General features: G+C 38.9%; 2 protein-coding genes across 3 annotated transcripts in view; both read left to right on the forward strand.

Moving 5' to 3' along the window:
* Nucleotides 1-36,929: 36,929 nt before the first annotated feature.
* LOC109241711 (L-ascorbate oxidase homolog) lies at nucleotides 36,930-39,542 on the forward strand. Its single transcript, XM_019408478.1, has 2 exons — nucleotides 36,930-38,428; nucleotides 39,012-39,542. The coding sequence occupies exons 1-2, from the start codon at nucleotides 37,059-37,061 to the stop codon at nucleotides 39,313-39,315; spliced, it is 1,674 nt and encodes a 557-aa protein (XP_019264023.1). The 5' UTR covers nucleotides 36,930-37,058; the 3' UTR covers nucleotides 39,316-39,542.
* A 31,397-nt stretch (nucleotides 39,543-70,939) lies between these two features.
* LOC109241712 (uncharacterized protein At4g37920, chloroplastic-like) overlaps nucleotides 70,940-72,089 on the forward strand; it is a 6,122-nt gene continuing 4,972 nt past the window's right edge. The window contains exon 1 of one of the 2 annotated variants that reach the window (XR_002070275.1): nucleotides 70,940-71,087. The gene's annotated coding sequence lies outside the window, so the exon portion shown is untranslated. The remainder of the gene's footprint in view (nucleotides 71,088-72,089) is intronic. The other variant, XM_019408479.1, reaches the window with a different exon arrangement.

Raw genomic sequence — 72,089 nt, forward strand, 5'->3', positions numbered from 1 at the left:
GTGATTTTATTGTGGTGGACTGCGACCATTGTTCACGTATAGTGGTTATTGGCGGTTTTGAGACCTGTGTTCATTTACTGCCTTTAGATATGGTGGAATTCGACGTCATATTGGGGATGGATTGGTTGTCCCCGTATCATGCCATCTTAGATGTCACGCCAAGACCGTGACCTTGACCTTGACTTAATTGCCCCGACTAGAGTGGAAAGGGACTTCGGGTCATGCCACTCGCAGTGTTATTACATATGTCAAGGCTCGACGCATGGTCGAGAAGGGGTGTTTAGCTTATCTGGCGTATGTTCGCGACTCCAGCGCAGAGGTTCCTTCTATTGACTCTGTTCCTATTGTTCGAGAGTTCCCTGAGGTTTTCCCTTCAGACCTGCCGGGCATGCCGCCCGACAGAGATATTGATTTCTGTATTGATCTGGCTCCGGGCACGCAGCCCATTTCTATTCCGCCGTATCGCATGGCCCCGCCAGAGTTGAAGGAGTTAAAGGACCAGTTGCAGGAATTACTAGAGAAGGGTTTTATCAGGCCTAGTGTTTCTCCTTGGGGTGCGCCAGTGTTATTTGTAAGGAAGAAGGATGGTTCGATGCGGATGTGTATTGATTACCGGCAGTTGAACAAGGTGACGATAAAGAACAAGTATCCACTGCCGAGGATTGATGATTTGTTTGACCAACTTCAGGGAGCAAAGGTGTTTTCAATGATAGACTTGAGATCTGGCTACCATCAGCTGAAGATTAGGGCGTCTGATGTCCCTAAGACAGCATTCCGCACTCGGTATGGGCACTATGAGTTTTTAGTCATGTCGTTTGGGTTGACCAATGCCCCAGCAGCATTTATGGAGTTGATGAACCGAGTGTTCAGGCCATATCTAGACTTATTCGTGATAGTCTTTATTGATGACATCCTGGTGTACTCTCGCAGCCAGGAAGAGCACGAGCAGCACCTCAGAGTGGTTCTTCAGACTCTGAAAGATAGTCAATTATATGCTAAGTTTTCGAAGTGCGAGTTCTGGTTGAGTTCGGTTGCATTTTTGGGTCATATTGTATCAGCAGAGGGTATTCAGGTGGACCCGAAGAAGATTGAGGCAGTCAAGAATTGGCCTCGACCAGCTTCAGCGACCGAGATTCGGAGTTTCTTGGGGTTAGCAGGTTATTACCGTCGGTTCGTGGAGGGATTTTCTTCTATTGCAGCCCCGATGACCAGATTGACCCAGAAGGGTGCCCAGTTCAGGTGGTCAGATGAGTGTGAGGCGAGCTTTCAGAAGCTCAAGACAGCTCTGACCACGTCACCGGTGTTGGTTTTGCCCACGGGTTCAGGGCCTTACACAGTCTATTGTGATGCTTCCCGTATTGGGCTTGGAGCAGTATTGATGCAGGATGGCAAGGTTATTGCTTATGCTTCGAGACAGTTGAAGATCCACGAGAAAAACTATGCGGTTCATGATCTAGAGTTGGCAGCGGTTGTTCATGCTTTGAAGATTTGGAGGCATTATCTATATGGTGTGACATGTGAGGTGTACACGGATCACAAGAGCCTGCAGTATCTGTTCAAGCAGAAGGAGTTGAATGTGAGGCAGAGGAGATGGCTAGAGTTGTTGAAAGATTATGATGTTACTATCTTATATCACCCGGGTAAGGCCAATGTGGTGGCCGATGCATTGAGTAGGAAGTCTGCCAGCATGGGTAGNTTCATTACTAACTACCGCCACCACCTACCATTATCAACTACTACCACCACCACCACCATCCTCAACCATAGCCGCCACCAGTACCACCACTCATCATCCCACCACCATCACCCTCAACCATAACTACATATACTCACCCACTTCAACTACCATAACCAATCCCCATCACCGTCAATAAGCACACCCAGCACTGTCCACTATTATAAACTACCACCACCCACCATTATTAACTATCACCACCCACCATCGTTACCTAGCACCGCTAGCTACTACCTAGAACTACCACCATTAGATTAATTAGTATTTTATTTAAATTTTATGTTTAATTTTAAATAAAGATAAATTTTATATATTCATATGTTAAAAAACAAACAATCTTAATCATTTAGTATTCAGATCTTAATACACATCTTAATATTCAGATGTGCATTTAGATTCAATTGTCTTAATCTTAATACACTATCTTCATATTCAGCTATGTATAGAGATTCAGACGTCTAAATTTAAAAAAAAAGAAAAAAAGAAAAATGAGGCAAATCCTCTTACATTAAAAATCACACTTTGCTTAGTTTCACGCAAGGTTTTAAAAGGCGGGGGCGTGAGGCGAGGCGTTTTACCTCTGACGAGGCGAGGCGAAAGCCCTGAGACATGGGGCGTAAGTCCCATGGATCTTTAAATTTTACTAATTTCATGAATTTTTAAGATAGTATAAAATAAAAAATAATTATAAAAAGTACATTAAAATCACAGAATTATAACAAATAATATATTTAAAATATTAATAAATTATAATTCAACTATGAATAATACGAAAAGTATGACATATATCATAACAAATAGTTGCAATGTCGTTACAACTCAAACATCAAAAGTAATGTATTCGATACGAAATCTTATATGTATCTCTTAAGGAGTAAAGAATCTTGAAAGAATTTCGATATTATAATTTGATATTTTTCTTAAAATACTCTTTTTATTTAATATGCTTTCTATTTGAAAGAGAATTTTTATAAAAACGTAATTCACAATTTAAATATGATTCTCAAGCATCATTCATTTTTAAGTTTCAACAACTTAATAAAGTGACACATAGTTCACCATACAATTCCATGATAACTAATTATTTGTACATAGTTACTAGCTAATACTGAGCTATTAAATTAATAAGTATTGTATCTCGTAAACGTGAAAAAAAATTATAAAAAAAATTATGGACTATTATATAGTAAAGACATAACAATAGTTAATAAATAAATACTTTTTAAATAAAAGATTTATTTAAAATTAACTATCATAGTAGTCTTAGTGGATAACGTGCAATAATTTTTATTTTAATTATGACAAAACTCCCAACATAATAATTTATACTTAGGAAAAATGTAATTTTGAGTAGTCATCGATTTATTAAGAAAATTTGAAGATTTACAAGGTTAGTTACATACAATTGCATAGAGTCCTATTAGGCGAGCCCAGTACGCTGGGCGTTGGGCGTGTCCGGGGTGTAAGCCCCGATGGCCAAGGCGTAAGTCTCACGGAACTAAGCCCCACACATAAGCCTAGGGGCGTTTTACGAGTGCTCCGCCCCGGGGCGAGTCTCAATTCTGCCTTTTAAGACAGAGGCTCATACTACTCTCTCACCTTTTTGTTTTCCATACCAACCCTATCATCAATACTTCCCCAAAATTCGTATGAACATAGTTCATATCTAAATCAATATTATTATTGAGGAGGGCTCTCTTGACCAATATAATGTATGCAAAAATATTGTTTCTATCATTGTGTAAATGCTTGACAAACCAACAGTAATAATATACTCATCGTTCATAACTTCTACAGTAATATTTTTCATATAGACAACCAAAAGAATTCGTATCACCAATATTTCCTAAAGCTCCATCCAAACCATATAATATGCACTTATATCTAGATAATATGCACTTATATCTAGATCAATGATATTATTATATCAAAAGCAATAGCTCTTTCTTACCATTTTATGGAAAATTGTATCATTTTATAATCTCCTAAAATGCTTGACATTGTTGACCAATATAGTATATCGTAAAACATTTAAAAAATCAACTACATTAAAAAACAAATTTATCTGACCATGTGGAGGAAAGAAAGACTACAGTTAGTTTACTAGAAGGATAGGCTAGAATTTCACGCTTTGCAGTAATAGTATGTGAACAATAGTCTTTACGATATTTTACATGACAGATCTCTAAAATGATCGGAAGATATCCGTATTCTGTGACTCCTCAAGGGGTTGCTTATTATGCTAAGTTTAACATCGAAGACAATGAAATTCTAAGAGATTTTTTGGGGACTCCGGATGAATACAGGGAATTTATTGTGATAAAATTATTGGAAATGTACGTCAAGGCTGAATACGTTCGCTCTGATTAGGTTGCGCAAGAAATTCCTCAATCATCGGGTGGTTATTTTGTAGCAGTTTTAGCCGAGCAGGTTCCGGCTAAAAGGGTTTGGCCGGATCTAAACTTATCTCCACGGGCGAATGAGGAGTGAGGAAATAATTTCTCTCCTAGTATACATAATCCACAAGCCGAATGGTAAACTTCAATTTTCCTTTGTGTTACGATATATATTTTTGTGTATTGTATTTGTATTAATACTCATATATTCCACAGGGGGTACCGACCAGATATGAATTTTACAAGTTATGAACCGATGGCCAGTTGGAATATGCCTAGTTTTGGTTAGTTGGATCATGGTGGTCCATCAGGGAGTCAGCATCAACAAGATAATGTGCATCATGGGATACCAACACAATTTGATTTGTAAGTGAATATATAAAATTATATGTATTGTTTGGAGCAATTTCAGTAATGTTAACGTTTCTTTGGTTGTGCAGTGAAAACGAGCAACTTGATGGTCATGTCCTCACTCAATTGCCCAAAGACGACGTATTTATTCGGGATCTGGCAGATGCGCAGAGCCAGGAAGAGAATAGTGATTATGACAACAATGCCGATGAGTCTGGAGATGACACACCCTTCCTTGATGAGGGTGATGATGAGGTGGAAGAGAACGCTGAACCTGATTTGATGAGGGAGCATGATCCACCTCCCGTTAGACAAAGAGTGTACGAGTCCCACACGCCATTTCATTCAAGGCATATTCCCTACCTTGATCATTTGCCAAGTACGTCGGATGTGGATGCCCTCATAAGGGATATTGACGAACTTCGGACACCATGTGGGATAAATCAAGACCAACGATGTTGTTGAAGGGCATGCTTTTTCCTAATAAGGCGCGCCTAAGCAGGGCGGTAAAAATATACAGCGTAAAAGAGTGCCATGAGATGACGGTATGGGAGTCACCTCCGGATATATATAAGGTTGTTTGTCGTAGATGGTTTACGGGTTGTAATTAGATTATGCGCGCGATAAAGAAGAAAATAAATATGTAGAAAGTGGGTAAATACACTAGCACCCACAATTGTGAAATGAACACATTTTGTGGGAATCACTTCAACTTAGATGTTGACCTGATTTCTTTTCTCTTGATTCCACACATTGAATCGTCCATAAGGTACAAGATCAAAGAGTGTATTACGTCGTCCACCAGTAATATGGGTGTACCATTACCAAAAAAAGCATATCTCGGGCGCAAACGTGCGTTTGAAATTGTTTATGGTGACTGGGATAAGTAATTTGCATCTCTATCCAGGTACATGGCCGCATTGCAACACTTTAACCCCGGGACTGTTTTTGAATGGAAGCTTGAGCGGAGTGCTGGAATACCAGAATATATATTCAGATACGTGTTCTGGGCATTTAAACCAGCAATTGATGGTTTTGTGCATTGTCACCGATAATATCTATAGACGGTACTCATGTCTATGGAAAGTATGATATTAAGCTGTTGCGCCGTTGCAGTAGATGCTAATGGACAAATATTTCCCCTAGCTTTTGCCATCTGTGCCAATGAAAGCCAAGAGACGTGGACACTATTTTTGAACCACTTGAAGGTGCACGTTGTCAAACAATGTTCAGGTATTTGTTTAATATCTTATCGGCAAGGCGGTATTTTAAGTTATGTAGAGCATTTGCCTGAATGGCAGAAACCGTATGCATACCACCGTTACTGTGTGAGGTACCTGAAGGACAATTTCCTGAAGAAATATCCCAACAAGGAGTTACATGATTTAATGTGGACGGATGCAACTGATCACCAGGAGCGCAATTCAGGAGGCGCATGGAATCGATCAGGCAGGAAGACGAAAGAGCCTATCATTGGTTGATGCGACATGAGCTTGACAAATGGACATTGCATGCGGATGGTGGCAGATGATGGGGAACCCAGACTACAAATGTGTCAGAGTCTTTCAACGGGTTATTAAAGTCTGTACGTGGATTGCCTGTCACTGCCATGGTACGGATGCCATTCAAACAGATGGCGGAGAGGTTTGTTGAAAGGCATAGAGGTGCATCAGAATTGATGGAGAGGGGTGTTGAATTTATGCCAAACCCAATGAAAATATTTGACAAATACAGGAGGCAAGCACATTGGCATTAATTTTTACAGTGTTGCAACGAGCGAAATATTTTGAAGTTCACACAGCTATCCATCAAAACCGGGGGAATAATATACACACCATAAATGAAGCCAGTAGGTTGTGTTCTTGTGGGAAATGGTCCATCTACCACATGCCGTGCTCACGTGCCATCAAATGCTTTCAACATACAGGTTTAGGGCCAACCAACAATGTTGATAAGCAATACAATATTGCTTCATACTTAAACACATATAGTGGGCAGTTGCAGCCAGTGGGTGCTGAGTATTATTGGCCGCTGGAACCATTTAAAATGGTGTGTAACAAGGACTATTTGCGTAAGCTACAAGTGCAAAAAAGAACGCGTATACGGAACAAAATTTATGTTGGTGATACTGTTTATGCGCGTAAATGTGGCATATGCTCGCAAATAGGACATGACTGTCGTAAATGTCCTTCAGCTGGTTTGAGTGGATGTGGTAATCCAGCTCCTGGTGGAAGTTCATCTAATATGCCCAACTATCAAGGATACACGTAGTGTTTTGTTTATCTTGTTTGTAATGTGGTTGTAATAAATGTATGTACTTATTTATCTTGAAGAATGTATGAAATAAAATTATGTTTCCATTGCTGTTAAATCTTATTGATATTTAACATTAATACTTCAGTACAACAATCTTAAGTAAATGAGTTAAAAATTAAAATTTAAAGTGATTTGGAGTAGATTTGAGTTAAATTTCAGAAAAGACGCAAGTGTTTGTAGACGAACCTACGGAATAAGACTTCAAATTTTATATACAACCTCCTTATACTATTTCTAACAAGTATAAAAAAGTGGCTCGCCTGCAAAAGATAACTTCTGGAAAAGTTGTTTTGTACCCGAAAGAAAATTTAACACGTGAAGTATAGCGGGGTTAAATACTAAGTTATGTGGGCTGTCTTGTCGATGTAAAAAGGTGCTCGCCTGGAAAAGCTGTATTGTACCCAAAAGAACTTTTAGCACGTGAAGCATAGCGCGATTAAATACTACGTTATGTGGGTTGTCTTGTCGATGCAAAAAGCTGCTCGCCTGCAAAAGTTGCTCGCCTGCAAAAGCTGTATTGTACCCGAAAGAATCTTTAGCACGCGAAGTATAGCGCGGTTAAATACTACGTTATGTGGGTTGTCTTGTCGATGTAAAAGCTGCTCTCCTGCAAAAGCTGCTCGCGCTGGAAAAACTGTATTTTACTCAAAAGAATCTTTAGCACGCGAAGTGTTGGCCCAAGTTCAGGTGAAGTTTTGAAGAATGACAAATGAACTCAGTCATGGACCAGGTCCATCATGTGAGGCACAGTATTTATCAACCTAGATATGTGAGATACACGTGAAGGAGATAAGTCTCAGTGATCAAGCCGCAATATCTCCTGAACTAATCGAAAAGGTTGCATATTGGAGGAGGAGAGAAAGTCTCCTCATGGGAAGAGGACACAATCCGGATAAAGGATAGGGTTGAAGTTTGTATTGTTCAAGGACTCAACTTCGATGGAAGATCAGCAATTGAGTCTCAATTAAACTCTGATTACTAACTCATTAAGTAACAGTGATTGTTCTCTTTTACAGGTATTACACAAACGCAGAAGTTAAACTAAATTGAGAGCAAAAGAGCGAGGCAATTTTGCAAGCAATTTATGTGAGATTCAAGTGTGCATTCCTGAAGCTACTTGGACAAGATAGAAGAACCAATTCCATTGTGTCTTTCTTTTATTCTAGTTCAATTGTAGTAGGTGTTTTAAAGTTGTACCTTTCCAGCTTTCATAGAAGCAATTATATTAGGTACTTTGAGTATTCAAGTTAGAGTTAACTTGAAGGTGTCGCAACAGTTGAGGCTGTGTGCCACACTGGGATTAGAGTTTAATCCTTAGGTTTACAAGAGTTTTGTAAATGCTATTTTGGTTCAGTGATTTTAGTGGAAGTTTGGGAAAATCCTACTGAGTAGTAGGTCGTGGTTTTTTCACCTTTTGAGCCAGGCGTTTTCCACGTAAAAATCTCTTTGTTCTTTATTTTATGCACTCTTAATTCCGCAAAGAGTAGTAGTAAGTACACCTAGAAGAACCAGGTTCTTCTAGAGCGAAAATTGGCTACCACACAAATCAAACCCCCTTATGTGTGGTATTGACGTTTAGAACATCAATTGGTATCAGAGCGGGTTATCCTTGAAGAGGCTAACACCTTAGGAGAAGATCAACATGAGTGCACCACCTGGGAACTGGGAAGGGCAATCCACTGCTAGGCCTCCACTTTTCAATGGTCAGTACTATTCTTGGTGGAAGAACAGGATGAGAGATCACATCATAGGGGAAGACTATGAACTCTGGGACATAGTCACTGATGGTCCCCTAGCAACCACAATGAAGAATGCTGAAAGAGTTGATGTGCCAAAGACAAGGGCTGACTGCAATACTGAAGACATGAGGAAGTGGGAGAAAAATGCTAAAGCCAAGAAATGGCTTGTGTGTGGACTAGGTCCTGGTGAGTACAGCAGAATTCAGAGTTGTACCACTGCTAAGGAAATCTGGGACACCTTGCAAGTGGCTCATGAAGGAACACCTCAAGTAAAGAGGTCCAGAGGAACACTGCTGTATTCTCAATATGAGAACTTTACCATTAAGGAAGGAGAAACAATTCAAGAAATGTATACTAGGTTCACTACACTGACAAATGAACTTAAATCTCTTGGAAGGATCATTCTTGAAGAAGACAAGGTTGAGAAAATTCTGACAAGGGTTCTGCCAGTCACATGGGAAAGCAAAATCACTGCCATTCAGGAATCCAAGAATATTGCTACTCTCAGACTGGATGAACTGATTGGAAATCTTACTGCTTATGAAATGAGAAGGCAAACCATGAAGATGGATACACCCAAGAAGGAGAGAATCTTAGCTCTCAGAATTGCTGAAGGTTCAAATCTGGAAGATGATGAGATGGCTATGATCACTAGAGATTTCAAAAGGTACCTGATGAGAGGAAAGGGTTCTTCAAGAGGTCAAGCTTCAACAAGACAAGAGCTCCTGAGAAACAGACCAATGAGGGTTGCTACAAGTGTGGTAAGACTGATCACATGATCAAGAACTGTCCTCAGTGGAAAATTGAGTGGAAGAAAGAAAGGGCTGAATGAAGGAACAGGTTCAACCAAAAAGGAACAAAGGTTCAACCAAGGTTATGGTTGCTGCTTGGGGAGAAACCTTAGATGAAGACTCAGAAGATGAAGCTGAAGAAGAGCAAGCACTGATGGCCATCGGAGAATCAGATGATGAACAAGAGGTAAGTATTCTTCATCTCAAAGACAAGATTAAATTTTTGTCTAAAGAAAGGTTGGCCGAGCTATTACTAGACTTCATTGATGAGTATGAGATAATTAACAATGAGAAGGAAGTTCTGTCTAGGGAATGTGTGATCCTAAAAGCAAAATGCAAAAGTCTAGAGTCTAGGGCTAATGAGAGTGATAACACAAATGCTGAGTTGAAGAACCAGGTTCTTGAACTTGATAACAGTGTCCTAGAACTTAGCTCTGAAAACTTAAAATTGACACTAGGAACTGGAAAGAAGAAAGCTGATCACACATATCTCGCTCTAGAGGAAAACCTAGGAAAAATGAAGGATGAATTGTATAAAAAGGATGAACTAATCAAAGTCCTAAAAGAAGATCTAGGAAAAGTGAAACATGAATTAGACAGAACTTGTAAGTGGAACAAGGCCTCTGATGCACTCCCTTGGTTGCAAGAGCATCACAGTAGCAACAAAAGAGGACTTGGCTATGGGACTCAAGCACCAAAGTGGGACCTTAAAAGCAAGTACCTCACACTTCCTGAAAATAAAATATGCACACACTGTGGCAAGACTGGCCATTACAAAAATGAATGTAATGCAAAAGTAAAGGCCAGTCAAAAGAACAAAGCCTTTGTTCAAGAGAAAAGTAAGCTGCCTGGATGGGCAAGAAGGAATTTGATTCATCCTTTTACCTATAGAAAGGGACCCAAATTATTTTGGGTTCCTAAGACTAACCCCTGATTTCTTTTGTAGGTCCAAGTGAAAGGATGCAGCCAAATATGGTATATGGATAGTGGTTGCTCAAAATATATGACTGGGAACAAGGACCAGTTCCTTTACTTGAGAACTTAAAAGGAGGTAATGTCTCCTTTGGTAATGGAAAGAAAGGTGAGATCATTGGGGTTGTAAAGGTAGGAAAGACAGATTCTCATTCCATAGAGAATGTCTACCTGATAGATGGCTTGATATATAGCCTAATAAGTGTGTCACAATTGTGTGACTGAGGTAACCTTGTGGCTTTTACCTCCACCAAATGCTTTGTGATTAACCTTACCACTGACAAGATTGTTTTGCAGGGAAAAAGAGTTAACAATATTTACATTGTAGATTTGTCTACTCTCTCAAAAAGTGAACTCACTTGTTTAAGTGTATTGGTCAATGATCCCCTCCTGTGGCACAAAAGACTTGGTCATGCAAGTCTAAATCAGATTAACAAATTAGTCTCTAAAGACTTGGTGATAGGGTTACCTAATATCAAGTTCAAGGAAGACAAAGTTTGTGAGGCATGTGCAAGGGGGAAGCAGGTAAGATCATCCTTCAAAAACAAGAAAATGGTAAGTACAACCAAGTCGTTGGAACTGGTCCATATGGATCTATGTGGTCCAACGAGAACCATGAGCAGAGGTGGAAAGAAATATGTAATGGTGCTTGTTGATGATTATTCTAGATTTACCTGGGTTCTATTTCTAACCTCCAAAGATGAAGCATTTGACATGTTCACTGCATTTGTTAGAAAAACTCAGAAACAATTAGGAAATCAACTTGCATCCATTAGGTCTGATCATAGAACTGAATTTGAAAATTTCAAGTTTGCTGAATTCTGTAATGAAAATGGTATAGATCATAATTTCTATGCCCCTAGGGCCCCTCAACAAAATGGAGCAGTTGAAAGAAAGAATAGAACTCTTGAGGATATGGCTAGAACCATGCTGCTTTCTAGTAAATTGCCTCACAGCTTCTGAGCAGAGGCTGTAAACACTACTTGTTACATAATCAATAGATGCATGACCAGACCTCTGGTAGAGAAGACTCCCTATGAGTTACTTAAAAGGAGAAAACCAAACATATCCCATCTTAGGGCATTTGGTTGCAAGTGCTATGTGCACAATAATGGAAAAGACTCCCTAGGTAAGTTTGATCCCAGAAGTGATGAGGGAGTATTCTTGGGATATTCTTCACATAGCAAAGCATATAAAGTGTTTAACAAAGGAACTTTGTGTGTAGAAGAAAGTGTGCATGTAGTATTTGATGAAACTAACATTCTTTTTGAGAGACAGGAACATGAAGATGAAGCCATTAGATTGGTAAAGGACTTGACGGAAGCATCAGCCCAGGTCAAAGTAGCACCAACAGAAGGAACAGGTGATGGAACAGGTTCTTCCATACAGGGCAAACTGACAGGGGGAACTAATAAAAGAGGAATTGAAATAAATTCCTTAAAGGAACCTGTTTATGATCATGTTCCTCAGCAAATGGGTGAAACATCTAGCAGAAGCCAGTTGGTTGTGAAACCTCACAAGTATCAAAGTTCTCATCCCATTGAGAACATTCTCACTGATCTAACATCTGGAGTTAAAACCAGATCACAATTAAAGAATCTGTGTGCTTTTGATGCTTTTTATCTATCATTTAACCTAAAAATATTGTTGAGGCTTTACAGGATGCAGATTGGGTGAATGCAATGCAGGATGAATTTAACCAGTTTGAAAGAAGTCAAGTTTGGCATCTAGTTCCAAGACCCAAGGAAAGATCAGTCATTGGTACAAAATGGGTCTTCAGGAACAAACTTCATGAAGATGGAACAGTTACAAGAAACAAGGCAAGATTGGTGGTCCAAGGTTACAGCCAGGAGGAGGGCATAGACTATGATGAGACTTTTGCTCCAGTTGCAAGACTAGAGGCAATCAGACTTCTCATAGCCTTTGCAGCACATATGGAATTTACTCTTCATCAGATGGATGTCAAAAGTGCCTTCCCAAATGGCTACCTGAAAGAAGAAGTATTTGTGAAACAACCTCCAGGGTTTGAGAGCAAGGAATGTCCTGAGCATGTGTACAAGTTAGACAAAGCTCTCTATGGACTCAAGCAGGCCCCAAGAGCATGGTATGAACGACTGTCAAAATTCCTGCTGGAGCATGGTTACAAGAGAGGTAAAATTGATAGTGCCCTATTCTTAAGGGAAAAAGGTAAGGATCTCCTTGTTGTACAAATATATGTTGATGACATAATCTTTGGGGCCACCACTGACAAGCTAAGTAAGGACTTTGCAAAATTAATGGGGAGTGAGTTTGAAATGAGCATGATGGGTGAACTTAATTTCTTCTTAGGCTTACAGATCAAACAAAGTCCAAATGGAACCATGATCCATCAGCAGAAGTATACAAAAGAGCTAATCAAAAAGTTTAAAATGGAGGAATCTAAAGATATAGACACACCCATTGCAACTGCCACTAAATTAGATGTTGATGAACCTGGTTCATCAGTTGATCAAAAGTTGTATAGGGGTATGATTGGTTCACTCTTGTATCTCACTGCCAGCAGACCTGACATTGTTTTCAGTGTAGGGCTTTGTGCTCGTTTTCAGGTAAATCCAAAAGAGTCTCACTTGACTGCTGTCAAGAGGATACTGAGATATCTGAAAGGCACCACTGATCTGTGCCTTTGGTATCCTAAAGGTAGTAATTTTGATCTAGTAGGATATGCTGATTATGCAGGGTTCTTAGTGGATAGGAAAAGCACCTCAGGTATGGCACACTTCCTTGGTTCATGTCTTGTGTCATGGGCAACCAAAAAGCAAAATTTTGTGGCCCTATCTACTGCTGAAGCTGAATATGTTTCTGCTGCTTCTTGTTGTGCTCAACTGCTATGGATCAAACAACAGCTGGTAGATTTTGGAATTGAAGTGGGATGTATTCCAATATTTTGTGATAATACTAGTGCTATAAGTATGACAAAGAACCCTGTTCATCATAAGATGACTAAGCACATAGATGTTAGACACCACTTCTTAAGAGATAACTATGAGAAAGGATTGATTTCAATAGAATTCTGTGCTACTGATAAACAAATAGCTGATATTTTCACTAAAGCACTGAGTAGAGAAAACTTTGAGAGGAACAGGTTGGAAGTAGGGATGATTAAGATCACCTAATAGGTCCAGTTCAAAATGCACAATGAAAAACAACAAAAAAAAGGAATGAAAAAAAATTGAAAAAAAAATTATTTTTTGGTTAGGAGTTGTAACTTTGTGTAAATATCTAGATCAATTCTTACTCAGTTTCATACTTTAATTAGTATGCTCCTGTGACATGTGTATATATATGCTTCACTGATCTCTTACAAAGTTTCTTCTATTTTGGCAATTGAGGCATGTTCAAGAGAGATCTATATGAAGAACCTGGTTCATCAGTATGTGTTCATATGAAAAGCTCAGATATGTTTTCTATACTCTGAATAATTAGAAAGATTATTTTTCCAATCATGAGCAGAAGTCCTACATTCATCAAATTCCCAGAAATTCTATCCGTTGAGCATTGAACCAGTTTCGTTCCCCTAGAACTCTAAAAACCAGGATTTTTGCCTAAAATCTAGCGATGCCTAATAATCACTAAGAGACCGAAATTACACCTTGAGTAGACTTCTAATTGATCCCTGAAAATGCTACCGTTACTGTATTTAAGTCTAATCACCTTTAAATACACCACACCTTTTCTTCTTTAGTCAATAACCGTCAAACTCTTCTCAAGTTCTGATCACCCTTCTTCTCTCCAAAATTTCCAAATTTTTCAAGAAACAATCCACCATGTCTAACCCCCAAGATAATCCTGGCACACCCCCACCAGCATCTCCCTCGAACACATCCTCATCTACTCCTCCTATTGAAAACCAAAACCTAGGTTTCGTCGGCAAAAAATGATAGCTAGAAAAACTGTAGCTTCTGGAGCTTTAAGGAAAGCTCTAAGTGAGTTGAAGGCTAGCCAGAGGAAGGAAAGTCATGCTCAAAAATCTGACTCAAGCTCTGAGTCTGATGATTTTATTTCTGCTAGCGAAGGTGAAGAACATGGGTCTTCTGACACTGAAAATATTCAAGAAACCCTGGTGAGGTAAATACTTGCTTGGTATTCTCTGATGTGGTTGAAAAAGTTGAAAATAGGTTTGTCTTGGTTGGTCTTGTTAAAGATTTATAGGGGGATGATTCTAGTAGAAGATGAGGTAAAAAGAAAGAAAAAGAGAGAGAGGGAGTCAGTAGTAATGTGAGGGGAAATAAGAAAGAAAAAATATTGGCTATCTGTGGAGGTGTTGAAGAAGGTGGCAACAAGTCAGGGGGAAGTAGTTCTAGGGAGGCGGCTGAAGGGCTTGTTAATTTAAGCAAGCAACAAAATGAACCGGGTTCATCTGCTGAGGAAACTTTGGCAGATCTTCTGAAGAAGGTTGGTGCCAGTTATGATCCAAAGAAGCGCAAGGCTTCCACACAAAAGGCTTCAACTGCTTCAAAGCCAACAAAGAAAAGCAAAATGTCATCCCCAAAACCTACTGTACCTTCAGTACCTAAGGGAAGAGCTACCAGGAGCAGGGTCAAACAAAGTGAAGCAGAATTGCAGAAAGCTCTGGAAGAGGGTAGGAAGAAAAAGAGGGAGAAGGGAAAAGCAAAGGTTGTGGAGAGTTCTGAGGTTGCAGAAGAAGAAGAAGAGGAGATGGAACTGGTCCATCGGGAAAGAGGAACAACTGAAGAGGTTCCCTCACCCAAACCAAAAAGTTCCAAGACTTCTTCCAAGAAGTCTTCCTCTGTACCTGTACCTGCTGAATCTTCTTTAGCCAAAAGAACTAGGTTTTCTATGAAGGGAAAACAAAAGAAAATTGTTGAAGAAGATGAAGAGTGGAGTGGTGGAGAAGAAGAAGAGGAATCTGAGAAAGACCAAGATAGGTTTGCCATCTTTGGCAGAAGAAAAATTCTGAAAGGAAGACTATTGAGAGACCTGGATGAGCCAGGTATGAGAAGACTGGTGGATGCTCTTACTGCACAAGGGTGGAAGGACATGGTCCTTGAGATGGATGGGAGGCTGGCTAGGAATGAATTGATTGAGTTTATGGCCAATGCCACTGTGGAAAATGGGGTAGTCTCCAGCCTGGTGAAGGGTGTAAAAGTGAAGTTTGATGCAATCAAACTGGGTGAGATTCTGGGCATACCTAGTGAAGGTTATGATGATTATACAAGGCAAAGGTGGCCATGTCTGGAATTTCTCCCCACTGCTTTTCAAATTACTAGAAATTTTTGTGATGCTGCAACTGCTGAAGATGTACCTAAAGCCAGATTTGTGCAGAAAAGTGAGATGAGACCTGAGCACAAGGTATTGTTTGAATTTGTTAACAAGTGCCTGCTACCCAGACAGGAGAGGAGGCATACTGCCAACTACATGGACCTAGTGCTTATGGAGTGCCTTGTGAGGGGAATGCAGATAAATTGGTCTGCTTTCATTGTCAAACTACTAGACAGGGTCATTAATGGCTCCAAGGCAGATGCAACTCCATATGGGTTCATACTGACTACTGTGCTGGACAGGCTAAGGGTGCCTTTGAAGAAATGGGAGATGGAATCAAGCAAGGAGCATTTTGGTGTTAAGACCTTATTGGCTTGTGACTATCCTGTCAATGCCACCCCAGTTGAACCTGGTTCATCTCTGAAGACACCTGTGAACAGCAAGGTTAGGGCTTTGGTTCAAGAGTGTGGAACTAAGGATGCTAAAATTGCTAGGCTTCAGGCTCGTGTTGCTGAATTGGAAACTGAAAGTGATGGCCTTAGAGCTGAGCTAGCAAAAGAAATGGAGAAAAGTGAGGGGATGCTTCAGAATATGCTCAACCTTTTCCAAACCCAGCCCTCTAGTTCCTCCAAGCCTTAGGTCCTCCAATTGTTGTCTTCTGAACCAATCTAGTAACCCCTCAGTGACCCAGATTAGGGACTTTTTCTACTTTTTGCTCATGTTTGGAAGTTTTTCTTTCTTTTTGTGGTTTGTAGGTGGAAACATATCGTATCAATGGCAACTGCTGTTTCTCTTGTTCTATGAAGATTTTGTTCTTAATAGTTTAAATGTGTTTGTTGATTATGGATGATTTAATCCATGATTTCACTTGCAGTTGCCCAAGTGGCCATGAGTAATTACTAAAATCTGGGATTCACATTGCATGCAACTTTTCGATGATGCCAAAAGGGGGAAGAGATATTGTGCTTTAATTTTATTCTGAATAATGTGATATTTATAACCTAAATTAAACCTGGTCTTTGATGATAAGTTAAGTATTGATGGTTAAGCTGAGTTCTTACAGGTTTTTTTGATCCATAAAAGCATAGAGTTTGTCATCATCAAAAAGGAGGAATTTGTTGGCCCAAGTTCAGGTGAAGTTTTGAAGAATGACAAATGAACTCAGTCATGGACCAGGTCCATCATGTGAGGCACAGTATTTATCAACCTAGATATGTGAGATACACGTGAAGGAGATAAGTCTCAGTGATCAAGCCGTAATATCTCCTGAACTAATCGAAAAGGTTGCATATTGGAGGAGGAGAGAAAGTCTCCTCATGGGAAGAGGACACAATCCGGATAAACGATAGGGTTGGAGTTTGTATTGTTCAAGGACTCAACTTCGATGGAAGATCAGCAATTGAGTCTCAATCAAACTCTGATTACTAACTCATTAAATAATAGTGATTGTTCTCTTTTACAGGTATTGCACAAACGCAGAAGTTAAACTAAATTGAGAGCAAAAGAGCGAGGCAATTTTGCAAGCAATTTATGTGAGATTCAAGTGTGCATTCCTGAAGCTACTTGGACAAGATAGAAGAACCAATTCCATTGTGTCTTTCTTTTATTCTAGTTCAATTGTAGTAGGTATTTTAAAGTTGTACCTTTCCAGCTTTCATAGAAGCAATTGTATTAGGTACTTTGAGTATTCAAGTTAGAGTTAATTTGAAGGTGTCGCAACAGTTGAGGCTGTGTGCCACACTGCGATTAGAGTTTAATCCTCACTGGGATTAGAGTTTAATCCTTAGGTTTACAAGAGTTTTGTGAATGCTGTTTTGGCTCAGTGATTTTAGTGGAAGTTTGGGAAAATCCTACTGAGTAGTAGGTCGTGGTTTTTTCACCTTTTGAGCTAGATGTTTTCCACGTAAAAATCTCTGTGTTCTTTATTTTATGCACTCTTAATTCCGCAAACAGTAGTAGTAAGTACACCTAGAAGAACCAGGTTCTTCTAGAGCGAAATTGGATACCACACAAATCACCCCCCCCCCCCCCTTGTGTGTGGTATTGACGTTTAGAACATCACGAAGCATACCGCGGTTAAATACTACGTTATGTGGGTTGTCTTGTCGATGTAAAAAGCTGCTCACTTGGAAAAGTTGTATTGTACCCGAAAGAAACTTTAGCACGCGAAGCATAGCACGGTTAAATACTGCGTTATGTGTGTTGCCTTGCCTATAAATAACTAGCGCATTTTAGTTATTATCTGCGCTTAACGAAAACAAAAAGCAAAACTTTCCTTAAATTTGGTTATTTTTTTTGCATTAACAAATGTCTGGACGCAATGACCAACCAATGTGCTATTGTGGCAAACATTGTATGATGAAGTCATGTTGGTTCGATGATCATGTTGGGCGCAGATACTGGATATGTGTAAACATGTTTGGAGGCAATGATGGAAATTATTGCTATTTTGAGGAATGGTATGATGAACCCATTGAGCAGGAATGCTACAAATAATCTTTGCAGTATATTTGGAATATGAACTGTGAATACCAACAGCGTGAGTCTGAAATAAAACGAGAAATTGCGGCATTGCAGGAGAAACTAAAAGAGGCGGAAGAAGAAAAAAATAAGCTGGAAGAGAAATTTAAGTGGTTGGAGCAGAGAATACTAGGAGGTAGTGACTAAATAATGACATGTATGTGTTGAGTGTAGTATTTTATCTTTATGTTTTTCGTGTCTTGTATTTTCATTAGTTGTACTGAATAAAATTATGTTAAGTTGCTATGTTTGTATTTGTGTTGTAGTATTAAAATAACGAAGAACCGGAGAAATAAAAACATAATGCACATATAATGTAAACAATAAAAATAGTTTTCATTATTTACTGAATGTCATATGTACATAAAATGCAAAAAAAAATCAATGTGTCCCACATCCTATATGCTTTAATGCAGTCGTTGGCCTGAGGCGCATCACATCCCGTCCGGCTACACTATTAGGATCGTCCTCATCACGACGCCTCTTTATTGGAGGATGAGCTGCAACATGATCGTCAGTAAGGCTGGCAGGCTCGGTAGAAGGACCGTCAGTGCAGCAGTAACCTACAGAATAATGACATATTTTAGTATATGAAATATGTAATAGTAATGTAGGGGTTGATTGAATAAAAATAATTAAAATATCTTACCATGGTCGCAGCGGGCTCCTGAATATACTCATCCATCTCAGGCATGTGAGTGTCGCACCTAGTGGCCTCCATGACGGGCGAGGATGATAGCTTCAAAAAATATACTTTAGATTTTTATTACTAATCAATGAGATAAATACAAAAATTAAATAATAGTAATACAAACTAACCAAATCCTGTTGAAGATCCTCAGCATCCCTCGGTGATGAGCCATAACTAAGTCGGCGCCCACTATCCACATCTCGTACCGGACGAGCATCAGCAACCGTTGATGCCTCTGGATGGTCAGCAAACAACGCATCTCAGTCATGTGAGGTAAAGGCCGTGCTCGCAATCGATAAATGGGATATCACTAGGATCAATAGGCTAGAGTAAGCAATAGGCTAAATGACGCGATATCACTAGGATCAGGGTGGTCACGCAGCTGATCAACTCTAACATCCTCAACAGGTGCCTCAACGCCCCCTTGTTGGGGACCACCTCCTCTCCGACCCCCACCTCATCGCCGACCACCACGATCTCGTGGGACACCCCTACCTCGTGGGACACCCCTACCTTGTGGCACACCCCTGCCATGTCGACCACGTTCAGGCTGCACTGTTGGCCCGCGAGAGTACTGCTCTGGCACCATATAATCAGCCTCATGTGCTAAGCGCTCATCATCTCGAGCTCGCTGCAATGTCCGGGCAGCCAAATCTGTAACCTGCCGGCCATAGTCGTGCAAAACGGCCTCTCTTTCGCCATCATGTTGCTTCATCTGCAGTCCCAACTGGTGGAACATATGTAGTCTAATAACCTGCACAACATGTAAAATATTAATTGCAAAACGGTAATGTTAACGTTATAACTAAGTATTCATTAAACGGTAATGTTACCAAATAACATGCCAGCGCCTCATGCCTACCGGCGTATGGAACGAACCTACCGCCAACAGGATGAACGGGATTCCCGACGATAAGTTAGGTAATGCTGTGGTACCAGCCGATATACGCATGCTCACCATCCATAAGATGGGCTGGAGGGGGTGGTGAAATCAGGTCACGCCGCCGGTCCCAAGTCTCGATCTGCGCCTCTAGCCATGCCTCATATTCCTAGTCAACTCTCGAACGATCATCCCGCTAGTAATGTGTCCTAACCTAAGCGGGCGGTGGAGGTACATGCTGCGGTCGACCAAACTGGCGAAGGACTCGCTCGGTGACATGATGCTCGACAATATCGACACATATCAACGGGACGAAAGAGCTCCACATAAGTCGCGCGGTCGAGCAATAGTCGGGCAAACTAGCTATTAGCGCGTCGCTGTATGGTGTCCAAATGAACTATCATGTAAAAGCAGGAACTGTGAGTAAACGCAACACATATAAATCCAGACCAAGTAAACTTAAGTATAGAATTACCTGCGTCCTCCAGCAAATCTCTGCAATACGGGAGATTATGTCGAGCCTCATACTCGCGTCCGTATCCCCGCCTCTCAGCCCACCTCCTAGCCAAAGGGAGAAACGGTGGAGGTAGTGCATCCTGAGCTATGGGTGGTAGAGGTGGCTGAAACTGCAGGAACCGCTCCCAGGCCCAAACCTAATATAAAATTTGGACGTAAAATTTAAGGTATATTTTTATGATGTATGTTATAATGAAGAGAGTATTTGACTATGTTTCACCTGCAGCAGCGGCATAAATCCTGCAACGTCTCGCTGGGTGCCCATGCATGCCCTACATATGCTGGTACAAGTAACCAAAAACAGCAACACCCCAGCTGTACTGAGGTAAATCATCTAGCTACTCAAGATGATGAAGAAATCTCAAGCTGACTAGGTTTCCCGAAGTGTTCGGGAACAATATGCCTCCAAACATAAGAAGCAGCAACGACCTCGTGTACCGGTTAATATGTACCTCCGGTGTATCATAAGCAATGTCATCATGCATGGCCTCCAAATACTGTCGCATGGGCGTCAACAAAAGACGACTAGCCCCAACCGATACACCCTCATCCTCTGGCTGGAAACCGATGAGCCGCTGCAAAGTCTCCAGGTACTGAGCTCCCGTATAATCTCTCATGCCTTGCGGCAAAGCAACATCAAGTCCATCAATCGGCAGCCTATAAAAGACCTCCACGTCCTGCAGTGTGATAGTGGCCTCGCCAATGGGCAAATGGAATGTGTGCGTCTCTGGTCGCCACCGCTCTATCAAAGCCGTGATCAACGAACAATCCAGCTGCAGCCGGTCGATCTCAATGATCCTTTAAAAACCCATATCCTGCAAGCATCTGACTACACGGGGGTAGAGCTGGCGGTCCTTAAGAAAGTCCCACACATCATCTATTCTCCTAGAACGTAAAGTCTGGGCCAATAACTCCCCTTTCCATATGCAGGAAGACCTATGCTCGACCTGTAGCAGTATTAGCTCTAGGGAGACAAGTTTGGGATGCAAAGGCGGAACCTGCATGACGATTATTGTAAATTGAACAAAATTAATTACATTATTTTTCTTTTCCATTGCTTAAATATATTGCAATACCTTGAATATTAAATTTTATTCGATATTTTTACTATATTGTTAATTATGTTGATACATTTTCAATATTATAATTTTATATTTTATACGTTACTTTAATATGTTAGTTTTATTATTTTATATGTTTGTTATTAATTTATATGTTAGTTTTATTATTTTATATGTTTGTTAGTTATGCACTTATACCTATACTTGATTTAATTATTAAATATTTACATTTTAGTTCCGGACATAATATTTGAGGCCCAGTAGCACCAATGTATCCTGAATTCTTGTGTTCATGATGAGAATTTTTTTTCGATTTTTCACTCAACATGTCTGTTATTTTATATGTTAGTATATTATTGTATATGTTAGTTTTATTATTTAATATGTTAGTTTTATTATTTAATATGTTTTTTTGTTTGTTATTGACTTATTTTTTACTATATTAAAGTTAAATAAATAATTTTCATAACTATACAAGATTTAATTATTAAAAAATCACATTTTGGTTCCGGACACAATATTTGAAGCCCAATAGCACAATGTATCCTGAATTCTTATGTTCTTACGTTTGTTGATTATAATCGAAAATAATTTGTGTTTGAATATCAACTTTTTGACGTATTTTTTGGACTAAGAGATACTTATATAAATGATTCATTTCTATAACTATAAGGATACTACGCTAAAAGGTTATATTTTACTACGCTAAAAGGTCACTACATTACAAATACGAACACTACATTAGGCCACAAGATACCACTATAACTAAAGTAAAAATTTATCTAGTTTACTAGTCTTTTAGCAAATTAATAATCTAAACCGGATAAAAATAATAAATCAATTTAATCACAAAACAATCACGAAATTACATATACCATAGTAAAAAGTAACTAATTAATATTTTTTTTTAATAACTAATACCATTTTCTCTATTTTACAAATTTTTTTAGCACACTAATACTATAGTCCAAATAAAAAACAACAAATTAGTTAAATCGCAAAACAATCACAAAATAATATAGAGCACATAAAAAACAACTAATATGCATTTTTTATACAAGTTTTAACAAAAATTAAGTCGAAATACCTCAATTTAAGGTTTTTAGAAAGTCGAAGATTTTGTGATTTTGAGCCGAAACAACCAACAACGTCCGAGATAACGCTTTAGCTAGCACGTGAGACCGAGAATCTTTACTTTTTGTGGGATGGGTGGGCTCTACTCAAGCTTTTTTGATTTAAAAATGGAGAGGGGGGGAGAGGGGGGGGGGGGACCGTTTCTATTTTGGGGGAAGGAGACGATATATTTATATATATAGAGTTTTTTGTTAAGACGCTACAGTATAATGTCTTAACAAAAGACGCTATAGTTTTTTGCTTAAATTAATTCAAGTATAGCGTTTTTTGGAACCACGCTATACTTAACTAGCCAAACGACCGTTAAAATATAGCGTGGTTTCAAAAAACGCATATATATTTATGTCACTAAATGCTATAAATATAGCATGGTTTCAAAAATGCTATTTGTTTTTGTTGTTTGAGTCCAAAAGAAGCACATTTTGGTTCCGAGACTCCACTTTAGTTTGCTTAGCTTATCTTATAGTTATAGGTGTAGAAACGTTTTTCCTGAAATTCTAAACAGCTTAGAAAGTCGTGTCATTTTTTAAAGAAAATTCTACAATTGTACAACATTAAGTTTTTGTAATAATACTAGTTTCTCGACACGTGCAACGCCGAGTCATAAATTATATACTTTATAAAATAATATCAATATTATTAAAATAAATATTTGAGTAAATAATAATACACAAAAGAATAAAATATAAGTTTTTGTAACAATGATTAATTCGTCCTATATTCCTAGGACCTATAAAGAATGATGCCGGAAGTAATAACTTTGACCAACCTGTTCTCCTCTATTGATAAGGCTCAACTCTCAAGGCCATACCAATAATCCTTCCAAGAAAATCATGATTGTCTAATCAACCAAGATTCTTACTAAACCTACTATGAAGAAACCCTTGTAGTACATGAATCAATACTTCTTTTGCCTATGAGAGCTATAAATTAAAGTCAACCCTAAATAATAAATGTGGGCATTCACTAATTAAATTAGAGACGTAATAAGCTTCTTTAAGTATGGCAGTGCTCTTGAGACCTTTATTATTGATATAAATATACCATGATGTTTGATTAATCGAAGCAAAAGTCTAGCTGGAAAGGTGTCATTCTCTTTTCCATAGTCAAACTGAGAAGCTCCTGAAGCAGTGCGCCCACTCTATTTTAAGCTTTGGGATCAGCAAGTCCAAACCTTTCGGGATTAAGCTATGGAGAAGAGAATCCATGCATCTTCTGCCACTTTTGCACTTAAGGTAGTTTATGTTTGGCCAAAATCCTGCATAATATATAACTCAATTGAAACATAAAAGGACCTAAATAGTTTTCACATTTCAGTTGTCTCTGGCCTGCCATTTCGAAGTGAGGACCTCTTCAAGTACCAACCTTTCCTCTCGGGTTCCAACCGCATATAGCTCTTCCCTTTTAAAGAAAATAAGAATTCGACCTGGAATTCAAACCTTGAAGGATCAAGTATCAATATGCATGGCAAAATAAGAGAAGAAAATTCCAATGTATTTTATTTAACCCAATTTATTCTAGGCAAAGTGAAGACTCTAAGTAAGAACATAATGCACCTTTCATGAGCTCATTCGATAGACCAAAACGATAAGTATACTCCATCTACAAACTACAATTAAATCTACCAATATTTTATCTCTCAAATGTTTAAATTATCTAAACAAATATTTTCGACATGCTTTCTAGAATAATGTTATGATAAACCCAAGTACCATAACATCCACTAAAGTTCATTCACCAAAAAATTGAATACTCACTAGGCAAGAAATACACGCGAAGATTTAAAAAAAAGACAACATCTTTAAGGAGTAAAACTCATTATGTGCAAATTGATTTATCAACAAAGTATTCCAATCCACGTTGCAAATCAATACTCAATATTCTGTATGGTAAAGGTAACACGAAAGGTTGACCAAGCATTAATTTAGTCCAAGTATGCATCTCTCCAAATGAAGTAGCAATTATTTGGCTACATGTATCGGCCAAAGGCATTGTCTCAAAACATGTCATAGTTCACGTAGAATGCTACAGAAGTGGGCACCACATAGGATTCAGTCTCTTTCATGTCCTCCTCCCCCTGTATATTATTCTCATTGCCATCCTCAATCCCTTCAAGGGACCTAGTTCCTTCACCCACAAAAGAAATTCAAGTGAAATATTTATAAGTGGTTTATTGTCCCATTCGTAAAGCCATATAATTTTGCATTCAGTTGAAGATAAATTACTTTATTGAGTCTTGGTTCTTTGTTTCATTTCCCAAGCGCAATCCTTCCCCATTGATTCTCTAGATCATTCTGAAAAATTGAGTAAATCTTTCCTCTTTTCTTTTTTATTAAATATGTGAAAAATGTGAAGTCTGGCAAGAGAATTATATGGATTATCAGATTTCGGATGCAAAAAGAATGAAAAAAAACGTCAGAGTACGTAATATTGCACCAAGAGAAGTGCGGTGTATGTTCTACCACGTCTCTAACTGCCAACCTCAATAGCCACCAACGCTCTATATTGATTATTAAAACACCATTATATAATGGCTTAGAGCAATGATCAAGTACGCCATTGTGATGGAATGGTTGTGACTTTTAATATAGCAAATTAAAAGCACAAACATCTATGTATATGCTTTAATTAGCTATAAATGGAAACTTCTCAGTTTTAATAACTAATGAACTGAACAGACAACTAACATATTATGCATAATAGTATGGTAACTTGATTTATGATACAATAATAATGTAATTTAGAACTTACAGTGCAAATGTATAAAGATCCCATACTTTATGCGGAAAAGAGCCAAAAGTATCCCTATCGTATGGTAAATGGTTTATAAAAGCCCCCCGTCCATCTATCCGTCTGAAAATATACAGGAAGTTATTTCTAATATCAAATTTACCCCCGCGACTAACGAAATTCCATGTGTGCATCTCATTAACTAATGTGGTCTTTTTTCATTTGTCCACGTGGATCAGTGGGGCTAACATTATCTTTGGGTATTTTTTTACCCATTAAACCGATCCGACCCATTTCTTTTACCTATGGGTCGGTCTTTTAACCCTAAACCCACATTTTTACTCATTTTCTTCCCAAATTTAGAACATAGGTCATCAGTTCCTCTATTCCCCTTTCTTCTTCCCCAAAATTTCTCTTTTACAACTAACTAAATCTTGTCTTTTCCCTTCGAAATGTCTGAAAATTCTGTCTCTTCTGGTTCGTCGCGTCTTTGTGGTTGTGGTTTAACTGCAAATCATTTTGTGGCTAAGACTAAATTGAACGGTGATCGTCGATTCTACAAATGCCCTCGTTTTGACGAGGCCTCTTCTTGTGGTTTGTGGGAATGGCGGGATGAAGAGATGCCACCACATGTGACGATGCTAATCCATAACTTGAATACTTCACTGAAGTCAGTGGAAGTTGAAAGAAATTATCTGAAGAAGATGGTGGCTAACTTGGAAGTTGTTGTTTCTGCTGAAAGACTGAAAATGGAGAAAATAATGAAAGAGGTCGAGGGAATTAATTCAGCAAAATTACAGAAGGCTGCTAGGATGGAGGCTCAACTATAAATATGAAGTTGTTTATTGTGTTTTCTTGGATTGTCTTTGTGTTAGTACTAGTTTTCAAGATGATGTAGTGTAGTTATGTTATGGTGTAGTTATGTTATGATGCGGAAGTTTGAAGTTTATGTATTATGTTTTGATGAAGTTTGAAGCTAAACCACAAAATTGAAATATGAAGTTTGCAGATGTTTATGTATTAGTTTCTGTTTTTTTTTTTCCTTTTTCTGCATTTGTAATGTTTATGTATTATGTTTCCTTTTGTAATTCTGCATTTGTAATGGTTCTCTTTTGGTATGAAATGAAGCTTGTTACCATTATCTTCATTTAAATTCTGTTAACATTTTATAATGAAGTTTGTTACCATTATCTTCATTTAAATTTTGGTATGAAATGAAGTTTGTTACCAATGGTTCTTTGTTAACATTTAAATTCTGCATTTGCAATGGTCACGTGCACAGACTATCACAATAACAACTTGAAATCTGTTATAGATAGACAAGAAGAACATTGCCATTAATCGAGTAGCAATTTNTTTTCCTTGCTCAATTATTCCAAGAATTTGCCAAATAATCAGTTAAGAACACTTTTTAATTTACAAAACACATACATACTTGCATAATAGTAATGAAATCACCAACTCGTTACCAATGTATGAAAACACGGATCTACACAAGTTTCTAACCCACATCTACTGTCTACGGAGCCTCTAATAGTACAACAGGATAATACAGTATTTGCCGGTAACAAGGCTCCGGCTATACCTTACACAAAATCAACTAAAGCTCCGGAAACAATGTGGCCTGAACCACGCAGGGGAAATAGAAAGAATACCTTGTTGGCTAATGGACAACTTCTTTTATTATGATTTGGCTGGCCACAAAAACTGCAAGTCATCTGAAGACCCTTCCTAGATGTTGACCATTGTCCTTGCCTTTTCCTAGCTTCATCCTTCTCTCTTGACCTTTTCACTTTAGGTCTACCAACCATCTTTGCTAGTGGTGGTGGATCCATGGCTTGGTGTGGCTCAACTTTCCAGAATCTTTCACCTCTAACAGGCTGCAGTTTGTGTTGATACACCAACTGCCAGGCTTGTTTGGAATACCACCAGTGAATCCCAACTGTCAGTTACCCCACACTTCTTCTGCCTCTCAAATAAACCTAGGGAATCACTATCATAATCACTATCAACACTTTCAATATCTGAATCATCTTCAGTACTATCACAATCAGAAGCTACAACAACAGGTACACTATCTATTGCTGCTGTATACTGGGTAAATACAGGAACATTAACAGTATTATCTAACAGGTCAACACCAAATAATTGTACATTAGTGAAACCATCATTAATTAGGGCTTGAATATTCCTAATCCCTTCATCCCCATCTAACAAAAAATACCTCCCAGAAGGGTCAAGAAATATCAGCTGTTGTACCTCAACATATCCTATCACTTCAGTGTATTCTTTACACAAATCAATATAAGAGAGATGGTCTACTTCATAGCCACTCAACACGTGCACATCTCTCTTAGTATAAGACAATGTAGGTTCCAATACCCACTCACCCCCATAATTAAAATATAAGTTCACTTTATCCACCATCCTTCTGATAAAATCACATGCAACAACAATAAAAAAGGGCAAAATGGGACCACATCAGCATTATAATACAAAGTGACAGTAAAAATGTAAAGATTTAAAACCCCACCATCAATTAAATATACAAATCGACAAAAACCATAGCTTTAATAAGTAGGACCAATATGATACGGACCACCAAAAATAAAAGTAACAAAATAAAATTCTAGAAAGGTACAAAAGATAGCTCAGAAAACATAAAAACTTCACATGCACCAGACATAAACCTGTCAGTTCCCAAATATTCCCCAACCCTACAATTTAATAATTTTAAGCAGTAAATACTTACTTTAATCGAATAATAATGCAAGATATCGCTGGAAATCAAAGGTCTTCCTATTTTAGCGCACCAAATCGGACCAGACAATGAACCCTAACAAAGCCCTAAAATCGCCATTGATAGTTTAGATAGAAGAAACATAAGAAGAAATGAGAGAAATGGTAAAAAGTAAGTATTTTTGTCGGTGGGTTTAGGGTTAAAAGACCGACCCATAGGTAAAAGAAATGGGTCAGATCGGTTTAATGGGTAAAAAAAATACCCAAAGATAATGTTAGCCCCACTGATCCACGTGGACAAATGAAAAAAGGCCACATCAGTTAATGAGATGCACACATGGAATTCCGTTAGTCGCGGGGGTAAATTTGATATTAAAAATAACGTCTTATATATTTTCAGACGGATAGATGGACGGGGGACTTTTATAAACCATTTACCATACGATAGGGATACTTTTGGCCCTTTTCCGTTTTAACTTAAACCAAAGAGATTTAGGCACTAAAACAGCAACAATCATATTATCACATTACAGATTCAAACTACCACATTTCGGAGCCAAAGCAATATGAAGAAAACTCAAACAAGAAACTGTCTAAGCTTTCCAATATTCAATAAGAAATTCCAGCGATACATAGATATCCGGTATCCGAAACACGAAACACCACTCATTTATAGTTTTTCTTTTCTTTACACATTTTTCAGACCAAAAAAACTCAATGCAACTTTATCAAACTTTCTATTCAAGGCATTGAGAAAGCTTTAAGCATCTCTTTTACACATAACTATCAAGTTTTTGCCTCCAACAAAGTCCAAATTCTTGACATGCGCCGCTTGATAGTCGAAAATATTTTCGTACTACTCTTTTTACCGATAAATTTGCACTTAAAGGCTGTAATATACCATTTATTCACTATATATTATTGTCACCGTATATTCGATATTCTTCACTATCGTTTCATATAGTTTCATCAACCCAGATATTTCCTCATTACAAGTCTATACATATACACAAATGACTACCCATAGAGAAAAAGATAAATCTGAGATATGACAATACAAAAATATTGCAATCTGAAAAAGGAAAAACTTCAACAACAACAACAACATAAAGATAACGACACAAACTTTCAATACAATAAGTGAGGAATTAAACATAACGACTACAGAGATCATGCAGAACACGATAGTAACTTCATCTTTTATGGAAAACATTGCTACCCAGATATACAATGAAAAGAAATAAAGAAGCACGGTGACATGGTTTAATACAGTAAAAACTTTTTTATTTTAATAATTTCCAGAAAAAGAACGACAAAAAGACCAAAAATCCAATAATCACCCAAAGTCTAAGCAGCGGACCACAACAACTTATATACTAATTTGAGAGAATTATCCCTAATTGAACTTGCGAAGAAGTTTAGAGAGACCGGCAAAAAATCGATTTGAGGGCTTTGCTTTACTTTGTCGTATTACCTTCACAAAGAGTAAAAAAACACATAAATTGCTAGAATTAGCACATATACACATAAATTTAGAAAAGGAAGCCTATTCGGAACATTACTAACTTATGAAGGGTACATCCCTTCAAATAAGTGAAGGGTTAGGAAACATTATCATGGGGAAAAAATTTAAACGGTGCAACGCTTGAGAATTTTGAAGGAGGAGAGGGACTGTTCAGAAAAGCGTGTATATGTAGGTTTTTAAAAATAAAAATAAAATTAATTAAACAAGGGTAATTTCATAATTTAACTTTCAACTTATAGATTATTGGACAGAGATTGGTGATATAAACAAGCTTCCAGTTGTTTGATTTGACTAGACAAGAAATAAACAAGATAGTCGAGTATTTCTTATTTTTACTACTAAACTAATGTTGTAAAAATTTGTAGAAATGCAATTTCAGTCCTTTTTAGTACTCCTTCCACTTCACTTTTTATTGAGGGAACAAAAGAGGAGCTGTCACTTGCCTCATCCTAATTAAGTGGCCACCTTTTGCCCAAACTTTTTAGGACAGTGAAATAACATGCATTTAAGCTACGTAATAATCAAAGTGTACCTAATAAGAAATGAATATTTATGATTAAATTTAGAAAGGTATAGCATGACAAATATGATGAAATGGGAATTACATGAGCTGTAAATATTTACTAATAGAAGTAGAATAGGAATATAATTTTTGTTATTATATTTTCCTAAATAGGATATGTATTTACACACGTGTGAGTTAAAAAATTAGTTAGGAAATGATGTGTATATAGGCGGTTAGTTGGACAATGTAACAGTGTGTCCTTTTCGTTAATCTCAGAAAATACAGAGCAAAGCTCTTTCTTCCTCTTCTCTCTCATCTTTGTGCAACTGTTGTTCTTCATCTAACTCACATAAATCTTCATGGTATCAGAGCGTTGGATCGCGACTGCGATTCGAATTTGAAGATCCTGTTGAATGCACAGTAATTGCAACCTCATATCACAGCTTGAGAAATAAGAGTTAGAATGGCGACAAAAACAGATCTCGACCACAATCATCCCCTTTTCCTTCACCCATCGGACACCACCGGAGCTCCGATTATCTCGATTCAGTTGACTGGTTCTGAAAACTACTCCACCTGGAGTCGTGCGATGAAGATCCAGCTGTTAGGAAAGAACAAGCTAGTTTTAATCGACGGTACTCTGAAAAAGCGGGATTTTGATGCAGGACTAGGTCATCAATAGGATAGGTGCAATGCAATTATCCTAGGGTTGATCATGAGCTCATTTTCAAGAGAATTGATTACTGGCATATTGTATGCGAGGGATGCAAGAAAAGTGTGGAAAGATCTGAAAGAGCGATTCGATAAGGTAAACACATCGCGAGTTTATCAATTGCAAAAGGCCATAGCAACAATAAGTCAAGGAACAGATAGTGTTTCGATGTATTTTTCTAAACTCAAAAATCTGTGGGATGAATTTGATAGCATGGTTCCTCCTCCGTGTGGATGTGATAGAACGAAGAATTTCATTGAATTTATGGAAAAGCAGAAGGTGCTGAAGTTCCTAATGGGTCTAAATGACAGTTATGAACAGGCTCGTAGTCAGATTCTTATGACTAGCCCAACACCAAGCATCAATAAGGCATATGCAATGCTTATTGAAAGGGAGAGTCAAAGATCTGTGGCGAATACCTCTGTTGTGGGTGAAGGAGTCGACTTAACTGCCCTGCTAGCTGGTAAAGGAGGAAATTATCAGAATTATCAAAAGCAAAAGAGGAACTGGAATCTACAATGTGATTTTTGTCACATGAAAGGCCACACAAAAGAAGGATGTTACAAGATAATTGGTTATCCTCAAGACTTCAAAAATAAGAAGAAAGGGAACACAAACACTGCATACAATGTCCGGGTTGAAAATTTTAATCCTAACCTTGCAGGTATTAATGAAAAAGGAGGAGAGATACCAGAAGCAATCAAAGAAGGAAATTGGCAAAGAGCACCACAACTTACATCGGATCAGTATGATCAGATTGTGAAGCTACTCAACAAAGACACTCAAAAGGATATGATGGCAAACATGGCAGGTACAGCTTATTCCTTTATGGCTAAGATGTCAAAAGGGAGTTGGATAGTTGATACAGGAGCAACAAATCATATGGTAGCAGATATAGGGATGTTAATAAATATTAAGAATATTAATCCTACTAGAGACAAAAGAGTCCATTTACCTAACGGAGAGTGTACAATTGTGTCACATGTCGGGAATTGTAAGATCACATAAACAGGGGAAATGCAAGATGTATTGTATATCCCAGAATTTGCATACAATCTTCTTTCAGTATCAAAGATTACAAGGGACTTACATTGTTTTGTCTCTTTCTATCCTGACTTTTGTCTGTTCCAGGACCTCTCAAATGGGAAAGTGAGTGGGATTAGTAAGGAGAAAGATGGACTCTATCTGCTAGTACCAAGGGCTTCCTTAAACACTGATAACAATGTACCAACAGTCAAAGGGCTGAATGTTCAGGCAGCTAAGGAGGACATATCTCTGTGGCACAAAAGGTTAGGACATGCGTCTGGAGGATCATTGAAAGAACTTTTGGGATATAAATTGGAGGATTGCAAGTCTTTAATAGATAGTTGTAATATTTGTCCAATGGTCAGACATGTGAGGCATCCTTTTTCATTGAGTAGTACTAGAACTACTAAAAATTTTCAATTACTGCACTTAGATATATGGGGACCTTGTAGTGTTCCAACCTTTGATGGAAATAAATTCTTCCTCACAGTTGTGGATGATTACTCTCGTATAACCTGGATCTTTCTCCTGCAATTTAAGAATGATGTCATGGTTGTTTTTAAGTCATTCCTTAAGCTGATACAGACACAATTTAATGGAGTAGTACAAACAATTAGAACTGATAATGGTGGAGAGTTTGTAAACTCAGCTATGCAGGATTTATGTACATCTATGGGGATAGTTCACCAAAGAACATGTGTTTACACACCACAGCAAAATGGGGTGGCAGGGAGAAAGCATAGACACTTACTTGAAGTGGCAAGAGCTTTCAAATTTCAAGGTCATATCCCTATGAAATTTTGGGGCCACTGTGTTCTGGCTGCAGCTTATGTTATTAACAGGCTTCCATCACAGGCATTCAGTGGTAAGTCACCATATGAATTGTTTTTTGGCAGGAAGCCCTCCATATCTCACTTGAAAACATTAGGATGTCTTTGTTTTGCAAGTGCACTTCCCAGAACAAACAAGTTTGCTAGTAGAGTTGTCAGAGCTGTGTTTATGGGATATTCTGGTGTCACTAAAGGGTACATTCTGTATGACTTGGATAAGGACAAGTTCTTTATCAACAGGGATGTGGTGTTCAGGGATTCTACATTTCCTTTTTAGGATCAAGCTGCTGATGATAAAGATAAAAACATGCCCTACATTCCTAATGCTGCTAATGATGTTTGCAATTTTGAAGGTGAAAACATAGAATGTCCTGCAGCAGGAACAGAACAGCTGGATATCTCTGATGATACTGCAGCAGATCTTGTACACCATGCAGAGGATTTACAAGATTCAGACAGTTCTCCACAAGAATCACAAGGTCTGGAAAACATGTTGCAGGATGTTGATCAACACAATGTCACTGAAATCCAAGACTCAAAAGGAATCACCTTGGAAATCCCTGATCCTCATATAGCACACACACCTGCTACCACTCTCAGAAGATCACAGAGAGAACTTAAAGAACCAGTCTGGTTAACAGATTATGTAACCACAAGGAAGGCAGGCAACACTGCCTTATACCCCATCCATAATTATGTCACATATGCTAATCTCTCCACTTCTTATCAGGCATACTTGGGTGTTTTCTCCTCATTTGTTGAGCCTAGAACTTTTCAGGAAGCTTCTAAGGATCCAAGGTGGATAGAGGCTATGCAGACTGAGATTCAAGCTTGCAAGACAACAACACTTGGGAGCTGGTTCCATTGTCTCATGGGAAAACAGCTATAGGTTGTAAATGGGTTCACAAGGTCAAGCTTAAGGCCAATGGTGATATAGAGAGATTCAAGGCAAGGTTGGTAGCTAAAGGCTACAATCAGAGAGAGGGCCTTGACTACAATGTGAGGACAGTCCTTTCTTTGGTGGCTATGCACAACTGGCCAGTCCAAAAATTGGATGTCTACAATGCATTCTTGCAAGGAGACTTACATGATGAGGTCTATATGCATCTACCACAGGGTTTTACAAGTCAGGGGGAGTCTGGGTTGGTTTGTCGACTTGTAAAATCTCTATATGGTCTAAAACAGGCAAGCAGACAATGGAACTTAAAGCTAACAGAGGCATTGGTGCAGGCTGAGTTTAAGCAAAGCTGTTTAGATCATTCATTATTCATCAAGAAGAAAGGAGCAGATATAGTGATAATATTGATATATGTTGATGACATGTTACTTACAGGAAACAATTTGAAGCTAATTGAAGCAACCAAAGACTTCTTACAACAAGCTTTTAAGATCAAGGATTTGGGAGAGCTAAAGTTTTTCCTTGGCATGGAGTTCAACAGATCCAACAAAGGTATTTTGATCAATCAGAGAAAGTATGCGTTGGAAATAATTTCAGACATGGGACTAAGTGGAGCAAAACCAGCCTGGACACCATTAGAGACAAATGTCAAACTCACAGTTCCAGAATTGGACAAGCTAATGGGAACAACAGAAGACCAAATGTTGGAGGATGTAGGCCAATATCAGAAGCTTATTGGGAAGTTGCTATACTTGACTATGTCCAGGCCAGACATTGCATTCTCAGTACAAACCCTTAGTCAGTTTATGCAACACCCAAAGAAATCTCATTGGGATGTAGCCATAAGAGTAGTGAAATATGTTAAAAGGGAACCAGGATTGGGAATTTTGCTGAGTAGTCAAGAGTCAAGTAAAATCAATGTTTACTGTGATGCTGATTGGGCCTCATGTCCTAACACCAGGAAGTCAGTATCAGGTTACTTGATCAAGCTTGGAGCATCACCAGTTTCATGGAAATCAAAAAAAGCAAAACACAGTTTCAAAAAGCACAGCTGAAGCTGAATACAGAAGCATGGCAAGTGCAGTTTCAGAAGTGGTATGGCTAACAGCATTATTAAAGGAACTGGGAACAGAAGTTAGTTACCAGTATGTGTGTATAGTGACAGCAGAGCTGCAATGCAAATAACAGCAAATCCAGTATTTCACGAAAGAACAAAGCATATAAAAATCGACTGCCATTTCATTAGACAGAAGATACAGGAGGAACTGGTGAAAACTCAACATATTCCTTCAAGAGAACAGCTTGCAGATATTCTAACGAAGGGATTAGGTAGACCACAACATGAGTATCTAGTTGGCAAGCTGGGAGTGCTCAATGTCTTTGCACCTACCAGCTTGAGGGGGAGTGATGAAATGGGAATTACATGAGCTGTAAATATTTACTAATAGAAGTAGAATAGGAATAGAATTTTTGTTATTACATTTTCCTAAATAGGATATGTATTACACACGTGTGAGTTAAAGAATTAGTTAGGAAATGATGTGTATATAGGCGGTTAGTTGGACAATGTTACAGTGTGTCCTTTTCGTTAATCTCAGAAAATACAGAGCAAAGCTCTTTCTTCCTCTTCTCTCTCATCTTTGTGCAACTGCTGTTCTTCATCTAACTCACATAAATCTTCAAAATAAGTTTGTTTATTTTTCGATTTTTCAGAGATATGTTTATTTGCTCCAACATATTTTATATTTTTGTTCAGTGTTTTTAGGATTTCCTAAAACGAAATTCAAGCACATAAAAACTAAAACAGACCATATTCTCAAAGCTAAACGCTATTACTATGACAAAGGGATTGTTTTGTCCGATTAGAAAGGGAGCTAGCGTTAATTTAGTTCCACTGGTTCAGTTTTAGGAGAATTATGAATTTGACATGTAAATAGGAGCTTGTAACTAGTTTTATATTAAAGTAAGATAAATATATTTAAAATTTTAGTAGAAATAATTTTGCTGACAATTAAAAAAATGAACATGAACTAATATGTTAACACGCAGGCATTTTTCATTGCATATATAGTGATTTACCTCACCCTTCTCTCATGGGAAAAAAATCATTTCCGTCCAATATTTAATACATACATGACTTGCGTTTCTTAGATAAAATTTTATCACCTAATTCAAGTTAGTTAATGTATGTATTTTTATGTTAATCATTACTAATTTATGATATATTATTATGGTTTAATATAAATGTCGAGTCTTTTTATTCGATTTAGCAACAACGGATTTTAAACAATACTTGTTTATGCCGGGTAATTAATTAAACATGAACATTAAGGGTAATAAAGTTTCAAATAGTGTATAGAAATGAAAAATTCCCTATAGTATATTCATCCTTTGTATTAATGAATTTATGTAATCTAAAAATAAGTCAGCTAACGTAAAGGACCGTCGAAGGATTGCTCACATATAATAGCCGTTGGGCTAGGGCTTAGCTCGGGCATAACCTCACTGGTCCTTATATATTTAGGGGTGGATTGGTATGCGAGATAAGGTGGGATAAAATGTGGTACTAAATTTATATTATTTTTGGTTGACGGTACAAATTTATTCGGGGATAAATTTATACCGTCTATCAAACATAGTATAAACTTAGTTCCAGACTTAGTCCTGGATATCCCATCTTATCCCACCTTATCCCATCAAACTTGGTATTATTTTATCCCATCTCCCAGGTGGAATAAATTAGTCTAGGGATTATAATCCGAAGACTATAGTCCCGAGATAATTTAGTTTGCATACCGAACGACCACTTAGTCATTACTTGTACCGAAGAAAAACAGTTAACCATTTTACTTATAGAAAATGGGAGGAATGGGATTTCTTTTTGACAGAATAAGAAATATTTATATAAATGCTTTAAGATGTCAGAGATATTACAAAACCATAGAAATGCCTTCTAAGGCATTTTGATTACCAAGTTCAGCCAACTTGGTACATATGCTATTCGAAATTGTTCTCACATATATGTTCCTTCTCTATCAGAACGAACTATAGATTCTACTAATGGAGGGGAAACCGTAAAGTGAGTTGTTTTGGTGATGTTGGACTGATTAGAAGCTTTCTTTGTAAAAAAGTGAGCTACTACATTGCCTTCTCGGAGAAAATTGATTTGCTTGTGGACAATACTATTGTGAAAGTATGCCTACTACTCTTTTCTGACGATTCGAAATTCTCGTCGTCGGCTTCCTCGAGGTAGAGTTCGTTTTGTAATAGGAGCCCCGTACTTGATTACCACCTTATGTAACTGGAGCATTAAAGGGAGGAATGGGATTATGGGAATGACAAATTCAACTTTAATCCTCTATGTGCATATTCTATGTCCAATTAAATAAAATAATTTTATTAGCTTTGTTAGGTACAATAGAAATTGTGTTTAGGAAAATAATTTGAAGCAGAGAGAGATTAAAGGAGGACCAAACAACAAGAGAAATTAAAGACCAAGAGGAGAACGTTGTTTACGGGCAACGAAGGAAAATTTGAATGGTTATCACCCTTTGAATTTACAGTATAAATAGCCAAATTCCTTTACAGAAAATAAATATCCAATCTATGTTCTTTTAAGCTTTGTTTCCTTATTTTTTTTCTCTGGTTCTAATTTTGGTTTTTTCGATTCAAAATAAAACCAAGTTTAAAGAATCGAAAAACCAAAAGAAAGACGAGAGAAAAAAGAAAATAATGAATAATAGGTTGAGGTTTGTGCTAGCAATTTTGCTAGCAATTCCTTGCTTTTTTGTAAATGGAGAGGATCCTTATTTGTTTCACGAATGGAAAGTTACTTATGGCACCCTTTCTCCTCTTGGTGTTCCACAAAAAGTCATTTTAATCAATGGCCAATTCCCCGGCCCTAGAATTAATGGTACATCCAACAATAACATTGTTGTCAATGTGTTCAACCAGTTGGACGAGCCGCTCCTTTTTACATGGAACGGCGTCCAACAGAGGAAGAACTCGTGGCAAGAAGGAACCCCTGGTACCAATTGCCCGATCCCTCCGGGGGCTAATTTCACCTATCGTTTTCAGGTCAAGGATCAAATTGGAAGTTACTACTACTACCCCACCACCGCCCTACACCGCGCTGCCGGTGGTTTCGGTGGTATAAGTGTCCTCAGTCGCGCGTTGATCCCTGTCCCCTTTGATACTCCTGAGGATGATTTCATGGTCCTTGTGGCTGATTGGTACACCAAGAGCCACACCGAATTGAAAAGCTTGTTGGATAATGGGCGCGCTCTTGGAAGGCCACAAGGTGTGATTATCAATGGAAAGAGTGGAAAAGGCGACGGTAAGGATGAGCCAATGTACACTTTGACCCCTGGAAAGACGTACAGGTTCAGGTTTTGCAACGTTGGCATGAAGGATTCTATCAATGTTAGATTGCAAGGCCACTCCATGAAACTTGTTGAAATCGAAGGTTCTCACACGGTGCAAAACGTGTACGAATCACTAGACGTCCATTTGGGACAATGCATGTCCGTTCTGATAACTGCTGATCAGGATCCCAAGGACTATTTCCTCGTGGCCTCCACAAGGTTCACCAAGGAACCACACGTTGCTACCGCCACAATCCGTTACGCCAATGGCAAGGGCCCCGCTTCACCCGAATTGCCTAAGGCACCAGAAGGGTGGGCCTGGTCCCTGAACCAGTTCCGCTCCTTCCGTTGGAATTTGACCGCGAGCGCAGCTAGACCTAACCCGCAGGGATCTTACCATTACGGTCAGATCAACATCACGCGCACCATCAAGCTAGTGAATTCGGCTGGCAGCGTCGATGGCAAGCTTCGCTATGCCATCAACGGTGTCTCGCACGTGGATCCTGCAACACCAATTAAGTTGGCTGAGTACTATGGTATTGGTGACAAGGTGTTCAAGTATGACTTGATCAAGGATGATTATGAACCAACATCTGGGAAAGAAGCACACGATAAAATAACTCTTGCACCTAATGTTGTCAATGCTACTTACCGCAACTTTGTGGAGATCATTTTTGAGAACCATGGCAAAAGTGTTCAATCTTGGCATTTGTCTGGTCACTCCTTCTTTGCTGTTGGGTAAGTATTTCTAATAAATCTAAATACGTGAAAGTTCTTATATTATCTAATAATTACTTTGGATTTAAGTTATGTATATTTTACACTATCAGTATAGTTTAACCTATTATAGCTTCTTCATCCGAAAATTATAAGTACTTCAGATGAACCAATCGATACTTACTATAGAGGTTTACCTTTAGTTATCTTATAATTAACCTGATTGTATTGACGATATGACTCAATACGATATGACCTATATTGAGCGGACTCTTCAAAATGTTACCGCACCCGTGTCGGATCCTCAAAAAATGCGCTGCTTTTGGAAGATCCGATATGAATGGAGAGTCCGAGCAACATAGTAAGACTAACAAAAGGCAGTGGTAAGGTAATGAAGGGGTTTCACGTTCAACTGAATCCCCCTCATCGGAAAGTTATATTATACAAGTAGGACGGCAATAAAATTTTTCTGTACATATATACACTGTTGAATCCCTTTGAATACGGGAAACTTCTAGGTATACCATGTTTTGGCATTTTTCCGAATTTACTTGTTAGAATTCCTGGCTCCGCCACTAACGAAATACATGCGTGTTACATGCAGGATTGAACCGGGGAGGTGGACCCCAGAGAAGAGGAGAAACTACAACTTACTTGATGCAGTGAGTAGGAACACAATCCAAGTGTACCCTAATTCATGGGCAGCTGTTATGACAACTCTTGACAATGCTGGATTATGGAATTTGAGATCTAATTCATTGGAGAGAAATTATTTAGGACATCAATTATATTTCAGTGTCCTCTCACCAAATCGCTCACTTAAAGATGAATACAACATTCCTGACAATGATCTTCTTTGTGGTCTCGTTAAAGACATGCCACGTCCTACTCCTTATAAATCTGGTTAAATTTAATTCATTCTTGTGAATTTTTTTTTTTTTGAAAAAAAATATATTTTGTACTTTGTACTGTGATTTTTTATTGTATATTTTTTGAGCAAAGAGAAAACAAGAGTGAGTATAAGTTGGAGAAGGACAAGTTTTTAAGTCCAAAGTGAAACAGATATTTTTTTGGTCTCTTTCTTGTGTAAAATATAATTTTAGTTTTGAAATGAATGTATTATTTGTTTTCTTAATGCGTTCATTTATAAATAAGAATATAGAGATTTTTGTCTTTTCTCTCTATTTTTTTATTCTTTTTCTCGATTTAGTAGTTACTAAGATTATTCAAAATTGAAGATTACTTACCCCAAGGTCTAAAGCTCTTGTCTTACCTTTGATATTATCAGATTTCCTGTTAAACATTTTAATAATATTGATATAATAATATAAAAATAAAAATAATAATAAAATAATTTAAAGTTATTTTAGTTATAAGTAACATACCAAGGAGAATATATATTATATAGTATATAATATAGAAGGTATTACATAAATGAGAGAATTTATAAGGGCATAAGAGATCTTTTGGACGAAAATTTTATAAAATCTGGCCAAAGTAACTATTGTAATACAAATTAGAGCAAAATAAAATAACTTTTGTATAACAAAAAGTAAAAAAAATGACTTTTGGGTAGTGATAGCAATTCATAACCATATTTAATTCAGTATTTCATACACATCGTAGATTCAACTTGCTTTTTACTAAGATAAAATCCTAAGTATGTTATTCAGAAATTGATGAAGCTCCTGAGTTAGTTAATCCCCCCACCCCTCACTCACATAGATTTTGTCAGATAAATTTGTGTTTTATTTGGCAAAGATATATTTGGCTATTTGCCTATATTTTGGCAAAATTTCAAATCCCAAATTCCAAAACCAACTCAATAGCTGGTTTTGGGGTCAAATTATCACTATTACATTTTTTTTAAACCCAAACTTTTGTATTTTATAAAAGACCCCACAATTTATTATTTTGTAACGATGCTGCTTCGTCTTCTCGGTAATCTAATGGTGTACCATGTAGTTCATTATAAATATGATAATTTTGTACCAAATTTATTTATGTTCAGGATTATGGTTTGCGATAATATAATGAATGTTATTGATGATGGTACTGTTGGGTATTTGTGATAGTTTTCAGAACCTGTGGGTATAAGTCATGTTTCATGTTTTTTCAAAATATATTTTGAAAATTGATGTCCAAAAACATTTTCATCTTCAAACCAAACTTCATCCAAATTAGATTTTCCAAAACAAAGTTGGGAATCTATCGCCAAACGCTAGCTTAATCTTTTTATCGAAAATAGCCTCTCTACCTTCTCAAAACAAGGGTGAGGTCTGCATACACGCTACCCTCTTTGAACCCCACATGTGAGTTTATACTGAGTGTTCTATCGTTTGTTGTTGAGTTTATCCACCCCTTTGGACATAAATTTTGGGTATATTTTCACAATTTTTATTTTTGGAAACACCGTTTGTTCATCCATAGAACATGATCAATTTTTGGGAAAATTTTGATTTTTTTAAGTTCCCAAAAACTTATTTATGGCAGTTTCTGGGTGAAATTTTTTTCTTCCGCTCACAAGTGTATTAGGAAATATTGAGTTTATATATATTGAAGTAATTGAAAGATGACATGTCATGACACGAAGGCTGGGAAAAGAATGATGATTGGCAAAGAGGCACGAGTTACAACAGATACGAGCAGAGACACGAGCAGATAATCAAAAGACTCGGTGCTCGTACCTATTTAAGTCCAAGATTTAAGGAGAATGAATCTGACAACATAAGAGAGAACGGATACAATATTTAATAAGCATTAAATACTAAAAACGTTAGAAAATCTGTATTGAATTATAATGATTGTCATTGTAACGTAATATTAAATGCCTTTAATTGTCCATAATAGCCTAATTATGACAAAGGCAAAACGTATATCCTAGAGATATCTATAAAAAGGAGAAGACTGGTCATTTGTAAGGACACGAAACACTATTGGAATACACTGATTTATTTAGCTTTCCTTTGTTCATCTTATTATTAGCAAAATCAATTTCTATTACTCATTTCTTTGATTATCAGTAACCCTAGTTCTTCTAAAATAAAACTTTGACCGAAATTCTATTTTTTGGTTAAACAAATTGGTTCCGTTACCGAAAATCTGATAATCTATTCTTAACCTAACCTTTTTTGTTATATCAACAACCATGTCAAATGTTAATGACAACACCCAAGGAAACCATCAACTCCAGGGGAATTCACAAGATAATCACACCCCGCTCCCTTCTCCACAAAATTTCCCTCGACGGTCTCGATAAGGCACTCCTGATGGATCTCATTCAAATGCAAATGCTCAATTTGAAAACGATGAAGCTATCAATGAAGCTTTGCAAAAGCTAATCGCTCAACAGGTCAATAAAGCTCTTAAGGCCTTTACCAGCCAGTTGCCTGTTGCACCATCAACACCAATTCCAAATAACAACACTTTGGAAAACCCTCGTTCCGGGTGTGAGCACGTGATTTTTGCCACGTTTAAACTACTCCTACAAAATTCCTTAGAATTAGAATTTTTCTTTATTATTTGAATTTTTAGGAATTAAATTGCATGATTCTGTGTCTTGTTTGCATTTTTGTGTGCATTTTACTTGATATAATTCCAAAAATACAAAATAGTATGCATTTTAATATTACAAAATAAGGAAAATAACAAAAAATGGTTCTTTGCATTTTAACTTTCAATTTGTCTTAAGTTTTCCATTAAAATAGAAATTAGTTAATTTTGGAATTTCAATTAATATTCAATTTGGGTCTTTTATTTTCATTTTTACAAAATCAGAAAATAATTAAAAAAAAGGTAAGTAAAAGAAAAGAAAACAAATAAAAACAAAATTAAAGCCTAGTGATCATAAGCACCCAATTTTGGGCCAGCCCAAACAAATCCACCCCCAAATCCCCAAAACCCGTCCAAAATGGCCCAACCCACACCCCAGATCCGGTCCAGCCCCCCCCCCCCCCAATAAAACGACGCCGTTTTGGCGTCAAACAATCCTGGCCATCTATCTTCCCTCATCCAACGGCCCACGATTGATGATGGATTAAAATAAAACTGTCCAAAATTTATCAAAACCCTAGAGACCAACCCCTCTTCCTCGTACTCATCTGTCTCCGCCGGCTCCGCCTCACGCCGCCGCCGGAAATCGCCGATGACGCCCAAATTTACACCATAGCCTCTTCTTCGTCTCCCCATTCTAAATCCAGCCTTGGTTTCTTTCAAATCCCACCCCAATTCTCCAAATAACCCAAACCCTTGCGCCGCCACCACCGTGCACGGCGGCGCCGCCGTCCAAACTCAATCAAATTCACACCCCATAACCCCCAGGTCACCACAAACCCCATACCCTTGATTATCTCATAAAAAAAACCCAATCAGATGTCCCTAATTTCACATCTAGGGTTTTAAGTAAGGTTGAATTGCGACTCATTGATTACCAGTGTTTAATGACCCTGAAAGTGATACTATGTGTTTATTTGACATGGAATAAACATATAATATTATTTTTGGGGTCAATTTCAAGTTAGTGCATCCAAAGCCGAAAATTAGTGAGTTCTCCAATTTTTCTTCTCTTCTTCCTTTTCTGGTTTTATTACACTTCATAACTGTTTGGCTTCGTGATTAATTGATTTGGATTGTTGTTTGTTTAGGGTTTAGTATTTGAGTTTATTTTTCTCGGTTTTGAATTCTAATATCCAATAGCATGAACTTGTTCTTTTAATTGATTAATCTGTTTCAGTAGCATAAATGTGGACTTGTTGATTTTATTTTAGTTGAGATAAATGTTCAGTAAGTCTTCAGATTTAATTTTGTTTGTCCATTTTTTTTATATTTTTTAGGTAATTTTTTTTTTCATTAGTAAACTCTTTAATTTTCTGATTTGTTTGGACTTGATTTTGTTAGTTTAAATGTTTAGGGTTTAGTTTAACTTTGATTAGTTTAAGCATTAGTTGGATTTTCTGTTTGTTTTTGGGATCTCTATTAGCTTAATTTTAGGTTTCAAGTCAATAATTGTTCAAAATTAGTTGAGTTAAGTTCTTTTGATTGATAACTGTTCTTTAATTCAGTGTTTTTAAAGTTAATTAGGCTTAGATGATTGGATATAGCTGAATAGCTTGGTCTTTAATTAACTATAGTTGAATTTTAACTAGGACAAAAGGGGTTTTGGTTGGGTTAGTAATTTCAGGGGTAGTCAGGGGTAATTTGGGCACTCAAAATGGTTTAGTTTGTTAAGGCTCTGTAATTTCAGAACAAAAATGAGGGTAGTATAGGTATTCCATAGGTAGAAAGCAAAGCTAGAACACCCTAGGTCCTTCTAGAAGGGGGTCTTAGTGTAAGTTTCAGCATTTTGAAAGCAGTAACTTGGGCAACAAGCCACAAATTTAGGGATTAATGACTAAATTCTGAAATAAAAAAAGGGGGAAAATGAGTGAAAACCTCTAGAACATTCCTGCCCCTTCCTTGCCTATAAAAGGCATGTCCAATGCCTTCATTTACAAGTTTTTGGAGCACCTGAAAATTCCCCAAAAAGGTTTGGAGCATCTGAAAATTCCCCCCAAAAGTTTTCTACCAGTTTTAAACCTCTGAAAATTTGAAATTCAAAAATTCAAAAACAAAAACTGAAGTTTGAGCATCTGAAAGTTCATTTTTCCTCAGTTCTTCAAAAAACTCCAAAAACAGCATAAAAACTCAAAAAAATATGCTCTATTGAAGATTTCTTCACAGTAATTTCAAGTTCCAGCTCTTCAGTAGAATTTCCTAGCTTATCTAAAGGTCAAAATGGCCTGAACGCTGCTACTGGGTTAATTTCGAGTTGAATTTGGTATAATCGAGTTGAATTTGGTCTATTCGAATTGGTTATTCTGGTTGTTTACTGGTTGTGTTAAGTGCTGGATTTCGTTTGATATCAATTCTGGAATTTGAGATCAATTTTGGGCTGCTGTCACTTGTTGTTTGCTGCTACTGACTTCTCCTTCTTCCTTGTTGTAACCTCCAGGTACATTTCCTGAGTTCATTACAATGTAGATCTCAAGTTGAAAAATGAAATGAAGTTGATGCATGTTTTTTTTTGTCGTGGATTTCAGCTGTTTTCAATACGTTAGTGTATTTCATTGTAATTAACATGGACTGGACTGTTTGAGACTATTGGACTGATGATTGTTCGTCTAGTATTAGCCTTAGTACAGCATAGCTTAATCTCTTGTGTTAGTTTGACTTTTTTTTAAAAAAAAAATTGGAGACTGTTATGAGCTCGAAACTGATTTTGAAATCATAGATTTGCATTTGTGACTGATAATTGGATATTCAAACTGTTACAGTCTTAGTATGGTTAGTTCAGATTTAGCTATTCAGAATAAGCTACTGATTCGAAATTGAATTTAAAATGAACTGCTTGTTCGTATTAGTATTAGATCAAACATACTTTGTAGTTCCAATGTAGTAAATAGTTAATTGTTCATCTACAGGTTGAATTCAGGCACGAAAACCCTGAGAATGCACTTAATGAACTTGATTTAAAGTTACCATGTTTAAATTGAGTTGAGTATGCCTGTGATAATTAGATTCGAAGTTAGCATGTTCAAATTTGAATTATTTCAGAACCGTTTACTTGTTCACAAAATCATTAAACCCCGTCACAAATTAAAATCAGTGGCCTGAAATAATTGAAATCAGTCTTGGATATGAGCCAAAACCTGGTAGCCTCTTATTTAAATAGGATTTGGGCCCAAAATTTCTGTTGGCCCAAGGGCCCAACGCAAGGCAGCTTCGTATTAAGTTGACAGTATTTTCATCTTCCTGGGCTAATTTTTAAAGCCCAAAAGTGCTGAATGCTGGATTTTATATTAAGGTAGTGGAAATAATTTCATAACACCTGTTTTGGGCCTTCTGAGTTAAGTAGCGAATTTGAATTAAGAGGTTTTCCTCTTGTTTAAATTTGGACTTGAACCGGAGGCTTGAATGTTATTAATTAGGCTTTTAGAGACAACATTTAATAGAAAATCGTAGTTCTGTTAGGTTGACTTTTAAAATCAAAACAAGGTGCGCCGCGCCAAATAAAATGCATAACTTACGCGGCCCTCTTTAAATACTTATATTAAAATACTTAGAATTCGAGACGTGCCATTTAGCGAATTTTCATGGTCTCCCGCAAAGTTAATAACACGTTAGTCGCTTTAGGCGCGTTCTTTAATAATTTTACCTTCCTAAATTCGGGTGTGCATTTCATGTGACCCAAATCAAAATCCCAAAACGTTGAATAAAATGTGTCGAGGATCCGTGTGCATTTCATGTGACGTGATCCAAAAACATGTTTTAAACGACGTTCAATTTCCTAAAAAAATAAATAAAAGCGGTAAATAATGTTAAAATTGCACTATAGGATAACATGTATAAAAATCATATTTTTAGCCATTTATAATAGTTTAAGCGACCGTGCTAGAACCACGGGATCCGGGGGTGCCTAACACCTTCCCTCGGGTCAACATAATTCCTTATTCAGAATTTCTGGTTCGCAGACTCCACTCGGGAAGTCGAAATTTCCTCGATTTGGGATTCAAGATAAACCAGTGACTTGGGACACCAAAAGCCAAACCTATCCCAAGTGGCGACTCTAAAAATAAATAAATAATCCCATTTCGAATAATGTCACTTTAAATGGAAAAACTCCCTTATACATTATCCTTCGGGGTAGGTGTGTAAAAAAAGGAGGTGTGACACCGGGCTTGCTAATTCGGGCAGTGGTGGACTCCCCAGCGAGTCACGAGATGGAGAACCAGGTAACTTGGTCAATTCTGATTTACAAAATTTAGTATTAAAATTGCAGAAACAGCTCAAGGAGCAAAGTGACCGCATAGAGAAAATACTTGGAGTACTGTCTGTGATCAAAGAGATAGATATGGACAAATATTCACGACAACCTTGGAAGCCAAGTGCTGCTCCTCTCCCAATTCCAAAGAAATTCAAAATGCCCGATATGCCAAAATATGATGGAACAACTGATCCACGAGATCACGTGACTGCATTCACAACTGGCGTCAAAGGCAACGACTTGACCAAACAAGAAATTGAATCAGTATTGGTCAAAAAATTCGGTGAAACACTCACTAAAGGAGCATTAACATGGTATTCTCTTTTACCTGAAAATTCCATAAATTCTTTTGCTGAGCTTGCAGATTCATTTATCAAAGCACATTCGGGAGCTCAAAAAGTCGAAAAAAGAACGGAAGATATTTTCAAAATCAAGCAAGGGGACTCGGAGTTGCTTAGAGAGTTCGTGGATAGGTTCCAGCGTGAAAGAATGACGTTACCACGTGTACCAGACAATTGGGCAGCTATAGCCTTCACTAGTAATTTTAATGAAAAAAACTCAGAAGCCACGAGGCGACTCAAGGAAAGTCTTCGTGAATTCCTGATAACTAGGGAATTTGACGCATTTTATACCCCTTTGTGCTTATGCTTTGATTATAAATTCATACAAAATAGTCCCAAAAGGCTCATAAATTGTGCTTGATTGCAGGTTTGATCAACAAAGTGACAAGATGTCAAAGATCGGCTCAAAAGGAGTGAAACCTGCACAAGTACCAAAGACAAGACAAAACTCAGGAGAAACAGGCCTAGTGCGGCCGCACTACACTTTGTGCGGTCCGCACTAGGGAGATTCAGAGAGTTAGAATTTCAGGCATCACGGTAGTGCGGCCGCAGAAGGTTTTGTGCGGTCCGCACTGAGGCACCGCGACCGCACGACCATTCTGTGCGGTCCGCAGAACCAAAGTTCAGAGAGATGCCAAATTCAGAAGATGAAGCCTGTGCGGTCCGCAGTCCATTCTGCGCGGACCGCATTGAAAGCCACCGCGGCCGCAGTCCATTATGTGCGGTCCGCAGAGCCTGGGTTCAGAGAGTCGAAATTTCAAGTTCAATAGCCTAGTGCCGCCGCACACCATTTTGTGCGGTCCGCGCTGACCCCGAAGGGGCAATTTTGTCCAGTTTTTCCTGCTTAGTATAAATAGATTCTTTTTCCATTTTTAGGGCATCAGACGTTGTAATACAGTAGCTGCGCTCGTGAGAAGACTTTCTTAGCCATTTTGGGCATTCTTACTTAGTTTTAATCGTTGAATCTTTGTATTTACATTAGTAATTAATTAATATGTCTTTCTCTTCATCTATTTCTTGTTTTTCTTCTTCTAATATGAGTAGCTAGACCCTATAGCTAGGGTTGTGGCTCAACCCTAGTGTGGGCAATTGATGGGTCTTGTAATTTAAGGTTAAATTGACTATGGGTGTTTGTTATTTGGGCTAGGGGTGTGCATTCGAATCGGTTTATCGATAAATCGAATCGATTATTTGTTATCGAAATCGAAATCAAAAAAATCAAAACCTTATTGAAACGATAACGATAAGCATATGTACAAATCGATAATTGATAAGTAATTATCGATAAGGGTCAAAATCGAATCGATAAATCGAATGCACATCCCTAGACTGTAGACACTTGCTAAATGAGTAATTACTTATTTGTGTAGATTAATATAACATACAGAATGTATATATATTCCGCTACTATTTTGAAAGCGGCTATACAATATTATTTTCCCTAATCTATACCCTTTCCTTTACCCTAAGTCCCTTACCCTATTATTTCCTCTACCACATTTAGGGAATGATCATATTTAAAGATCAAGGGAATGAAGTTCAAATTAATGGAAAACAGAATTAGCCGTGATGATGTTTTTTTTTATACCGTTGGAGTGTTGGTGGCATACATTTGATCCCTTACTTTAGTTTTGTTGCATGTGCTTGTTGACACAATTTTTATATTATAAATGGTGTTCGTCTTATTTTAGCTTCTTTTTGTCCATATTAGTTAGGCGCGTTTATAGCGATATACTTTCCGTGGAATCCCGCAAATTTTCTTATTGGTGTAATCGATAACCGAATCGATAAGCCCCCAAAATCGATAAATCGAAATCGAAAAAATCGAAACCTTATTGAAACGATAACGATAAGCATATGTACAAATCGATAATCGATAAGTAATTATCGATAAGGGTCAAAATCGAATCGATAAATCGAATGCACACCCCTAATTTGGGCCAATTTCATGGTTAATTTCTGAATTAGTGGTTGCAAACACTAGTTTGTGTTGAGTTGACTTGAGCTCTTCTTGAGAAAGAGAGCCTAAGTCTCCGAAATTGGTCCAACAATGAATTGGGGCGTACTCAAGAGATTGATAGCCCCAATTAAAGGGTTAAACCTCGAGAGAGTAATACCCGAGTTGAACCCTAAGTTGTTTGTGCAAGTTGGCATACCCAATTGGTCTTGAGAAAGCCAATTCGGACAAAATCACTCGAACCACCGAGAGGTGTAGAGTGGGTAAAGTAGTGCAACGGTTATTTCATACTCCCCAATCATGTCAATTATGCCTTAGTTTCAAGTACCCGTCATTTGCCCGCCTAGGCGGGTGTCACTACCCTAGTGCCTTTTAAACCATTAGATACAATTTGCAATATTTATCTCTTAGCTTAATCTAGTTGCATTTTCAGTTAGTAGTTTGATAAAAATAGAATAAAGAAAATCCAAAAATGAATAGAAGACCAATTAAGAGCACATACGCAATCCTAAACTAGATAGATACTCGATTCCAATCCTAGCTCTCTGTGGATTCGATCCCGACCCAAAATCGGGTAAAAGCTATTGCGACCCTCTCTTGCTACTTATTAGTAGTGCGGAGTTGGAAGCGGTCACTTTTTTGGCGTCGTTGCCGGGGAGCTAACGGTTTTGGCTATCTATTTAGTTAGTTTTGTGTATTGTTCTTCTTTCCTTCTTTGTTACTAATTTGTGTGTGTCAATACTACAGGTACCAAAATGGCTTTAAATGCAAATGACCCTCTTGGAAATATGCTTGCGGGGGAGGAGGTTGATGAAATTGGAGAGGATGAGGTGCCTCTTGTACCTCGCGGACCACAACGAGGCCGCCAGGCCAATGCTAATGAAAACGTTCCAGTCCCTCCTCTGCCACCTTCAAGAGCGGTTCCTCGGGTGCTACCAAACCAAGGCTATGCAAGTGCTATTGTCCCTCCCAGAATCCGGACGAGCAATTTTCAGATAACCAATGTGATGTTGACTTTACTTGAGCAACGTGGGTATTTCACGGGCACTGCGGATCAAAATGCCTACAAATATCTCAAGGGGTTCGTGGATACATGTTGGGGTAGCAAGCAGACGAATGTGTCTTAGGATGCTCTTAGGTTGAGGCTTTTCCCCTTTTCACTTCGGGGGAAAGCATTGGATTGGCTCGAGAGACTCCCCAACATTCCATCACTACTTAGGATGAGTTGGCGGATAAGTTTATTGCTAAATTTTTCTCACCCGGGCACATGGCGGCACTTCGAGATGAGATATTGGCCTTCAAGCAAGAGCCCACGGAAACTTTGCATGAGATTTGGGAGCGGTATAGAATGATGGTGAAGGAATGCCCCAATAATGACATGAAGGAGAATATGTTGCAACAAACTTTCTACCGGGGCATCAACACTACAAATCAATGCATAGTGAATCAACTTGCTGGGGGTAATTTTATGAAATTGACGTATGATGAAGCTTGTGCCGTTCTTGATGAGATGGCAGACACGTCCTACGCATGGCAAAGTAGAGCCAATGTTCCTCAAGGTGACCCTACGGTTATTCATTTGCATAAGGAATTACATGACCATGGGCAGGCTATAGCGGAGTTGACAACTACTATGAACCAATTGGCTAAGGCACAACTGTAACAAGTCCAAAATCCTCGTCAAGTGAATGCCATGGAGGGTGTGAATATGCTTGTCAACAAGAGAAGGCAACGAAGGCAACAAAACCAAGGGAATTCTGAGCAATTTGATGATGATTGTGATGGGTTTCAAAATGACGGCTATGATGAGCAAAATGAAGAGGTACAATATGTAAATAATTTTCAAGGCCAACGGGTCAACTCTTCCAACCAACAACAGTTGAGACCCCAGGGCAATTGGGGCAATCAACAACAAAACAATGGTAATTGGGGGAATAATAATCAAAACAAAACTGGGGCAATCAGAACAACAATCAAGGCAACCAAGGGAATTGGAATGGTAATAACAACAATTGGGGCAACAATAACAATCAAGGTGGATGGAACAATGGGAATCAAGGAAACCGGGGCAAGGCTTTCAAAGGCCCCCAATGTACCAACAACCGAACAATCCACCTCCTTTTCCATCCCAGGGCCCTAGTTCATCTAACAATGAAATGGGTAGAATTGAAATGATGTTCGAACAAATGATGAAAAAGAATGCGAATTCCGATGCGCAATTGGCTTCTCACAATATTTCAATTAGGAATTTGGAGGTGAAAATAGGTCAAATCTCTCAATCATTGAATACTCGCCCGAAGGGTGCTCTACCAAGTGATACGGTAGTGAACCCAAAGGGTGGGAACAATCACGTCATGGCGGTTACAACACGAAGTGGGAGAGGTGGTGATGTGAATGCCTCGAAACAAAAGCAAGTTGTTGATGATGATGTTGAGTTGCAAGAAGATGCGGTTCCTTTGGTAGTTGAAGATGTGGTTGATGACAATGTGAACAATGAAGTGAGAATTGACATTAATGAAACCGAGGTGGAAACTCAAGAGGCCGTGAACCCGTCTAGGGAGCACATAATTGACATGCCGGATCTGGTTGTGCCAAAAGCCAAGGCACCTTTACCTAGGCCACCTCCCCCTATCCTCAGAGGTTAGCCAAGCAGAAAAGTGAGAATCAATTCAAAAAGTTCATTGACATGATGATGAGCTTATCCATCAACGTGCCTTTGGTGGAGGCTTTGGAGCAAATGTCTGGTTATGCTAAATTCATGAAGGATTTGGTTACAAAGAAAAGATCAATGGACTGTGAAACTATCAAGATGACCCACCAAGTTAGTGCCATAGTACATTCAATGGCCCCGAAATTAGAGGATCCTGGTGCTTTCACTATCCCCTGCACTATTGGTAGTGCAGACTTTGCAAAAGCTTTATGTGATCTTGGGGCGAGCATCAATTTAATGCCCTTCTCAGTTTTCAAGACTTTGGGTATTGGGCCTCCGAGGCCAACTTCCATGCGACTACAAATGGTAGATTATTTAAGAGGATGATGCAAGGCCCTCCTTGGAACATCAAAGGAGGCTCAATGAGGCAATGCAAGAAGTGGTGAAGAAAGAAGTGATCAAGTCGCTAGATGCAGGTGTGGTGTATCCAATCTCTGATAGCTCATGGACTTCTCCGGTGCAATGTGTGCCAAAGAAAGGTGGGATGACTGTGGTGACAAATGACAACAATGAACTTATTCCCACTCGGACGGTTACCGAATGGCGGGTATGCATGGACTACCGGAAGCTAAACAAGGTGACCCGCAAGGATCATTTCCCTTTGCCATTCCTTCACCAAATGCTTGATCGCCTTGCGGGGCGAGCCTTTTATTGCTTTTTGGATGGATATTCGGGTTATAATCAAATCTTAATTGCTCCGGAGGACCAAGAGAAGACCACATTCACCTGCCCATATGGTACATTTGCTTTCTCCCGGATGCCGTTCGGGTTGTGCAATGCTCCGGCGACCTTCCAACGATGCATGATGGCTATTTTCACCGACATGGTGGAAGATATTTTGGAGGTCTTTATGGATAATTTTAGTGTGGTTGGTGATTCATTTGAAGAGTGTTTGAGAAATTTGGATAGAGTCTTGGCCCGATGTGAAGACACAAATCTCGTTCTTAATTGGGAAAAATGCCACTTCATGGTTGAAGAGGGCATAGTGTTGGGCCACAAAATTTCTAAGCAGGGGATTGAAGTAGACAAAGCCAAGATTGAGGTGATTTCAAGGCTCCCTCCCCCCACTTCTGTCAAGGGGGTGAGGAGTTTTCTTGGGCATGCAGGGTTCTACCGGCGATTTATCAAGGATTTTTCGAAGGTAGTGAATCCTCTTTGCAAGTTTCTAGAGAAAGATGCTAAGTTTATGTTTGATGAGAAATGCATGGAGGCCTTTGAACTCCTTAAGCATAAGTTGACCACCACCCCGATCATTACCGCACCCAATTGGAGTTTGCCTTTCGAGCTCATGTGCGATGCAAGTGATGTTGCGGTTGGGGTTGTGTTGGATCAAAGAGTGAACAAAATGTTTCTTCTTGTGTACTATGCAAGCAAGACTATGAATGGAGCTCAAAGGAACTACACAGTGACAGAGAAGGAATTGTTGGCTATTGTGTTCGCCATGGAAAAATTTCGGCCATATCTTATGGGAGCCAAAGTCATAGTGCACACCTATCATGCCGCCCTTAGGTATTTGATGACAAAGAAAGACTCCAAGGCAAGGTTGATGCGATGGGTGTTACTTTTTCAAGAGTTTGATTTGGAGATAGTGGACCGGAAGGGTAGTGAGAACCAAGTGGCGGATCATTTGTCCCGCTTGGAGGAGGAAGGTAGGCCATGTGATGGCTTAGAGATCAATGATACATTCCCCGATGAGCAACTACTTTCTGTGTCGATGTGTGATATGCCATGGTTTGCGGACATTGCTAATTTCCTTGTGACGGGCATCATCCCGTGTGAGCTCTCTTCTAACCAATGGAAGAAGCTCAAACGGGATAGTCTGGACTTCTATTGGGACGAGCCATACTTGTTTAAGATTTGCACCGACGGAGTCATCCGGAGGTGTGTACCTGAGGAGGAGCAATTTAGCATTCTAGAGGCTTGTCATTTCTCCCCCTATGGTGGCCATCTTGGAGGGGTGAGGACGGCTTCGAAAGTTCTGAGTTGTGGTTTTTATTGGCCAACCTTGTTCAAAGATGCAAGCGATCTAGTAAAAAGATGTGATCAATGTCAACGAGCGGGCGGGATTTCCAAGAAAGATGAGATGCCTGTAAACACCATTCTTGAAGTTGATGTCTTTGATGTATGGGGTATCGATTTTATGGGCCCTTTTGTAAGCTCGTGTGGAAACACCTACATTCTTGTGGCAGTTGATTATGTCTCAAAATGGGTCGAGGCCGTGGCCTTGCCCAACAATGAAGCTACGAGTGTGGTGGCATTTCTTGAAGAAGAGTATTTTCACAAGGTTTGGTACACCTCGGGCAATTATTAGTGATGGAGGATCGCATTTTAGTAATAGAGCTTTTGATGCCTTGCTTTCCAAGTATAGTGTCAACCACAAAGTTTCTACGCCTTATCATCCTCAAGCAAGTGGCCAGGTGGAAGTGTCTAACAGGGAGATCAATAGCATTTTATCCAAGACCGTCAATGCCAATAGGACCGATTGGTCTAAAAAGTTAGATGATGCTCTATGGGCTTACCGGACCGCTTACAAGACCCCAATTGGTATGTCGCCGTACCGGTTGGTGTTTGGGAAAGCATGTCATTTACCAGTGGAGTTGGAGCATAAGGCCATGTGGGCCTTGAAGAAGTTGAATCTTGATTGGGATATAGCTGCTAATCTTCGGGTGGAGCAACTCAATGAGCTTGATGAATTTAGGTTCCATGCCTACTCCAGTTCTTCCCTATATAAGGATAAAATGAAATATCTTCATGACAAATACACTCGGGACAAGGAGTTCAAGGTGGGAGACTTGGTGCTCTTATTCAATTCTCGACTACGGTTGTTCTCGGGAAAGCTGAAATCAAAGTGGAGCGGACCATTTGAAGTAGTGTGTGTGATCCCATTTGGTGCTATTGATTTAAAGAATAAAAATGGTGAAGTTTTTTGAGTGAATGGGCACCGGGTCAAGCATTATCTTAGGAAGTTTGACGATAGCCATGTGGTGGCTGTTGTTCATTTCAAATGATTTGATGGTAACCCGCGTCGTGCCGCAACGTTAAATCAGGCGCTTCTTGGGAGGCAACCCATGTGTTTTTCTTTTTGTTTTCTTTGATTTTCCTTATAGTGTAGGATTGATTTTTGAGCTAACTGGTTGTGAGATGTTACAGGGATTGTGTTGATGCAGTGCAAGACATAGTGAAGAAAATGTTCAGTCTCTGAAGTTGCCAGTGCGGCCGCACTACACTTTGTGCAGTCCGCACTGGTGAAGGTCAAGGTGATACCTCTCTGGAGTTGGCCACTGCGGCCGCACTTCACTTTATGCGGTCCGCAGCGGACCATCGCGGTCGCGGTCCTTTTTGTGGGGACCGCAGTGGGATAATTGGCCAAGCTTGATTATAATAGCTCAGTACGGACCGCAGTCCGCACTGGTAGGTGAGGCTGGGCCCCAGGGGCTTTTCTATAAATAGACTCTGAGGGTCTCCTTTTACTCTTTTCGCAAAATTGAAACCTCAGAGTAATTAAACACTATTCATCCTCTCCTTTGATCGTAATTGCTTGTTTGCATTGCTTTGATTCAATTCATCTCAATAACTGGTACATCAATCTTCCTTTTCACTTGTTAATTTTGTCAATTTTAGTTAATTTTCATTTTTTCTTATCTCTTATTTCTCCCTTCTCCCGTATTTTCTTAATTTATTAGGTTAGGATAGTTAGATGTGTGATTCTTGGATACTTAGATAGTGTTCTGGACTGGGTAATCGTTGGGGACTCTAATTAGGTGGGAAATTTGACCTTAAAATCAAAATCTAATAAACCCTAACTCAGTGCCGATTCTGGGCACCCAGAGCGGACCGCGGTCGTTTCTGTGCGGTCCGCGGTGCCCTAGTGCGGTCCGCAATACCACTTTGTGCGGACCGCACTGATGATCTTGTGTAAAGCTGAACCTTGGGCAGTGCGGCCGCGGTACCATTTTGTGCGGGCTGCACTGGTCAGATTCAGAGGATGGGTAGTCTAAACCCCATCCCTGTGCGGACCGCAAACGTTTTTGTGCGGACCGCACTGTCCCCTGTGCGGCCGCACTACCATTTTGTGCGGTCTGCACTGGGCACTTCTGCAACCTTTCTTCCATGTTTCTGACCCACTATTTTTAATTGATTACACTGATACTAACAAGTTGTTTGAATTGCGATTGCAGACAATGGTGAGACAACAAGGAAAAGGCTCAAAACAAGCGGGAAAAGGAGAATCCTCCCGGGGAGGGAAGAAGAAGATGATAAAACTCACTCCCCAAGCTTGGGAAAACATAAAAAGGACCAGAAAACTAATCAAAGCTGCAGATAGAGTTGTTTCCCATTCCTCGGGGAGTGAGTATCAACCATAAAGGGACATTTCTTCAGACTTCATGCCAGAATACATGGAAGACTGGCCGGAGAGAACTAGGCTAAGAGACACCCATCCACCATCACCCACTGCCCAAGCACCAGGGCATGTTCCCACTGAGTCGTCTGAGGGCTCAGCAGCCGGCAGTGGTGAATTCTCCACCTCCCCCACAGCTTCATTATCCGGGGAGAGTACAGACGGAGGTGAGGAGGAGGTCTAGGGTGATGAGGAGGCAGCTGAAGGAGGTGAACCAAGGGTTGGGGTGTAGATAGAATGAGGAAGCCGGAGGTTTGGCGAGATAGGTTCGTAAGTGAGGTGGCATACCACAAATTTAGGGAGTGGTGGCCGGTGAGAAAATTGATACCGGAAAGGAGCTTCATTGATAACGATCTTTTACCCCTCAACCCAATGTGCAAAGACAATTAGAACTAGAGTGGGATGGGAACATTTTATGGAGAAGTGTGTAGATGTCAACGAACACATGGTCAAGGAGTTTTATTGCGATGTAGCCCACATCAAAAAGGGCTCCAAAGTGACCAAGGTTCGTAATAAGACAGTGTTGTTTGAAGGGAAATACCTTAACGAATGCTTGGGCTTCAATGAGGAGGATGAAACTTTGTACATGGCGAAGTTGGAGATGGGCGAGGAGGTCCGTCCATGGTTAGCTCAGTACCTGGCAATCCCAGGTGCCGTTCCGAATTGGTTGACTGCTGGGGTCAAAATATTGCGGAGGACCTTAAACTTTGAGGCCAGGGGTTGGGAGACGTTTGTTTGCAGCCGGTTGGATCCTACTACACATGATCAGACCCTTCCTCTCCACCGGGCTGTATTGGTTGCTTCGATTATGGCAGGATACCCCATAAATGTGGGGAATGTGATGTCCCGCATTATCTCGATAGTGGGAGCAGAGCATGACCGGAACTACCCTTTCCCTAGCAACCTCACTATGTACTTTCGGGATTTGGAGGTGGACAAGAAGCCTTACGACGTCAAGGTCAAGGCGACAGCCCGTTCTCCTGGTATAGCTTGAAGGGGAATGACAACCCCAAAGATAAGAACTACAAAGCCCCTGCTTCTGCCCCAACTGGCCAGTCTGAAGAGCCAGTTGTGGTAGAGGTCCCTGCTGAGCCTACCCCCACTACTGATGACATGCCTCCCGGACCTTCGACATCTGCAGGCCCGGATATCCCATCTACCCGGGCCCATCCCATTACTGCCCACAAGCTGAGCCAGACCCTTATGAGTATACATAACTAGATGCAGACTGCCTCATCCAAGTTGTCCACATTGACTACCACAGTAGAGGCTCAGTCGGCTCCCCCAGCCCCACAGGTGCCCCAGTCTATCGAGGATGCGCTTAAGGAGATTCTTACCAACCAGAAGAAGATCCTTGATTCTCAGGCTGCATTGGCCAAGGCAATCGATTCCCACAGCAAGGCTCTCAAAGAGCTTGCTAAGGAGCATAAGAAGCTGCGGAAGACACGGGCCTCCAAGGAGTCCGTGAAGGAGCTGCGGGCAGATGTTGATAGGTTAAAGGCAGACCAGCTGCCTTTGGACCTGTTGCTTGATGATCCAGTCCCAGCAGCTCATCCACAGCCGGAGCAGACCCAGAGGCCTCCGAAGAGGAGGAAGATTCCTAGAGCAGATGATGCCATCATCCAGTTGGCGGACCCACCGGAGGCTTCCTCCAGTCAGCCACAGGATGTACCAGTTCCACAGCCTGTCGAGGTCCAGGCCTAGGTTCCAGTAGCTGAGGAGAAGACCACCGGGAACCAGTCTGAGGTTCTCGAGCGCACAGAGGACCCTGGGACCACCCATGATCCTATGCAGACAGACACGGCTTAGGGAGTCCTCTATATCCTTTTTCTATATCTTTTGGTGCTTATTTAGACTAGTTGGCATTGGGGACAATGCCAGCTTTCATTTGAGGGGGTGAGCCCTACATTTTGGATGACTGTATATATTGATACATTTTTATGCTTTATTGATTCTTCATCTTTGGTCTGTATATAATTTGATATTTAGTTATATTTGTCGCATTTTCATCTTACTTTGGATCTGTATATAAAGTTACATTTCATTGTATATATTCATCCCGTCTATTGTATATTCAAATCCCCTCTTGTATATATTTATTCTATTTTCCGCAGAAAATTTCATTTTTAGCTTCTTATTTGTGATTCGTAGCTTTTTGTTTTCGGAGTTTGCAATAAGCCTTTGGTTTTCTTAATGCCAGGGTTCTTTCCAAAGGTGGAGTGTTGTGTGAACCGGGTGGCTCTTCCCAATGATGGATGGCGTGACAACCTTCTTAAGGGTTTGAGTCTATTTTTCTTTTTCTTTTTGGTTTTTTAGTAGTTAGTAGTTAAGGGTGCCTCAAGCAAAGCTTCACTTGGGCCTAGCACATTTGCCTTTGATCTTATGGTCAAAAGCAAATTGTTGTGTTTAGGATGGTGAAAGTTGTGACCTTGAGACTCTTGCGTTGGCCGATAATCATCAAGTGCTTTTTCGGGACCATTGTGTGCTCAAATCGTATCTAAGGTCGTTGTGGGCCCCCGACTCTATGTCTTTAGCAATCCCTTAGCTTGTGTGGTGAGTACTTGAATTGCAAGTCCAAGTCCCGAGCCATTGGTCTAGAACTTGCCCTGAATGTTTGTTGAGGCGAAATCCTAGGTGAATTTTGACTTAAGACATGATTATAGGCTCTCGTTGATCCAAATGATAGTTTGAACAATTCCATAGCCTACCAATGATAAGATCCCTAGTTAACCCTTTTGAGACTTAGACCTTTTTCTTTCAAGAACCATGATACAAGCCTATACCCGTTCTAAAAGATACCCTCTCTTGGCACCTGATCTTTCCTTTAGCACATGGCAAAAGTATAAGTTTGGGGGGAGAGACAGGGATTGCAACAAAGTGGCAAAAAAGGCACAAAAATGAAGAAAAGGAAAGGCAATGAAAAAGAAAGAAAGGCAAAAAGACAAAAACAATGATCAATGTGAAAAAGAATAAAAAGGTATTCAAGAAAAGCAAAGAATGAAAGGGGTGGAAACTTGAAAAAAGGAGAAAAGGTTTGAAATGCATAAGAAAGAGTGACAATGTGTCTCTCTAACCTCTTAGAAAGAAGTGAAAATGACTCAAAGAGTCAAGTGAATTGTGCCAAATGAATCAAAAGAAGTGCTTAAGGGAAGATGGAACCCACTTGAACAAAAACATGACCTACCCTGGACCAAAAGCCTTCATAATGACTCCACAAAAGTCCTATATGATCTTGAGTCGAATGAAGCTTACATTAGAGGATACTTACATAAGGGGCAAGCATATGGTACTTAGAGCCGAACTTGTGACCTTTCTTTGAGAGAGATGAGTGAATTTCCAATAACCTCGTTTTGTGTGCCAATATTCTAAAGGTGAGGTTTGCGTAGGGAGAGTTGAGGATGTATGAGTTTGGATTCCACAATGACCAAAGTAATTGAAAGAGTTCTTTGATGTGTTGAGTCAACTCTTGATGCTCTTGTGTCGCACTTGATCCATGGTTTGTCAAAGGTTAAATGTTGTTAATGACTCATGTGTGTCGAGGGCAATTGTTAGTCCCAATTGATGCTAGTTGAGGTTGCTTTAGGAAAGTTGAAAATTTCTTGGATTGTCCCTTAAGGGGTGGGTCTTATTTTGTTTGCTTGAGGACAAGCAAAAGCTTAAGTTTGGGGGAGTTGCTAACTAGGGATTTTGACGCATTTTATACCCCTTTGTGCTTATGCTTTGATTATAAATTCATACAAAATAGTCCCAAAAGGCTCATAAGTTGTGCTTGATTACAGGTTTGATCAACAAAGTGACAAGATGTCAAAGATCGGCTCAAAAGGAGTGAAACCTGCACAAGCACCAAAGACAAGATAAAACTCAGGAGAAACAGGCCTAGTGCGGCCGCACTACACTTTGTGCGGTCCACACTAGGGAGACTCATAGAGTTAGATTTTCAGGCATCAAGGCAGTGCGGCCGCAGAAGGTTTTGTGCGGTCCGCACTGAGGCACCGCGGCCGCACGACCCTTCTGTGCGGTCCGCAGAACCAAAGTTCAGAGAGATGCCAAATTCAGAAGATGAAGCTTGTGCGGTCCGCAGTCCATTCTGCGCGGATCGCATTGAAAGCCACCGCGACCGCAGTCCATTCTGTGCGGTCTGCGGAGCCTGGGTTCGGAGAGTCGAAATTTCAAGTTCAAGAGCCTAGTGCGGCCGCACACCATTTTGTGCGTTCCGCACTGACCCCACAGGGGCAATTTTGTCCAGTTTTTCTAGCTTAGTATAAATAGATTCTTTTTCCATTTTTAGGGCATCAGACGTTGTAATACAGTAGCTGCGCTCGTGAGAAGACTTTTCTTAGCCATTTTGGGCATTCTTACTTAGTTTTAATCGTTGAATCTTTGTATTTACATTAGTAATTAATTAATATGTCTTTCTCTTCATCTATTTCTTGTTTATCTTCTTCTAATATGAGTAGCTAGACCCCATAGCTAGGGTTGTGGCTCAACCCTAGTGTGGGCAATTGATGGGTCTTGTAATTTAAGGTTAAATTAACTATGGGTGTTTGTTATTTGGGCCAATTTCATGATTAATTTCTGAATTAGTGGTTGCAAACACTAGTTTGTGTTGAGTTGACTTGAGCTCTTCTTGAGAAAGAGAGCCTAAGTCTCCGAAATTGGTCCAACAATGAATTGGGGCGTACTCAAGAGATTGATAGCCCCAATTAAAGAGTTAAACCTCGACAGAGTAATACCCGAGTTGAACCCTAAGTTGCTTGTGCAAGTTGGCATACCCAATTGGTCTTGAGAAAGCCAATTCGGGCAAAATCACTCGAACCACCGAGAGGTGTAGAGTGGGTAAAGTAGTGCAACGGTTATTTCATACTCCCCAATCATGTCAATTATGCCTTAGTTTCAAGTACCCGTCATTTGCCCGCCTAGGCGGATGTCACTACCCTTGTGCCTTTTAAACCATTAGATACAACTTGCAATATTTATCTCTTAGCTTAATCTAGTTGCATTTTCAATTAGTAGTTTGATAAAAATAGAATCATAAAGAAAATCCAAAAATGAATAGAAGACCAATTAAGAGCACATACGCAATCCTAAACTAGATAGATACTCGATTCCAATCCTAGCTCTCGTGGATTCGATCCCGACCCAAAATCGAGTAAAAGCTATTGCGACCCTCTCTTGCTACTTATTAGTAGTGCGGAGTTGGAAGCGGTCAATTCCCAGCAACAACATGGAATGACGTTTATAACAGGTACGGCATGAAGCTAAGGATAGAAGAAGATATTATCTCACGGTCTCATAAAGAGGAAAAGGTGAGTTCGAGACGGGCGAAAACCGAAAAAGGTCCGGTAAAAACAGATACGAACCATATATGGGCCCAGCGGGAAAAGATTCACGATCAAAATAGGACAATTCAAGGTACGATCATAGATCGAGGAATAGAGAGTCGGGTTCGTCATCAAGGTTTGGGAATGATCGAAACACGCGAGAGACGCGGGATGATGATAGAAACCTGAAGGAAGGATTTGGCGGTTATAATTTTAGTGTAAGCACTTTCGAGCTCGTAGTTGTTTTAAGAAGCATGGGTGATAAGGTGCAGTGGCCAAAAGAAATGAGATCAAATTCAAACAGGCGTAATCCTGATCACTCCTCCGAATTTCACAACGATCATGGTCATAAAACGGCAGATTGTAGATTGCTACAAGGTAAAGTTGATCATATATTGAAGCAAGGATATCTCACCGAATTATTCAGTGAGAAAGGTAAGCAAGCATACATGAAGAATAGGCAGGAGCTCCCTAAACTGCCTTCTCCCAAAAGGACCGTTAATGTTATAAGCGAAGGTGAAGAAATCAATGGTGTGACGTACACAGCAGCCAATAAAGTTTCCAAAGTCACAATTACCCACGGGAAGCGGGTGCGACATGCCTTAGAGGAAGAAAGTATTACGTTTGATAATGCAGATGCGGATGGCGTATTAACTCCACACAACGATGCACTGGTAATATCTCTACTTGTACATGATACTAATGTGAAATGAGTTTTGATTGATCCAGGTAGTCCCGTGAACATTATTCTGCTAAGAGCACTGCACGAAATGCAAGCTGAAGATAAATTAGTACCAAAGGCGCATACTTTGTCTGGATTCGTCAATTCCAGCGTCGTGACAAAAGGGGAGGCAATACTTACTACATTCGCAGAAGGAGTTGTCAAAGATACAAAATTTCAGGTGGTAGATATGGAGTGGCTTACAGTATGATTCTCGGGAGACCATGGATCCACGAGATGGATGTGGTTCCGTTGACCTTACATCAAGTTATTAAATTTCCATCACCATGGGGGATATGTCAAATCCGTGGGGATCAACAGACATCAAGGAGCATCAACTCCGTAGCAGAATCAAGTACGAGAAACGAAGAATAGCAGTTACAGAATCTAGTTGAGGGTACCACAACACAAACCTCAACTGAACAAGGGCGAACAGATGTGGACTCGAGGCCCGATGCCATTCAAGAACCAGAGGAAAATGAAAATATCAAAACAATGATTGAAGACCTGGACGCTGTAGTATTATTTACACAATGGCCGGAAAGGAAAGTCTATGTAGGGGCCAATCTAAGTCAAGACATGAAAGGTAAGTTGATTGAATTTTTGAAAACTAATGTGGATTGTTTTGCTTGGTCCCATTCTGATATGACAGGAATACCACCGGAGGTAATGACTCACAAGTTAAATGAAGACTCATCATATCCACCTGTCAAACAAAAGAAGAGAAAGCAAGGAACTTTCAAAAATCAGGTGATTCAGGATGAGGTCCAAAAATTATTAAAGATTGGGTCTATCCGCGAGGTAAAGTATCCTAATTGGTTTGCTAATACTGTTGTGGTACCAAAAAAGAATGGTAAATGGCGAGTTTGTGTAGATTACACAGACCTTAACAAAGGTTGTCCTAAAGATTCTTTTCCATTACCACATATAGATCAACTAATTGATGCTATTGCAGGACATGAGTTGTTAAGCCTTTTAGATGCATATTCAGGATATAACCAGATCAAAATGGATCCTATAGATGAAGAAAAAACTTCATTTATAACAGACAGGGGGACTTACTGTTATAAAGTAATGCCTTTTGGTCTCAAAAATGCTGGTGCAACGTATCAAAGACTGGTGACCAAAATGTTCCAAGAACATTTGGGAAAACTATGGAAGTCTACATAGACGATATGCTCGTCAAAACTCAACATTCAGGAGATCATATATCGCACTTGTCAGATACGTTTCAGATCTTGCGAAAATTCAACATGAAACTAAATCCTGAGAAATGTGCATTCGGTGTTGCATAAGGTAAGTTTTTAGGTTTTCTTGTTTCTAACCGTGGTATTGAAGTGAATCCCGCACAGATTAAAGCCATTGAATAAATCCCTGACATGCTTATAAGTAAAAAAGAAGTGCAGAGGTTGACAGGAAGAATTGCAGCCTTGGGGAGATTTATTTCCAAATCATCAGAAAAGTGCTTTAAATTCTTTTCAGCTCTTAAAAAGCAAGATCAGTTCGAATGGACTGAGGAGTGTCAACAGACACTCAAAAATTTGAAGACATACCTCTCAAATCCGCCGTTGCTCGCAAAACCAAAGGTTGGAGAAAGATTGCTCATCTATCTTGCTGTCTCAGAAGTAGCGGTAAGTGTTGTCTTAGTTCGTGAAGACCAAGGTAAACAATCTCCAATCTATTATGTCAGCAAATCATTATTAGATGCGGAGACGCGGTATCCTCAATTAGAAAAGCTTGCACTTGCACTAATCATGGCATCAAGAAAACTAAGGCCTTATTTTCAATGTCACCCTATTGCCGTAGTAACTGCTTATCCATTACGCAATATATTACACAAGCATGAGTTGTCAGGTAGATTAGCCAAATGGGCTATAGAATTAAGTGAATATGACATCACTTACCAGCCCAGAACCGCGATAAAATCTCAGGTATTAGCAGATTTTTTGGTTGATTTTAGCCACGGGATGCAATTAGAAGCAAAAAAAGAATTACAGGTGTTCAACGGATCTAATCCAGGAATTTGGACCTTATTTACTGATGGCTCATCTAACGTGAAGGGTGCAGGTTTAGGAATTATTTTGATGCCACCTACGGGTGAAACCATTCGTCAAGCCATAAAATGCCATTCTATAACTAACAATGAGGTGGAGTATGAAGCTGTGATTGCAGGTTTGGAACTGGCACGAGAACTTGGCATTAATCAAATTGTAATCAAAAGCGATTCGCAGCTCGTAGTTAACCAAATGCTGGGGACTTATACAGCTAGAGAAGCACGAATGCAGCAATACTTAGAAAAGGTACGGGATTTGATTAGCCAAATTCAAACCTGGAAAGTCACGCAGATACCAAGAGATGAAAATGTCGAAGCAGATGCCCTAGCCAATCTCGCATCTGCAGCAGACGTGGCGAGCAATGAAAATGCTTCTGTAATTCATTTGTTTCATTCGGTACACGATCCCGACAAAAATGAGGTAAATTTCAATAACTTAACCTGGGATTGGAGAAACAAGATTATCGCTTTTTGCAGTATGGTACCGTCCCTGAAGACAAGAAAAAAGCTCACGCGCTTCGAAAAAAGGCTGCTCGATACTATTTAAAGCAAGGCAATCTTTATCGAAAAATGTTTGGCGGTCCATTAGCGAGATGTCTCGGGCCTTCTCAAACGGAATATGTAATAAGAGAGATACACGAGGGGCATTGTGGAAATCACGCAGGAGGAAGGTCACTGGTAAGAACCATGATTAGAGCAGGCTATTATTGGCCCAAAATGGAAGAAGAAGCGGAGAATTTTGTGGCTAAATGTGATAAGTGCCAAAGATACGGTAACAATATGCATAGACCCGCGGAGTTGTTACATCTGGTCGTTGCACCGTGGCCTTTTATGAAATGGGGAATGGATATCATGGGTCCAATACCACAAGCAAAAGGACAGGTAAAATTCCTACTTGTACTCCCTGACTACTTTACTAAATGGGTAGAAGTAGGAGCATTTAAACAGGTACGGGAAAAGGAAGTCAGAGATTTCATTTGGCGAAATATCATATGTCGATTCGGTGTACCAAAGGAAATCGTGTGTGATAATGGCCCACAGTAATCACAGAATTCTTTCAAAGTTGGCAGATCAAGAGGATTACGCCCACTCCTTACCATCCGATGGGTAATGGACAAGCTGAATCAACAAATAAAGTCATTGTCAACAATTTGAAGAAACGATTAGAAGAATCTAAAGGCAATTGGCCAGAATTGCTACCTGGTGTTTTATGGGCATATCGCACGACAACAAAAACAAGCACAGGTGAAACACCATTCTCATTGGTGTACGGAGCTGAAGCCTTAATTCCGGTTGAGATAGGGGAACCAAGCACGAGATATACGCAAGCGTCAGAAGAATCTAATGGAGAAGAAATGTGCATAAACCTTGACTTACTTGAAGGAAGAAGGGAAGCTGCATTGATAAGAATGGCAGCACAAAAACAAGTCATAGAACGATATTATAATCGAAAGGCACGACTAAGATACTTCAAGATTGGGGACTTTGTACTCAAGAAAGTTTTTCAATCCACGAAGGCAGCTAATGCGGGGAAATTAAGTCCAACTTGGGAAGGACCTTACAAGATTCATGGTATTGCGGGGAAAGGAGCATATGAACTACAAACAATGGATGGCAAGATATTACCCTCACACTGGAATGCTGTTCACCTAAAGAGATACTATTTCTAGGGAGTACCCACGGGCAGGTATCCTCATTTTAAAATTCTATTTTTGAATTGTTAAAATTTTACTAACGATTTTAGATGATAGGAAAAAAGCTAACCCGTACTAAATGATGAATCACGACCTACAAGGCACGGTCTAGGGTTACACCTATTCTGATAGAAATTGATACGGGTTAAGCAGTCTTCATCTAAAATTATACCTCCGAGTCCCCTGTGTTTTATTCCTTTACAGGAAAAGGACCAAATAAGAGGAATAGTCAAGTGCTCGAGACTTCATACTTCAAAGCTCAAACACTTGGGGGACTATATGATATATACATAGACAAATGTATAAAGAAGGCAAAGAAGATTGAGAAATAATCAACAGTTCAAGCCTGAAAAGTCAACTCATTAGAAGAGTCAAGTGCAGAGCAAAAGCCAATGAAGTCAGTCACGAGCCAAAGCCAAAGCAAGACCTTACCATAGTTAGGTTAAAGGCAATGTACTGAAACAGGTTGTAAATAAAAACCTTGTATTTAAAATACATGTACTGAAACGGGTTATTACATAAAAACCTTGTATTTTATTCTTTCTTTTAAAAATCTGTTGTAAGAAAAACAGTTACGAAAAAGTTATAGATGTTATTTAAATACATGTAAAATGTTATTTAAAACTTGGCAAAGTTCAAATAAAAACTTGTCAAAGTTATTTCAAGAAACACGTGTATTCCTATTCCTTTTGTCGTATATTAACATCATTATGAAGTTGAGACGTCTTCTTCATTAAGTGTCGAATATAAAAGGGCCCTCTTTTATAAAATTCATGATTGATTTAAAACATTCATGAGATAAAGAAAGCATTTTACAAAATAAAAATGCAAGTTATTCAGTAAGTCCTTAAATGTAAAGGCAAGGATAAACAAAACAGAAGTTCGAATAATAAACTTCTTAATATTGAAAAGTTTAGACTAAGTGTGAACTTAGCCATAAACTAAAAGTTGCTTATACAAAATGCCCCATAAAAGGACTGGGGACTTAACATTTTTAACAAACCCTTAAAAAAAACCAAGGGTTTCAGCCACGTACCACCAAAAAAAAAATCATGCATCATAAACTTGTCACTAGGAAATAGAAGAAGGAAGTAGGATCATCAGCAGAAGCGGGTTCAACTTGGCTCGTAGGATCATCAGCAGGAGTGGGTTCAATTTGACTCAAAGGAATTGGGGCACTCACCATACCCGTATCATCTTCAATGTTCTCAGAGGTTTCAGCCACGGGAGAAGAAAAATCTTGGCACTGTTGAGTCTTTTCAATAGTTTCTTTGATTTTGGCTAACTCAGATTCCAAATTAAAATTCTCCTGGCTAACTCAACAAGGGTATCATGGCGAGAATTCAAAAATTCCCAACTCACTTCAATTGCGGTTTTGTCTTCAAGAATCTCGTAATCTCTTTCTCAGTCAGCAATTTTATTCTTTAGCTTCTCATTTTCAGCCAAGGCAGAATCGTAAGAAATTTGAAGAGCAGCATGGGAACTCTCTAAAAAGCGAACCTTACCAGAAGATTCCCGGAGGTCTTCTTGAGTTTGAGTCAGAGTTTGCACTAGTTCACCAGCATATGCTTCTTTTTCACCTAAGAGAGCCTTCAGCTCTCTGATCTCTTCACTGGCCTTGGAGAGTTGCTCGGAAAAAGAGGTTTCAAGACGTATCCTCTCTTTATCTGCTTGACTTGAGGAAGCTTTTACATTCGCCAACTCTGAAGTCAAGGCCCTTACCTGCTGCTCCAAGGCACTTTTGTTGTCTTCTAGTATTTCCATGTCGATTTGAAGACTCTCATACTGTTCCCTCCAATTATTTGCTTCAACTTGATACTCGTGCATCAACTGCTCCGTGTGAGAAACCCTCTTCATCATTTCTGTACCCACGAGATTGATCTGAAAAAGAAAAGGAAGTAAGATAAGAGTTTTACAAAAAAGAATAACAAATCATTAAGAAAGAATACCTTTAATGACGAGTGTATTATGTCATTCATCAAAGTTATAGAATTATGACTTTCAAGCTTGGCCTTCTCGATCGGGCCGATTAGAGGTTTCAACCACACATCAGCCCCGCCTGATTTTCTTAAAAGATTACCATCGGCGGGGACTTCGATGATAACCTGTCTCATGGCCTCACCTCTACTTGAGGAACCAACCTCGGTGTAATGAACCGTAGAAGGAGGAACAGTTGAAGAAGGAATAGTTGAAGGAGGAACGATAGAAGTAGTCAAAATAGCCTGGGGAGGAACTGTAGCAGCCACGACCGGCAAAGGGGTTATCACAGGAACGGGAGTAGAAAAAGAAGCTAGAGGTGCTTCATCAGAAATCGAACCTAAATTTTCATCACCAAACCCGCGGTTAAAAAGCTGCTCAACAGAATCATGAGCAGCAGCGGGAACATCATCGTCGGGGACCACCACCGGGACTTCAACAGACTCGGTAAGAGGAATAGAACGAGGGGGAGTGGCCTCCTCATCAGAAACAATCCGTCTACGGGCTCGTGGCCTTTTCACCAAGGAGCTCCCGTCTTCCTCTTCTTCAGAATCTTGATCGACAGAAGCTTTTCTTTTCGATGAAGAGCCCAAAATTATCTCCTGGGCCCTTTCCAAAGAAATCTGAGAAGCTACAACCACCTCAGCCCTAATACCTCGAACAACAAATCCTGATAAAAAGAAGGATTAAAATAAGTTCTGAAGAGTTAATAAAAAAAACTCTTACCATGAGTTTTTACTTTCCAGCCAAACCGTTGGGAGAGAGTTTTCCAAGATCTACCCTCCATTGGGGCCGTGTTTAATAATTTTCCTACCCAACCACGGAAATTGGGAATTTCATCAAAAACTCCCATGGTAACTGGAAAAGAAAAGGGAAATTAAAATAATGGTCATCAAAATTGAAGGGAAAAAAGGTACGAGAGAGTTATTAAAAAAAACTCACGTGCAAAATTCCACTTCTCAGGGAAGGGAACATTTTCATCACCCACTAAACCAACAGTGGAGGAAGCAACAAACCTGGCGTACCAGCCACGGTCTTTGTCATCTTCTGGATTAACCAAAACCCTTTTACTCCTTGCTACTAAAGTAAAGACGCCTTGGCGAAAGAGTCAGGGAGAATAAAGGTGAATTAGGTGAGAGAAGGTAAAAGGCACGCTTGACATGTTGGTCAAATGCCTCAAACAGGCAACAACCCTCCACACTATAGGGCCAATTTGACCTAAACAGACGTCAGAAAAACAACAAAATTCGAGGATAACAGGGTCAATAGCAGGTTTGAAGTCTAATGTGAAAGGATATGTATAAACAAAAGAAAACCCAATTAAATAGGAGGTGATTCTTTGATTCGCATTGGGAATTATAATAGGGAAGTCATGACTCCAATGGCAGTCTTTACGAACTAAAGAAATCAGACCTTCAATGATCTGAGTCGGGTAGATATCAGCACGATCTAAAGAGGAAACTTGATTTCTACGGGATTCTCTATCATTATAGAAAGATAGTTCCGCATGAACTATTTCCTCCACTGAAGGTTCACGAAGAGGTTCAGAGGGCTCCTTACCCCTAGAAGAAGATCTTTGAGAAAGAGAACCTCTGGTTCTAGAAGAGGGACTGGAACTAGTTGAAGGAAGAAAAGAACCACGTATAGATGAAGACCCTAAGTTACGCAGTCTGCCTCCTCTTCTGCTCCTACTAGGGGCAGGAGGAAAGTTATCAACAATGGAGACTCGCCTAGGGTTAGGTTTTGATGAAGACATGATAGTACGAGGAAGAAGCAAACAAGAATTGAATATTCTGAGAAAACTTTATGTGAGAAAGACAAAGGTGAAAACTATATTTATACTTAGAAGCAACCGTCAAAGGAAAAGGTGCAATGATGGAAAAGTCATAATGAGAACTGTCGCTTCGTAATTGGTGAAGCCGTAAAAAAGCCTTAAAAGACGTTGCAAAGTCGCAGAACCAATAAAAGGATGCCACGTGTAATAGGCATTAAATGGAAGTGACAAATGAAGCGTCGATTCCATAGTTAATGGCGGCAAATATTCCCGCTTTAATAAAGTCCACTTCCCAAATATTCAATTGGTGAATAAATGGCAAGTGGAGGGACTATCTGTATTGGGAAAAATTGAGTTTATATATATTGAAGTAATTGAAAGATGACATGTCATGACACGAAGGCTGAGAAAAGAATGATGATTGGCAAAGAGGCACGAGTTGCAACAGATACGAGCAAAGACACGAGCAGATAATCAAAGACTCAGTGCTCGTATAAGGAGAATGAATCTGACAGCATAAGAGAGAACGGATACAGTATTTAATAAGCATTAAATACTGAAAAACGTTAGAAAATCTGTATTGAATTATAATGATTGTCATTGTAACGTAACATTAAATGCTTTTAATTGTCCATAATAGCCTAATTATGACAAAGGCAAAACGTATATCCTAGAGATATCTATAAAAAGGAGAAGACTGGTCATTTGTAAGGACACGAAACGCTATTGGAATACACTGATTTATTTAGCTTTCCTTTATTCATCTTATTATTAGCAAAATCAATTTTTATTACTCATTTCTTTGATTATCAGTAACCCAAGTTCTTCTAAAATAAAGCTTTGACTGAAATTCTATTTTTTGGTTAAACAACAAGGTTAATAAAATGCATGTCCAAACACAACTTCAACTTCCAAAAATTATTTTTCAATACAACTTCAAAAAAATTCTTTTTTTGGTTTCAATTAAATCTATGTCCAAACGCTATTGTCACATTCCAGTATTTTTGATACTTTTATGTTACTTTTCGACAAAAGATTGTTTGCACATATTTACATTACCTCGCTTTTTTTTTTAACTCTTCAATTTACTTGTCTCTCTATCCTAACATCATACTAAAAAAAAAGTTTGTGTTATTGGTATATCATGCCTCTTTATAATTTAAAATTTAAAAAAAATGATATATTTAGACTGATAAATCTCTTACGTGTAAAAATTACTCTTCCATAGATAAAAAAAAAAAAGAGGCAGGATCATAACATTAAAAACAAATTTATAAAGAGCCGCAATACCATTACAAATAAAGTTTTTTTTTTTGGAAAGAAATATATAAGATAATTCAGGAAAAACTTGTGTTATCTTATAAAATAATTGTAAGAGAACCTAGTGAGCTTAAGTTTGAGAAAAAAATTTAAGTAAATTAACTTTTTGTCTGCATGTATATGATGTTAACCTTTGTCTTGTGCAGTTGCAACAAATATTAAATGTTACTATTAAACATAAACATCAATTGTTTATACTAAAATAGATTTAGCCCTTAGTTTGAAGCAACATACAACCATATAATATTGCTCTAGCCTCTAAGTATCTCCCCCTGTTATATTTATATATGTCGCTTAGAATTCTGAAGAAACAAAAGGTAATATAAATTGCTAGACCTACGTACATATTTTAAGCAAATAAAATAGTGATGGAGTAAGGCCTCAGAGGGTCTGAATCTGATTGATCCAGATCTTAGCCCATTAAGTATATTTATTTTTTTATTTTTAAAAAGTCTGGTTGGGTCTGGTTCGGTCAGACCGTTAATTGAGTCTTAATTCCGTCCAGAGGTTAAAAATACACGCCTCTTTTTTCTCTCTTGACATCAGGCTATTTCTTCTAAACCCAAAACAAATTTCATCCTTCAAGCAGCCGCCGAATCAATCTTTTTGTGGGTAAGATTTTGAAAATTATACTTGGAATTCTCCATCTTGTTTCCACTTTTCTAATGGTAAATTTCAGTTTCGAGTTTAGGGTTTAAAAAAACCCCTTTTAAACTAGAAGGTTTTGCTTGCCTCTTAATTGTGTCTTGTTCTCACTTTTGGATATTCTATTTTGATTGAATCTCTGAATTTTCTGTGATTTTGTTGACATCCCGATTCTATTTTGCAATGTTTTTTTCTCTTTTGCAGATTCACATAGTCCCTTTTGAACCTTCTTTTGTTTTCTTCAAGAATTGCATATTAGTGACTGAAATTCAATTTCTCTAGTTGAAATATAAACCTTAACTGGTGTTTATGAAGCTCGTCCAAAATTAAGGCTAGAATTCGGATAATCAAGTTCTGTGTTGTTGAAATTAGAGCCGCTATAGTTTCATATTTGGCTAGAATTCGGATAATGTATACATAAGTAAGATTTATATTTCAGTGCTTTCTGAATATTTATTTGCTATTGCTCTTGAATTATTCGTCATATATTACATGTTTTATAATTGAACCATGCTTTCTTTTGTTTATTCAAGAATAGCTTCTTTACTTCCTCAATTTTTTTTCCTATTTTGTGTTTAAGATCAGACCATTTACTACATCTTTGCAATCTTCAAACATATTATTTGCTTAGAAATATACAACTTATCTTCATGGGTGCCTCAAAGGGTAAGGCTAGTAAAGCCTTCGTTTTAGGCCCCAAAAATTTTGAGGCCCCAAAAATTGTTGTAAAATACGTAATAATATTTTGACTTAGACAATTCTAAACTTTGTAGAAAAAAATATAAAATCCGTGTAAAAAGATTTTAAAAAAACAAAGAATATTTACTTTTTAACATAAGAAATATTCTAGAACTTCGAATTAAATTATTCAAATCTTTGTATTAGCAAATAAAGTTTTTTACATCAAGATCCAAGGTATTGCATTCCAAACATATGGCTAACATCTTACTAATTTGAATTAAAGCTTGA

This window comes from Nicotiana attenuata, unplaced genomic scaffold (assembly GCF_001879085.1).
Source record: "Nicotiana attenuata strain UT unplaced genomic scaffold, NIATTr2, whole genome shotgun sequence".
Lineage (NCBI taxonomy): Eukaryota > Viridiplantae > Streptophyta > Magnoliopsida > Solanales > Solanaceae > Nicotiana > Nicotiana attenuata.

Coding starts and splice junctions, on each gene's coding strand:
- LOC109241711 (XM_019408478.1), top strand. CDS start 37,059: ATGAATAATAGGTTGAGGTTTGTGCTAGCAATTTTGCTAGCAATTCCT. Junction 38,429..39,011: donor CACTCCTTCTTTGCTGTTGG/GTAAGTATTTCT, acceptor TGTTACATGCAG/GATTGAACCGGGGAGGTGGA.